The sequence below is a fragment of the Lithobates pipiens genome, unplaced genomic scaffold (genome assembly GCF_037356315.1).
Source record: "Lithobates pipiens isolate NorthernLeopardFrog02 unplaced genomic scaffold, aLitPip1_a1.2 Scaffold_25, whole genome shotgun sequence".
NCBI classification, from domain to species: Eukaryota; Metazoa; Chordata; class Amphibia; order Anura; family Ranidae; genus Lithobates; species Lithobates pipiens.
This window is the reverse complement of record NW_027507787.1, coordinates 167,399,208-167,463,490: the sequence shown is the minus strand read 5'-3', so window position 1 is coordinate 167,463,490 and position 64,283 is coordinate 167,399,208. Positions and strand designations below refer to the sequence as shown.

Below are 64,283 nucleotides of genomic sequence, written 5' to 3'. Positions count from 1 at the left end.
CAGTATTTGTAGCTGCTGACTTTCAATTTTTTTTTTTCAGTTGGCACTCCTTGTTATTACCTGTAATGATATTATTCACTATATGATCGTCAGGAACCATAAACAGGATGCAGTTAAAATCACACCTTTAATAAAATAGCAAAAAATAACACGGCTCAGGAATGTCGTCAAAAACTGAAGCCAGGGTTTTAATGCCAGAGAGGAAAATCAGAGAAGCCAGGGTCAGGAAAACAGAAGTCAGTGTAGTAAGGAGCAAAAACAGGAACAGGTATCAGAAGAGAAGTCAGCCAGGCAAGTCATCCACAGGAACACACAGGAGATCATAGACCACACGAGTGCACGGAGGGAATGAGCAAAGCTGTTTAAATAGCCAAAAGGGGTAGCTGTAGGCTGGTCTCAAGAGGCAAGTAATGGTAATCAAGTCAGGGCCGCCCACTGTACATATATATATATATATATATATATATATATATATATATATATATATACGTCATTAGTTTGACGTTAAATACCATGGTTATGGCAGCAGATAGTTGCCAAAACCCCAGTATTTTTTTATACAGTGGGTGATTCTCTTTCACATAATCGTAATCCCAATGGCGGGTTCGCTACGGGATCACTTTTAGAGGTGATGGGAGAGGTGCCCCACCCTTCCTCTGTTTTCCGTCATGCTTATTTCTATTACAAGGGATGTTTACATTCCATGTGATAGGAATAGAAGTGAACAAAAATAAATAAAAGGGACCGTGTAAAAATAAAAAGTAAAATAAATCAATAAATTAAAGTGCCTCGTCCCTCTGAGCTTGCGTACAGAAGCAAACGCATATGTAATTCGCACCCACATATGTAAACAGTGTTCAAACCACATATGTGAGGTATTGCTGTGAGTGAGAGCAATAATTAGTGTGCTAGACCTTCTCTGTAACTCTAAACAGGTAGCCTGTAAACATTTTTAAAGTGTCGCTTATGGAGATTTTTAAGTACCGTAGTTAGTCGCCATTCCACGAGTAAGTCCAATTTTATATCGTTACATGTCTATTTACTTGGCGTAACATCATCTTTCATATCATACAAAAAAAAACTTTTTTTTTTTAAAGTGTATTTTTGCCAAAAAAATTGTGTTTGTAAGACCGCTGCGCAAATACAGTGTGCCATAAATATTGCAACGATCGCCATTTTATGCTCTAAGGTCTCGACTAAAAAAAAATGTATAATGCTTGGGGGTTCTAAGTAATTTTTTGTCTAAACTTCTTTTTCATGTCACAGCCATGTAGCTAACAAAGATATCTGTTTACACTCTTTTATTTATATGGGTTTAAAAGATCATACTTATTTAACTGTTTAAAATATATTAGATGCAGTTGAACTTTAATTTATTTGTGAATAGGAACCTTGACACACCCAATTCACCTCCAGGTTTACAAGAGAAGTATGGGATTAGAAAAAAAAAATAAACATTCATACTACCTAGATGGCTGCAGCGCCAATCCCAGCTGCAGGTGTCCCCTGCCTCCTCTAAGACTGAGAACTGGGCAATCAAACACCGCTGATCACTCAGTTCTCAGTCTTCACTGAGCAGAGAGCCGCTGACTGTCAGTCAGCGGCTCTCTTCTCTGCCCCCTGCCCCTCCAGAGCTCACTCGAGTGCTGGGCTGTGGAGGGGGCAGGGCTGGCTCAGGTTCTCAGTGGCTCGCTGATAGGCTGAGCCAGGTACTGGTACAGGCTTCTGGTTGGATCCCGACCATATGGTCAGGATCTTTTCAGAGCATAGACTAGCTCAGTGACGCTAGCCGACAGTAGACTTTAGCCCGCTGTCAGCAGAAAAGAGGTCACAGGAGTGTAGTTAGCCCTGCTCCCTAGGAGAAGTATAGCCAAAAAAGCTTTGGTTGTGCTTATTCTTTTATTTTGCCCCCCCCCCCCCCCAAAAAAAACAATTTTGCCAGGTTTTGCTCAAACAAGCTCCAAAGCTCAGATATGATACATCTCCAGGTCCCCTGTCCTAAAGCTGCTATGTGTAAGCTGATTCCTACTGGAATATTGACATGGATATCCCAGGAGGCTTCCAGAGAGGCGGACAAGCCACAGCTAATTTTAGGATTTCTGAGGGTTGGGTTTGGGAGCGAAGGTCCATTTTAAAGTAGACTTCCTCATTCTCTCCTCATCTCTGCCCCCCCCCCCCCCACACACACACACACACACAAACACACACACTTTGTTCTTAAAAATTCACCCTATCAATATTTTTGTTTTCTTAAAGAGGAGCTGCACAAAAAAAATAAATATTAAAAGCCAGCAGCTACTAATATTGCAGCTGCTGACTTTTAATAATATCACACTTACCTGTCCCAGGTTCCAGCGATGTCGGCGGCAGATGACGAGCGATCGCTCGTCTCGCTGCAGCCACCGCCGCCATCCTCTGTCAGGGAATCGGGAAGTGAAGCAAGAGGGCTTCACTGCCCGGTTCCCTACTGCGCATGCGCGAGTCGCGCAGCGCTGGTTCCCCGCTGTGTCTCTGGGAACTGTGTGTTTCCCAGAACACAACGGGGGGGCGGAGCCATGCGGCGGTGGGCGGAGCCATGCGGCGGTCTGGCCGGAAGTGGGTGCAGTTACCTGGATTATCCAGGTAACTGCACCCCCCTCCCCCCCGAAAGGTGCCTATTGTGGCACCGGAGGGGGGGAGGGATAATACTAGCGGAACTTCCCCTTTAGGGTGAATAACCGCTTTAAGTAGCCCTCTGGCTGATCACATGACATCCTGGGCTTCATTTCCTCTTCTGGAGTCAGCGATGGTCGATCTTCAATGCTGCATACTGCAGCCATGCCATTCGACATCAGTGTCCCCCAAAACGACTTTGCCAGGGTTTCCTCAAACAAACGTCAAAGCTCAGAGATGATATGTGTAAGCTGATTCCTACTAGAATATTGACATGGATATCCCAGGAGGCTGCCAGAGAGGAAGACAACCACAGAAATTTGAATTTTAGGATTTCTGAGGGTTGGGTTTGGTAGCAAAGGCTATTTTAAAGCAGACTTTCTCATTCTCCCCTCATCCCCTCCCCCCGCAGGCCGCTGTGCCTAAGGCCGCGTACACACGCGCGGACTGTTCGCCCAACTTTGTCCGCTGAACAGTGTTTGGGCGGACAGTCCGCTCGTGTGTGGGCTTTCAGCGGACAGTTTCAGCGGACAGTTTGACGAACAAGGTTTTTCGGAAATTCCGTAAAACTGTCCGCTGAAACCTTGTTTGAGCGAACAGTCCGCCCGTGTGTAGGCTTGTTCGTCAAACTAAGTTCCGCGCATGCTCAGAAAGGATTTACACGCCGAAAGTTATAATGCAGTGTATAGGACGTCGTATTCTTCGTCCCGTCGTACGTGCCGTTCACGTCATCGCGCACGGTTTCAGCAAACTGTTCGTTCGTCGTGTGTGGCCATGTCCGTCCATGCTAATTTTGAGCGGACTGTTTGCCGAAACTGTTTGACGGACAAAGTTGGGCGAACAGTCCCCGCGTGTGTACGCGGCCTTAGAGAGGAATCTGCAGAGGGCCCATTGAACAAAGTGAGGGAAAAACGAAGTATTACAACTTACCACTTTTCCATAAAAATAACACGCATTTAACCCTGGGAGTGTGTGTGTGTGTGTGTGTGTGGGGGGGGGGGACTACAAGTGTATTTTTTCTTATGCTCAGAGTTGAGCTTTAACCTCTCGCCGACCACCCTATAGCATATTTACTGCTGCAGGGCAGCTGTTTTGTGCAGAATCATATATATATATATATATATATATATATATATATATATATATATATAATTCTTCACTTCCAGGTAGGGGTAATTTGTCAAATTTGTCACAGCAGAAGCCAATCAGCCGGTGCCGGCCAATGGATGACTGCCGGAACCTACTGATCGCTGAGGAGACAGGCTGGTTGGAGCTCTGCATATGTAAGACCCCTTTCACACCACACCGTCTATAGCATGGGCGGTAAAACGCCACTATTTTTAGAGGCGTTTTACCACCGGATTTGCGGCGCATTTCGGCCACTAGTGGGGCACTTTTACCCCCCCACTAGTGGCCGAGAAAGGGTTAAAACCACCGGCAATACGCCGCAATAGCAGCGTTTTGCCGGCGGTATTACAGCGCTGCCCCATTGATTTCAATGGGGAGCAGCGGTGGAGGAGCGGTAAACACACCGCTCCTTCACCGCCCCAAAGAAGCTGCTGGCAGGACTTTTCCCTGACGTCCTGCCAGCGCACCGCTGTAGTGTGAAAGCCCTCACGCTTTCACACTACAAATAATGGTGCAGCTTCTTTAGGGCGGATTGCAGGCGCTATTTCTAACGCTATAGTGCCTGCAAAATGCCCTGGTGTGGAAGGGGTCTAAACAATGCAGAGCTCCGACCTGCTGTTGCAAAGCAGGGAATAAAATCCAGCACTTTCCTTAGTAAAAGCAGCACACTGTGCACAAAAACACTGCTTTGGCACACATTTAACCCCTTCCCAGCCAGTGTCATTAGTACAGTGACAGTGCATATTTTTAGCATTGATCACTGTATTAGTGTCATTGGTTCCCACAAAGTGTCAAAAGGGTCAGTTAGTGTCAGATTGACCGCCGCAATATTGTAAACCTGCTATAAGTTGCCAATCACCGCCATAGTATAAAATAAATAAATAAAAATTCCAGTATGTAGCCCATAGTTTGTAGACGCTGTAAATTTTACGCAAACCAATCAATATAAACTTATTGGGATTTTTTTTTATAAAAAAAAAAATGTAGCAGAATACACATTGGCCTACATTTTTAGAGAAATGGAATTTTGTCTTTTTTATTGGATATGTTTTATAGCAGAAAGTAAAAAAAAATGTTTTGTTTTTTTCAAAATTGTCAGTTTTTTTGTTTTTATTGCAAAAAATAAAAGATATAGTGGTGATCAAATACCTCCCAAATAAAGCTCTATTTGTAGGGGAAAAAATGCGTACATTTTATTTGTGTATAGTGTCGCATGACCATGTAATTGGAAGCTAAATTAACGCAGTGCCATATCGTAATAGCCTAGTCACGAAGGGGGGGGGGGGGGGGGGTAAATCTTATGAAGGTCAAGTGGGTAAAGCAAAAATAATTGCATCATTACAAAAACTGATATAACATATATGCCCACCATGCAAATGCTTCCCCCCGTAACTGGTTTCGTGCCTCTCCTGTAAGCATGGAAAGCATTTATCTGCTGAATGAAATAAAGCATCCCCAGCAATTTTATATTAAAGGAAGGCCTTCCAGCTCATAGCTTTCTTTGTAGACATTGCAGCAAACACCCTGACACGGCCCATCTCAAGAATGTACAAAACAGATGCGTATAGGAATGCTCAATACAATTCGCTGTTATCTCTGCAATGTATATATTGGACCTGGAGGTGATATTTGTATAATTATTTTCCTAGGTAAAACTGTATTTCCATATACAAGCCAGATCAAAGAGGAAAAACGTTCTGTGCTAATACAACAAACTGTACAAGGTACTGACAAAAAGGGTCCATATGGGGGCAGCACTGACTGCAGTATAGACAAAAAGGTAAAAACACAACTGCAGCAAGTGTGATCGGAAATCTTTTTTTTTTTTTTTTGGCAAGAATGTGTTCGTATAGATATGATACTTCGCTCCATGAACTAAGAAGCAACATTGCAACCATGCTCCTTACATGGAGACTTCTCATCTGCTGCATATTTACAACTTGTAAGTATTAAAACCAGGTCTGTACATTATAATTGCATATGTAATATAATATAAAAATACAATTAATTTAAAATAAATTTAAAAAAAGAAGAAGAAAACAACTATTTTGCATCGGGCTGTAACAGATTTTATCACCACTATCAATAACCGGTTACAGAGATGAGTTGGCTAATGCTAAAAAACGAACTGCTTATCACTTACAGTCTTGAGATCATTTCCCAGTCTGCTTGGAGTATGTATGTACTGGGTTGCCCCATTTGTATCCCCAATTCAATGTCTGGTTCAGCAATTTCTTTTATGACCAGGTCGGCTCTAACATGTTTGCAAGACTACAGCGGGGATGTTTAGGAGAGTAAGCTCCTTTGGCAAGGACTAATGTGAATGGCTCCTTTAATATACTCTGGGAAATGCTATGAAATGAATCTGTTCTGTATAAACTCAAAAAATTATCCACATTGTGCATTTTTTTGGGTTCAATTTAGAGCTGCACAATTCTGGATAAAATGAGAATCAATTTTTTTTGCTTAGAATAAAGATCTCACGATTCTCTGCGTAACATCGTCTTTCACATTATACAAAAACATTGGGCTCACTTTACTGTTTCGTTTTTATTTATTTTTTAATTAATTGAAGTGTATTTTTTCCCCCAAAAATTGCATTTGAAAGGAGGCTGAGCAAATACAGTGTGACATAAAATATTGCAACGATGTCTATTTTATTCTCTAAAAAAAAAATATGATGTTTGCTAGGATTTCCTGGAACAATAACCAGTGGTGGATTGATCTCCCACCTACACAGATCACAAATACAACTTCAACGATTACCACTAATGTTAGAGGACCAACATCTTACCGTCTGCCTTTGTTTTCTGCAATTGTTATTCATTTTAAGAATAATACAAAAAATATTTTTGTAGGGGCTTGCGAACCAAACTATACGCCTTAGGTACCCCACATTACTTGTTATTTTCTTTCATAGCTTAAGGCAGCTTTTCCCAACGTTTTCAACACAGAGGCAGGGGCGGACTGACCATTGGGCCACTCGGGCACTCAGTAAAACCACTGAAAGTATGTAGAAATCTGTGTTTTTTTTACATCTGTCTCTCCAGTACCTTCTCAGTCAATAGAAACATGTCTGTTTATACTGTGTGATTGTATACTGTGTGTGTGTGTGTGTGTGTGTGTGTGTGTGTGTGTGTGTGTGTGTGTGTGTGTGTGTGTGTGTGTGTGTGTGTGTGTGTGTGTGTGTGTGTGTGTGTGTGTGTGTGTGTGTTTGTTTGTTTGTGTATACTGTATAGCCCCATAATGTCTGATTGCCTGGGGGCCCCATAATCTCCTATTGCCCGGGGGCCCCATGAGTTGTCAGTCCGCCCCTGCACAGAGGAACCCTTGAAATGTACTTTCCAGTTTCAAGGAACCCTGATATGAATTACTATATCTATAACTCATGATACATTATTGTGATTGTTAGTGGGAGGAATGCTCCTTACACGTGTGGTCATTGGGAAGAATTACTCCCCTTACAGATGGTTAAAAAAATCAAGAGTGGGAACTTATCTGAAAGGCAGAATTTGCACATTGCTCAGGGAACCCCTGGCAACCTCTGCAGGAAACCTCTATGGAACCTTGGTTGAGAAACCTTGGCTTAAGGGCATTGGCTGTTGGGAGCAGTACTCGGATTCACAGACTTTTTGCAGTTCTTTAAAACATTTGGCTGGTCTTAGGCTTAGGTTGGATGGGTATACCAGTTGGGCCATGGTCTTTGTCTGGTGCTCCATTGTTGAAAATATATCTCTTTCTCTCGATAAGCTGCTTAAATATTTTATTGTGAATGCATCCTGGAACACCAGTGTAAGTACTACTATACAAGACCTTGTGCTACTGTATGGTCCAACCTGGACTTGTCTCCCCTAAGTAAAATTGGCCGCCCTATGGCTGGGGGTCTCATAGTGCCTATGGAATGTAGACATATGTCCATGACCACCTCTCTGTTAAGAATCTCAAGTTAAATTTAATAACAGCTAATATTAACTGTAATGGTCTTCTTATCATTCCAGGTTTTGCTCAGAAACGGACCATCTCCCAGACTCCTGATCTCATTGTAAATAAAATTGGCCAGGAGGTTCTGATGAACTGTGAACAGTTGACCACTAACCATGACTGGATGTACTGGTACCATCAGGAGAAAGGACAGGGTCTGAAGCTGTTAGCTAAAAAGCTAAAAGATCAACCACCTGATTATGAGGGGAGCTACAAAAACATCTACGAGATGGGAAGTGAAGGAGACAAGCGCAGCTCCTTGAAGATTACGTCTCTGACAAATGAGACTCAGGGAGTCTACTTCTGTGCCTCCAGTGATGCACAGTGACTGAAAACAGCCTGAGGGCTTTGATCTAACCCAATCTGGCAGTCACAATGAGACATTAATCATACAGTCCCTACAAATCACTTACAGTTGAAGTTCACACATTTTTCCAAAGTTACATTGGTCCAGCTTGAAATAATGTAAGCATACTATATTACCAAATGTATTGGGACACCTGCTTTTACACAAACATGAACTTTAATGGCATTCCAGTCTTAGTTGTAACTTTACAAAGTTGGGAGCATGAATTTATCCAAAATGTCTTGGTATGCTGACACCTTAAGTGTTCCCTTCACTGAAACTGAAACTAAGTCCAACCCCTGAAAAACAACCCAACACCATAATCCCCCCTCCACCAAATAATTTGGACCAGTGCTCAAAGCAAGGTCCATGAAGACATGCATGAGCGAGTTTGGGGTAAAGGAACTTGACCAGTCCTAACCTCAACCCGATATAACACTTTTGGGATGAATTAGAGAGGAAAATGAGAGCCAGGCCTTCTCATCCAACATCAGTACCTGACCTCACAAATGCGCTTCTGGAAGAATGGTCAAACATTCCCATAGACACACTCCTAAACCTTGCGGACAGCCTTTGCAGAAGAGTTGAAGCTGTTATAGCTGCAAAGGGTGGGCCAACTCAATATTAAACCCTACGGACTAAGACTGGGATGCCATTAAAGTTCATGTGCATGTAAAAGTCCCATTACTTTTGGAAATATAGTGTATGTGGAAGCTTGAAATGACTGTAGTATGCAGTATGGGACAGTATGTACAGGGCTATTAAACTCTTTAATTCTCAGCAGTGCACCACAACCATTGGCATTACTTTACCTCATACCACAACCATAACCCATCCACTTTGGGGGGAAGGAGGGCGCAGTTTGGCATCTTCCACTTGGGCACCAGGTGATCTTGTCCTGGTACTGGCCACTGGCTCCCATTGCTGTCAATTACAGTCAGTGAGCCAATGAGGAGAGAGAAAAAGGCAAGGCCTTGGCACAGCTCTGTGTCTTATGGACACACCAGGTCAAGGGGGAGGAGCCAGGAGCATTGGCAGCCGACCCGAGAAGAAAACCATTGCACAGAGCAGGTAAGTATGACATGTTTGTTTTGTTTTTGTTTTTTGTTTTTTTAAATTTGAATCTTTAATACCACTTTAAGACATTATTTGAAGTCTACATTAGCAATATGGCTCCCCTGCCCTCAAGGAGCTTAGAGTCTAAGGTCCCCATCTCAAATGCATATACAATGCATCTGGAAAGAATTCACAGTGCTTCACTTTATCTACATTTTATGTTACAGCCTTATTTCAAAATGGATTAAATTCATTATTTATTTCCTCAAAATTCTACAAACAATACCCCATAATGACGACATAAGTGTGTTTGAAATCTTTGCAAATTTATAAAAAAAAAACTAAAAAAGATCCCATGTCATAAGTATTCACAGCCTTTGCCATGACACTCAAAATTACACTCAGGTGCCTCCTGTTTCATCTGATCATCCTAGAGATGTTTCTACAATTTGATTGGAGTCCACCTATGGTAAATTCAGTTTATTAGACATGATTTGGAAAGGCACATACCTGTCTATATAAGGTCCCCCAGTTAACAGTGCATGTCAGAGCACAAACCAAGCCATGAATTCCAAGGAATTGTCTGTAATTGTATCAAGGCACAGATCTGGGGAAGCGTACAGAAAATTGTCTTCAGCATTGAAGGTCCCAATGAGCATAGTGGCCTCCATCATCCATAAATGGAAGAAATTTGGACTTGGATTTGGACTCTTCCTAGAGCGGGCCACCGAGCCAAACTGAGCGATCAGTGGAGAAGGGCCTTAGTCAGGGAAGGTGACCAAGAACCCGCTGGTCACTCTGACAGAACTCCAGTGTTTCTCTGTGGAGAGAGGAGAACCTTCCAGAAGAACAGCCATCTCTGCAGCATTCCACCAATCAAGCCTGAATGTGGCCAGACGGAAACCACTCCTCGGTAAAAGGCACATGACAGCCCACCTGGAGTTTGCCAAAAGGCACCTTAATGACTCCCAGACCATGAAAAACAAAATTCTCTGGTCTGATGAAACAAAGATTAAACTCTTTGGCCTGAATGGCAAGGGTCATGTCTGGAGGAAACCAGGCACTGCTCATTACCTGGCCAATACCACGTCTACAGTGAAGCATGGTGGTGGCAGCACCATGATGTGAGGATATTTTTCAGTGGCAGGAAGTGGGAGACTAGTGAGGATTGAAGGAAAGATGAGTGCAAAAATGTATAGTGACATCATTGCTGAAAACCTGCTCCAGAGAGATCTGGACCTCAGACTGGGGCGAAGGTTTATCTTCCAACAGGACAATAACTCTAAGCAAACAGCCAAGATAACAAAGGAGTGGCTAAAGGACAACTCTGTGAATGTCCTTGAGTGGCCCAGCCAGAGCCAAGACTTGAACCCAATTGAACATCTCTGGAGAGATCTGAAAATGGCTGTGAACTGACACTCTCCATCCATCCTGATGGACCTTCAGAGATCCTGAAAAGAAGAATGGGAGAAACTGCCCAAAAATAGGTGTGCCAAGCTTGAAGCATCATACTCAAAAATACTTGAGGCTGTAATTGGTGCCAAAGGTGCTTCAACAAAGTATTGAATAAAGGCTGTGAATACTCATGTACATGGGATTTTTTTATTTTGAATAAATTTGCAAATATTTCAAGCCTACTTCGTTTACGTTGTCATTATGGGGTATTGTTTGTACAAGTTTGCGGAAAATAATGAATTTAATCCATTTTGAAATAAGTCTGTAACATAACAAAATGTGGAAAAAGTGAAGCACTGTGCATACTTTCCAGATGCACTGTATACACATATTAGGGCCAGTTAACCTAGCATGTCTTTATAGTGCAGAAGGAACCTGGAGGAAACCCACAGACGGACAGGGAGAGCATGCAAACCCCATGCTGGGAGTGTCCTGACTGGGACCCCAATGCTGCAAGACATAAATGCTAACCAATTAGCCACTGTGCTGCCCTTGGCAAGCATTTAACAGGTCTTGTCTGTTGGCCAGTAGGACAAGTGCTGAGGAAATATCTATATACAAAGTATCATTATTACACATCTGTTCTTTCTGCAGGTGAACCTTCTGTCCTTACCACAGTCATATAAGGTTGTAGAAGGAAACCGGAGCACCAAGATGGAAATCTGCACAACACACAGGAGGATAAAATATACTGACGTTCATTCACTAAAGATTGATTCACACCTTTGAGTTTTTACTTGATGCCGTTTCATGTAAAATCAATAAAAACACATCAAAATGCGTCAACACATTTGTTAAGACGTAGGTTAATGTGCGCCATGATGCACATTGAGTGTTGACATTTTGTGCAAAATTCATGCCGCACCAAAACACATGATACTTTCTTATTATGCATTTTAGCGCAGGCAAATCAGTGCAAAAGCAAGGTGTGGGAGGGTGCCAAGAAGAATTAATAGTATCATCGCATACCTGCAAAAGTGCTGTGTGTTTATGTGTGTTACAGCAATGCATGTAATTTAGTGCACATTCCTGCAACACACAAATATCAACCTAGGGCAAGAGAGAGAGAGGAGGCTAAGGGGGTCTATGGATGAGAGAGGAGGTCAGAGGTGGAGAGGGGGGGGGGGGGTCTAAAGTGGACAGGAGGTCTATGGTTGTCTGTCCCCACCTTCCCCCTTCTACTCACAGGTAACACACCTGTCCTGTGCAGCCAGCTTCTTCTGTCTCCCCTCAGTCATGTGACAGGTTCCATAGCAAGAGACAGGAAGAAGAGCAGTCTGCCTTCCCTCCACAGGTCTCAATCTCAACAGGGGCTCGCTATCTCCCCCTGCAGACTGGAGGAATGACAAACCAAATCTTCTCTCTAGCAGAAGTGGAGGAGGCACCAACCTCTACATACAACATACAGTATATATAACATAACTCCAATGTACAGCATATATAGTTACAGAGATACCAGCCTATTACTAGAAAACCCACCTTTACACTTCCATGGATACCAACCACCCATTGTCCAAAGAAAGCGGTTCACAGTGTAATATATATACGGTATATTTATGGAATAAAGCCGTATTCACTATAAAACAATGGGGGTTATTTACAAAAAGGCAAATCCACTTTGCACTACAAGTGCACTTGGAAATGCAGTCGCTGTAGATCTGAGGGGGACATGCAAGGAAAATAAAGAACAGCGATTTTGCTTGTACATGATTGGATGATAAAATCAGCAGAGCTTCCCCCAATTTAAGAGCTTCCCTTCAGATCTACAGAGATGTACAGCGACTGCACTTACAAGTGCACTTGTAGTGCAGAGTGGATTTGCCTTCAGTAAATCAACCCCAATGTGTGTTTTGCTTTTCAACTGAGTTTCAGTTTGAGATATTAGTTGTTTTAACTTGGTTGTAATAAAATATTACATTTTATAAAATATTTGTGTTCCCCTTCATTGCCAGTCCATCAATTGTTTCCTTTTGCTATATATATATATATATATATATATATATATATATATATATATATATATATATATATATATATATATATACACATATGAACAACATTGCCCCAGTGTTGAAGAGATAGATAGAGATCAGTGGCGGCTGGTGAAGTTTTAGGATGGGGGGGCGCAAGACCACGCCCCTCCACAGTTGGCCCATCCCACTTCTCATAAGCCACACCCCTTATATAATCCACATCATATACCAGGCTGCACATTATACACCGGGCTCTGCACATTATACACAGAGTTCTGCACATCATATACCAGGCTGCACATTATACACAGAGCTCTGGACATCATATACCAGGCTGCACATTATACACCGGGCTCTGCACATCACATACCAGGCTGCACATTATACACCAGGCTCTGCACATCATATACACAGGGCTCTGCACATCATATACCAGGCTGCACATTCTGTGTAGTAGTATGAGATCATACTATGATCATGGGCCACAGGTATAACATTATAAGTCTTATAAACACATGCAGACAGTGATAGGAGCCGATATATACTAATCTCACACACACACATATTAGATGTGTATTTAAACACTGCGGTATTTAATAAAAAATATACTATATTTTGTATAGTGATGATGTACTTGCACGCATTACCTTATACTGTAGCAAATAGCTATACATGTACAATGTTGGACAAGAGCGGAGATTATTATATTTTGTACATAAATGTGCAATTATCATTGTCTTCAATGTATATCAGCCTCAGCCCAGATTATACGGAACATTCAGAACATTTTATAGAAAATAAATTGCTGGGGACATATACATTTCTCGCTATAAGAGCGGAATCTATAAATAAAGGATAATAAGATTATGGCAGCATTACATGACCATCACGATAAATTATTATTATTGCAATGCCACCATCATACATCCGATATAAGATATATTTAATAATTTAATTAATAACAGTAACATACCCACCACAAACTGTATAATTATTCATGTAATCGTTCTAAAAGGGAAAAAATAAAATAAAAAGGGGGGGGGGGGGGGGGGGAGAGAGGAATTTCTGCTAATCCATGAATAAAAAATGTTGTTACCCCATAAGGACCATTCTGTAATCAGATTATTGAGAAATCAGTTGGCAAACTGGTGGCGCCATATAAATCCTGAATAATAATCCTACTATTCACTAAGTGGCTGCTACCCCTAAATATAAAACCCATCAGACAGTGGTTACCCCTATAAGCCATTGTGCGTCAATTAATATCTCAAGACCACCATTGTGATCAGTTTTTACCCCTAAGAACAAACAAACATTCAGTATCCACTGTTTCTAGGGATCACGCAACATCAGTTGTAACCCATAAAAATAAAAAAATAAAAGCATAGTCCCTACCCCTGGTAACCATACAGCATCAGGCATTGCCCCTGCTCATCATTCAGCATCCGTTACTGACCCTAGTCATCGTTCAGCATCAGTTATTGTCCCTAGTATTCATTCAGCATCAGGTATTGCCCCTGGTAACCATACAGCATCAGGTATTGCCCCTGGTAACCATACAGCATCAGGTATTGCGCCTGGTAACCATACAGCATCAGTTATTGTCCCTGGTAACCACACAGCATCAGTTATTGTCCCTGGTAACCACACAGCATCAGTTATTGCCCCTAGTATTCATTCAGCATCAGGTATTGCCCCTGGTAACCATACAGCATCAGTTATTGTCCCTGGTAACCATACAGCATCAGTTATTGTCCCTGGTAACCACACAGCACACAGCATCAGTTATTGCCCCTGGTAACCATACAGCATCAGTTATTGTCCCTGGTAACCATACAGCATCAGTTATTGTCCCTGGTAACCACACAGCATCAGTTATTGTCCCTGGTAACCACACAGCATCAGTTATTGTCCCTGGTAACCACACAGCACACAGCATCAGTTATTGCCCCTCGTAACCATACAGCATCAGTTATTGTCCCTGGTAACCACACAGCATCAGTTATTGCCCCTGGTAACCACACAGCATCAGTTATTGCCCCTGGTAACCATACAGCATCAGTTATTGCCCCTGGTAACCATACAGCATCAGTTATTGTCCCTGGTAACCACACAGCATCAGTTATTGTCCCTGGTAACCACACAGCATCAGTTATTGCCCCTAGTATTCATTCAGCATCAGGTATTGCCCCTGGTAACCATACAGCATCAGTTATTGTCCCTGGTAACCACACAGCACACAGCATCAGTTATTGCCCCTGGTAACCATACAGCATCAGTTATTGTCCCTGGTAACCATACAGCATCAGTTATTGTCCCTGGTAACCACACAGCATCAGTTATTGCCCCTGGTAACCATACAGCATCAGTTATTGTCCCTGGTAACCATACAGCATCAGTTATTGTCCCTGGTAACCACACAGCATCAGTTATTGTCCCTGGTAACCACACAGCATCAGTTATTGTCCCTGATAACCACACAGCATCAGTTATTGTCCCTGGTAACCACACAGCACACAGCATCAGTTATTGCCCCTGGTAACCATACAGCATCAGTTATTGTCCCTGGTAACCATACAGCATCAGTTATTGCCCCTGGTAACCATACAGCATCAGTTATTGTCCCTGGTAACCACACAGCATCAGTTATTGTCCCTGGTAACCACACAGCATCAGTTATTGTCCCTGGTAACCACACAGCATCAGTTATTGTCCCTGGTAACCACACAGCATCAGCTATTGTCCCTGGTAACCACACAGCATCAGTTATTGTCCCTGGTAACCACACAGCACACAGCATCAGTTATTGCCCCTGGTAACCATACAGCATCAGTTATTGTCCCTGGTAACCACACAGCATCAGTTATTGTCCCTGGTAACCATACAGCATCAGTTATTGTCCCTGGTAACCATACCTTACTTCATGGCAGCCTGAGCGCTTAATGTTAATTAGCAACCTACAGTTTGATTTCCAGCTAGTCTCCCCCTCACACATGGATGGAGGACTCACATGTTGCTTTTTGTCCTAATGAGAAAATCTTTTTTTTTTAAGTCAGGATCTGTGCAGTTGGTATGGAGCTATTACTTTAACCTTAAAAATGAAGAAGAAAAAAAAAAAAGGCTTTCTTGCACAAACACTTCCCTTCCTTCTATATAACATAAATTAATGAAAATAATGTATGTTAATGGAAATATTGCTCCTATTTAATGCATGGCCTTCCCCTCCACCCCCCTTCTCTATGGGAGCACAGGATCAGCACTTACCTGTGGACTGTGTGCTCCTCTCCGGTGTTCTCCGCTCCTCTCCTGCGGTGTGCTTTATTGCTCTTACTTCCTGTTTCCTCTCTCATGTGCAATGGGAGAGAGAAGACAGGAAGTGACATCTGAGTCAACTCAGATGTCAATCAAACAGCCCAGCCGTAGTGATGCAAACTACAGCGCCGGGCGGAAGCTACTCAGCGCTTCAGAAAGCACCCCAAGGCGGGCTAAACGCCCGCAAATGAAGCGCCACGTCTGCAATCTCATGATTGCATTGACGTGGCGGTTCCCATAGTGCACTGTGTCCGGCGCTCGAACAGAGTGCACTTCCTTAAAGAACTTTTTTTTTTTAAAGGAGCAGTTTTAAACTTTTTTTTTTTTTTTTTGTGACTACACAGAAGGGCGGGCGGCGCCCGGGCGCCCCCTATGGACGGGCCGCCACTGATAGAGATAGATCTATGATCTAGATTGGACAGTGGCAGCGCTGGGGATCGGGGAAGGAGCAGAAGAACTAGTGCTAATCGGACAGCAGGGGGGCAGAGAAAGGAACATAACTAACTAATCCTTAACTGGCAGCAGTGCAGTAAAACTCCCGACAATTAAACCAAAGTCCCGGTCCCCTTATCTATATCAATCCGCCGGGGGATGTAATTGCAGTGATTGCAGTGAACCGCAGCACAATGATTATTCCGCCGGGACTATTTCATCATTTTTGGGCTTGCTGTGGCTTCCAGGAATTTCTTGCTCCGGGGGATTGATAGAGAAGTGAAGGAGGTCTGGAGCCAGTATAAGGATTAACTCCTTCTGTTCCTCCCCTGATCAAAATGCTTGTGGCTGATAAAAGGTACTCTATTCACATGCTGCTCTTTTTAATCATTTTGGTAAGACAGAAAACTCTGAGTTGAGATGATCAGTTGATGGACTAGGGTAGGTAGTTCAGGTAGGGTAGGCAGACATTCATTGTTTTAGGACATGCAAAATATTTAGAAGCGTTCTTGCAATAATCAGGAGGTTTATGCACTGAAAACCAATGAGCACAGGCAATTGAATTCAGCAAATACTGTTGTTTTGTTTCCAGAAATATTCAGGCATGCTGGCCAGTATATGAACAGTCCATTCAGAAACAGAACCATATGGCTCAGGACTGGAACTTACTGCTTTGTAATTGTGACTTCAGGGCTATCAAGGGCCAAGAGCAATAATAACTGTGTATTTGTATCCCAGCAGACATTTGTGTCAAGAGTCCATATTATACGGATACTGTATGTTCTTTATATTGTACATTCACAACAGTCCCTGTTCTTAAGGAACTTCTAAAGTTACAATCTAAAGCTGGCTGTACATGGATCGATATTTAATCCATTTATGGGCAGGCTGATTGTACCAAAGTAGATTCATTGATAGACTTGGGTACAACCATCCTGTCAGATTTTTTACATTAACCGCTAGAAGTAATCATTCTGCTGGCCAGTAAGGCCCCCCTGCCACCCACTGACAGAACACAATAGTGCTGCGGGAGGCATTACCCCATCAACGCTGACTGTGATGATGGGGGATTCAAGTGATTTTCTTTCCTTCCGCCCAAGAAAATCGAAACCATTTGCTTAAACACCCTACCTCACATGTACTCACACACATACTACAGCCAATTTAAAGTGGAGCTCCACCCAAATTCTACTTTAAGGTCTCCTCCCCGACTCCTTTTTGTGAAATGGAGCTTTTGGGTAGGAGGGGGGAGAGGGTACTCGATTTTGACAGGTACCCATCCCCACTTCTGTTCCAACCACCTAGGCGATGGGAAGTGGAAGTTCTCCCCCCCCCCCCTCCCTCCTGAAAGTGGAGTTACACCCAAAAGTGGAACTTCCACTTTAAGCACTCCTTGCCCCCTTACATGCCACATTTTGGCATGTAATTCTTTGGATGGGAAGTGGGTACCTCATTTTGTCAGGTACTTCCTGTCCCACTGCCTTCCTCCGTCGCCTAGGCGACTCCTCCTCTCCCCTCCCTCTCTGCAATCTTCTGGGACACATCACAGGTCCCAGAAGATTGCCTGGCCATTAAGAGCACAGCACAACTCACGCATGCGCAGCATGTTGAAGCCACAAGCTGTCACAGCCGGGTGCCCACACTTACAATGCTGGCACCGCAGAGAGGAGGGGGAGAGAAGTGAGGGTTTGGGTGGCCGCATCGCTGGACTGTGGGACAGGTGAGTGTCTGTTTATTAAAAGTCAGCAACTGCTGACTTTTAATAAACTTACCAATGAGTGAAACTCCACTTGAAGTCTTCTGGGACACATGACAGGTCCCAGAAGACTGTGAGACCAGTCAGAATGTGCAGCACCGCTTACACATGCACAGTGGGCACCCAGCTGTGAAGCGGCAAGCTGTCAAGGCCGGTGCCCATAGCAAAGGTGCTGACGAGAGGGGACGCAGGGAGAAAAGAGCTGGGGTGAGCACACCGCTAGATCGTGGGACAGGCGAGTGGCTCTTTATTAACAATCAGCAGCTATAGTTTTTGCAGCTGCTGACTTTTACTTTTCACTTACGAGACTGGAGCTCCGGTGCAAAGTGCACAGTCTATTTGCCTTTAGTAATTCAACCCCTTAGGGTCATATTTACATGGTTGCATTTTAGTGTGCTGTGGTTCCCAATGTCCAACCTGGTGTTTGGAAAATGCAGCATGTCTGTTTTTTTTCCTGCTCTTAGTGTGATAACAGTAGGGTTCCCACCTGTCCGGTATTCACCTGGACAGTCTGTGTTTTGAATAATATGTCCAGGTTTCAGACTGTCTGAAGCCCGGGAACATTATTCATATGGGACTGCAACCCCCCCCCCCCCCCTCATCCAATTTAGGTGTGTCTGGGCACATCCTATTCACCCAGTGTGGTGCAGAGTCCCCTTGTTGCCTGGGTTGCACACGCCTATACTCCCCATTAACCAAGTACCACAACCACCCAGTGTATAGGCCCCCTCCCTCCCTTCTCTGTTGTTCCCCTGAGCAAGTGAGTACAGGTATACCCCACTTCCCACTTTTAAGTACACAATGGGGTTTATTTACTAAAGCTTGAAAGTGCAAAATCAGACTCACTTCTGCATAGAAACCAATGAGCTTCCAGGTTTTATTACCAAAGTGTAATTGAAGAAGCTGGGGTTGGAAGCTCATTGGTTTCTATGCAGAAGTGAGTCTGATTTTGCACTTTCAAGCTTTAGTAAATAGACCCCATTGTGTACTTAAAAGTGGGGTATGCCTGTATACTAAGGTAAGGGGGACTCAGATGTAAGGGGGAGCTTAGGGAAACCTGATTTAATGGGGAATGGGGAAATCTGGGAATTCTGATGTAAATGGGGGCTTTGGTAAGCAGAAACCCTTACATCAGAGTTTCATTTTATACCACAGTCCATAATGTTCCCCCGTAAAAAATAAATAAAAAAAATTGCTGTGTGGCGGTAAAGTGTTCGGGTTTGGCTTGAAGAAAAGGTGGCAACCCTAACGAACAACCCATAGTAACAATAGACCCCCATAGCAACCATTCAAAGTCCTTAGCAACAGTATAAATTCAATAGTGTAATATATATTTACACACACAGATATGAACATATATATATATATATATATATATATATATATATATATATAGCAACGGTGCTAAATGCATAGCACATAACAGTGTAGGGTTGTCAGTGTACAATGTATCAATGGGGGGTTATTTACTAAAGGAAATTCCACTTTGCACTGAAAGTGCACTTGGAAGTAAAGTCGCTGTAGATCCGAGGGGGACATGCAAGGAAAATTAAAAAAACAGCATTTTAGCTTGCACGTGATTGGATGATAAAATCAGCAGAGCTTCCCCTCATTTCAGATCTTCCCCTTAGAATTAGAGCGACTGCACTTCTAAGTGCACTTGCAGTGCAAAGTGGATTTGCCTTTCGTAAATAACCCCCAATGTGTACAGTTACACAGACATCAACACATTACTATATAACAATCTCTAGATATCCATCGACAACCCCCATAGCAACCATTCAAAGTCCTTAGCAACAGTGTCAATTCAAGTGTATTCTATATATACACACACAAATATCAACAACATTGGCCCAGTGTTGAATAAATACACACACACACACACACACACACACACACACACATTATATATATATATATATATATATATATATATATATATATATATAAAATCAACAGTGCTAAATGCATAGCAACAGTTTAGGGTTGTCAATGTACAATATATACAGTTACATGGATATCAACACATTACTATAAAACCATTTCTAAATGTCCATGGACAACCCATAGTAACAATGGAGACCCATAGCAACCATTTAAAGTCCTTAGCAACAGTTTGAATTCAATAGTGTAATATATATGTTTACACAAACATACACACACATATACACACACATATGAAGAACATTGCCCCAATGTTGAATATATATAACGTTACAGAGATAGCGACCCATTGCTAGAAACCTCCCTCTAGACTTTGATGGATAGCCCATAATAACAATGGATCCCATAGCAATTAGAGGCGCACCAAATATACCGAAAATGAACCAAAAATGCAAGATGTACTTGGCCGAAAACTGAAACCAAAACTGAAAATTACAGTTTTATGTTTTTGATGTATTAAATCACATCGTTATTTTATATAATTCTGAAATTATTTCCAAATCAAAAGGCTGATGGCAGTTAAAAGACTCTCTTGTGAACAACCCATCAAATGCATTAGGCAGACCTGAGCAATCAAGCAAGAGCAACAGATCATCCATTCACAGCATTCCTAGACCATGCAATCCTGCACAGGAAAATAGGTAATCGGCAGTGATGCCTGGCCAGTAAATGACATCACTGATGACATCATCGTGTAAGGCTTCTTTATAGCCAGTGACAGGCTTCAGTACCGCCAGATCGTCAGTTTGCAAGCAAGGTGAAGGTTGTGTATTTGTTGAGCTCCCAGAGAGTGATCAAATCTTTGGAAAATGATGCGAATATTTAAGAAAAAGTATTCTGTTCCTCAATTTATCAAAATAGAGGAACTTGCAGAGAAGAGACAGGACATGGAAATTAATCCCAAACCCATCAGAGATTTTTCCCAACCTGTCCATCAGAATCCCACCCCTAAGGACAAGCGTCGGCCATTCTTTGGCCGGGTTGGGGTGGTTTTCCGGCGTCTGTTCAGCCGTGGAAAAAAGAAGAAAAATGTAGTTAACGACCTAGAAGGTAACATTTATAAATCATCCAAGCTGGCTGATCCATTTTATGTATAGGAGTTCTATTGTATCTTGTTATTGGTGAAGAGATTATATACCCCGCCCCTAATTATAGCCCCCTATAAATGCATCTATAGACAACATGTATTTTATTTATGTTTTTGGTTAAGAAAAAATGATGAGGGATTATAAACTGTCAAATCTTTATTGTTAGCTGTGTCCCCACTGAAGGGGGGGGGTCATCGGGGGGGGGGGGGGGTCACCCCTATGTTTGTATATTTGTCCATTATCCCAGAAACAGAAAGTCGCCAGTAACCAACAATAGGAGAAATCTATAAATAGCTCTGCTGTCTGCAGGCGCCAGAGCTGAGCTGCACATTCCAGCACCAGCCAATCACAGCCCTCCTATACTTGTAAAAGGCAACATTACAGTTGGAAAAATACCTTTCAAACATAAAAAAAATAAAATAATCCTTATCTGTATGCACACTGCTGCAGCACACCTGTACATTAAATTCACTGCATTCTCTGCACACCAGCTGAAATTTCAAATGCAATTTCTGGTTAGAATGTCCACAGTGAGGGCCAATTCACATTCCGGATGCTTTTCTACATGTGCGTTTTTGACGTATTTTGATGCATTCTGGTGCGTTTTTGATGCATTTGGGTGCATTTTTCCCCTTCTTTTTTTCCTCACCTTAACCACTTCCCGACCGGCGCACGACGATGTACGTCAGCAGAATGGCATGGGCAGGCAAATTGGCGTACAGGTACGTCCATTTATATTTGCCACCCTGCCATCGTGTGCGCGCCGCTGGTGGCGAGCGCGCATGCCGCTCGGGACCCCCGTGAGTCCAGTCGCGGGTCCCGCGGACTCGATCGTCACGGGGATACCCGCGATCGTCTCATGGGAGGCTGAATGGGGAGATGCCGATGTAAACAGCATCTCCCTGTTCTGCCTAGCTACAAGTGACACTGATCTCTGCTCCATGTGATTGGAGCAGAGATCAGTGTTCACTAACACACAGCCCAGCCCCCCACAGTTAGTAACACGCCCCTAGGACACACTTAACCCCTACACTGACACCCCCTGGTTAACCCCTTCACTGCCAGTGTCATTTACACAGGAATCAGTGCATTTGATTGCACTGATTGCTGTATAAATGACAATGGTCCCAAAAATGTGTCAAAAATGTCCGATGTGTCTGCCATAATGTCGCAGTCACAATAAAAATCGCTGATTGCCGCCATTACTAGTAAAAAAAAAAATATATTAACCACTTAAGGACCGCCGCATGCCAATGTACGTCATCACAATGGCATGTACAGGCACAAGCACGTACATGTACGTGCATGCCTTCCAGCGGGTGGGGGGTCCGATCGGACCCCCTCCCGCTGGATGCGGCGGTCCGTTTCGCTGCAGGAGCGATCCGGGATGAGGGGATGGCCGTTGGTTTCTGGCCATCCCCTCTCGATCGCTCCTGGCGAATGAGATTGCAGTGATCATTTATTTACTGATCACTGCATTCAGTGTCAGTTGTAAAAGTAAAAACTGTCAGGGCAGTTAGTGTCAGATCCAGGGTAGCCCCCTACCACCCCCCAATAAAGATTTAACCCCCTGATTGCCCCTAGAGTTAACCCTTTCACCCCCTTTTGCCAGTGTCACTAAGCGATCATTTTTCTGATCGCTGCATTAGTGTCGCTAGTGTTGCTAGGTAGCTAGTTATTTTTTTAGGTTCACCGCCAGGTTTTTATAGCGCTAGGTACCCCGATATACTACCCAATAATGGTTTTAACCCCCTGATTGCCCCTAGTTAACCCTTTCACCCCCTTTTGCCAGTATCACTAAGCAATCGTTTTTCTGATCGCTGCATTAGTGTCACTGATGCCACTAGGTAGCTAGTTATTTTTTTAGGTTCACCGCCAGGTTTTTATAGTGCTAGGTACCCCGATATACTACCCAATAATGGTTTTAACCCCCTGATTGCCCCTAGTTAACTCTTTCACCAGCGATCACAGTATAGGTGTCACTGGTGACGCTGATTAGCCAGTTAGTTATTTAGGTTCCCCGTCAGGTTTTATATAGCGCCAGGGACCCCCATATACTACCTAATAAAAATTTGAACCCCCTGATTGCCCCTAGTTAACCCTTTCACCAGTGATCACCGTATAAGTGTTACGGGTGACTCTGGTTAGTTTGCTTTTTATAGCATCAGGGCACCCACCATTTATTACCCAATAAAGGTTTAACCCCCTGATCACCCGGCGGGTGATATCAATTAGGTTTTAGGGTCAGGTCTGCGTTGCCCCAGGCAGCGCTAGGTTAGTGCCAGTACCGCTAACACCCACGCGCAAAGCATAAACCTCCCGTAGTGCTATAGAATCTGAACAGATCAATATCTGATCTGATCAGATCTATACTAGCATCCCCAGCAGTTTAGGGTTTCCAAAAAAATGCATTGTTAGCAGGATCAGCCCAGATACCTGCTAGCACCTGCGTTTTGCTTTTCCGCCCAGCCCACCCAAGTGCAGTATCGATCGATCACTGTCACTTACAAAACACTAAACACATAACTGCAGCGATCGCAGAGTCAGGCCTGATCCCTGCGATCGCTAACAGTTTTTTTGGTAGGGTTTTATATTTAAATCCGGAAGGCAGTGCTTGGTTTTCGGGGTCCCGTACGTGGCTAGGCTCCCAAAAAGTCCCCCACATGTGGTATCCCCGTACTCGGGAGAAGCAGCAGAATTTATTTTGGGGTTTAATTTGACTTATGCCCATAGCATGTGTGAGCAATATATGTGACAACTTTGTGCAAAAAAATTTTTTTTTAATATTCCTGCAACTTGTGGCAAAATATAAAATATTTCATGGACTCAACATGCCTCTCAGTAAATAGCTTGGGGTGTCTACTTTCCAAAATGGGGTTATTTGGGGGGGTTTTGTGCTATTTTGGCATTTTATGGCCTTCGAAACTGTGATAGGTAGTGAGGAGTGAAATCAAAAATTTGCGCCCTTAGAAACCCTGAAGGCAGTGATTGGTTTTCGGGGGGGCCGTACGCAGCTAGACTCCCAAAAAGTCCCACATATGTGGTATCCTCGTACTCAGGAGAAGAAGCAGAATATATTTTGGGGTGCAATTCCACATATAACTATGGCATGTGTGAGCAATATATCATATAGTGACAACTTTTTGTAAACTTTTTTTTTCTTTTTTGTGTCATTATTCAATCACTTGGGAAAAAAAAAATATTCAATGGGCTCAACATGCCTCTCCGCAATTTCCTTGGGGTGTCTACTTTCCAAAATGGGGTCATTTGGGGGGGTTTTGTGTTATTTTGGCATTTTATGGCCTTCGAAACTGTGATAGGTAGTGAGGAGTGAAATCAAAAATTTGCACCCTTAGAAATCCTGAAGGCGGTGATTGGTTTTCGGGGTGCCGTACGCGGCTAGACTCCCAAAAAGTCCCACATATGTGGTATCCCCATACTCATGAGAAGCAGCAGAATATATTTTGGGGTGCAATTCCACATATAACTATGGCATGTGTGAGCAATATATCATGTAGTGACAACTTTTTGTAAACTTTTTTTTTGTGTCATTATTCAATCACTTGGGGAAAAAAAAATAATATTCAATGGGCTCAACATGCCCCTCAGCAATTTCCTTGGGGTGTCCTTGGGGTGTCTACTTTCCAAAATGGGGTCATTTGGGGGGGTTTTGTGTTATTTATCAAATACCACCAAAAGAAATCTCTATTTATGGGAAAAAAAAGGACGTCAATTTTGTTTGGGAGCCACGTCGCATGGCCGTGCAATTGTCAGTTAAAGCGACGCTGTGCCAAAGAGCAAAAAGTGGTTCGGTCTTAAAGCGGGGTTCCACCCTAAAGTGGAACTTCCGCTGATCGGAACCCTCCCCCCCTCCGGTGTCACAATTGGCACCTTACAGGGGGGAGGGCGGTGGAGATACCTGTCAAAGACAGGTATTTACACCCACTTCCGGGCATAGCCTCCCGTGGGAGTCTATGTCATTTCCTGTCCTGCCGCGCTGTCTGCTGGGACACACACGGGTCCCAGTGACAGCGCGGAGAATTCCTATTGCGCTGCGCGACTCGCTCATGCGCAGTAGGGAACCGGGAAGTGAAGCCGATTAGCTTCACTTCCTGATTCCCTCACCTAGAATGGTGACGGCAGCAGCCGAGAGCCGAGTGATCGATCGGCCTCGGCTGCCGGCATCGCTGGAACCCGGGACAGGTGAGTGTCCATTTATTAAAAGTCAGCAGCTGTAGTATTTATAGCTGCTGGCTTTTAGGTGGAATCCCTCTTTAAGCCAGCAAAATGGCCCAGTCTGAAAGTGGTTAAATAATGTGTGTTTCTGTGCGTTTTTGATGCGTTTTACCACATTCCAGTACAGTTCAGGGCAGAAAAAATGCAGCATGCTCTCCTTTTTTTTCTGGAACTGGAACACACTGGTGTGAACTATGCCACTGAAAACCATACATCCTACTATCCATACCTTTTTGATGCAGAAAAAAATGCACTGGATTGCATGTGGTGTGAATTGGCCCCTGACTGTCAGAATGAGGTGTTACATTGTATCTTTTTATTGGTGAGCAGCAGTTTACAGACCACACCCCTATTTATAGCCCCCTATTCCCATTGGTGGCCATGGCTTATATTACACCCAATCACTGATGGCTTACTGTACTTTGCATGCTGTTCTCTTTATCAGAGACAAAGGCAGCAGTTTATGGGGAGGGAAGTTCTACCTAACTCCCCAACGCTCCCATCTTCTCCAGGGCACCAAAGATATCAGACAACCGATATCCCATCAGTCCTGGGCTTGTGGTCTGTGTTATCTGAGCTCTTCTATAGAAGCCCCCACCTGGTGCCATTTAATGGGTTGTGTTTGGCAATGGCATGATATGCCAAAAGCCACTCATTGTATACATATTTCCTGCCGTGTGGCCATGTTGACTTGCAGCTAGGTGTGTTGGGGAGGTGGTAAATCCACATCTTAACTGCTTATTTTTACCAATCCCCTGCCACCTGTGTAAACAAAGCATATCTGTCACAAAACATGACAAAAAATAAATTTGTGTACAGAGCTGCATGACAGAGTAATTGTCAGTCAAATGGGAATGAAGTATTGCCGGTTCACACTCAAGTGGTTAAAGCGCATCTAAAGTCTACATTTATTTTTTTGTTCAGGAAAGACTGTTAAGGGATTAGAAACCCTGCCAAATCTTTATTGTCCTCACTATATGTGTCCTGGTGGCCATTAACCCAGAAATAGAACATGAGTTGTGCTCTAAAATAGCAGAAGTGTTAGAATTGCTCTGATCCATAAGGGGTGTGCAGGTGCCGGAGCTGAGACTCCGGGTACAACAGCAACCAATCACAGCCTTCCTATACATTGAATACCTGCGCAGGGAAGGTGACAATTACAAGCACATTTTCAAATAGATTTGCAGGCACACATTTTAAGAAAAAAATCCATATCTCTATAGTGTAGGCTGCTGCAGCCCTTTGCATCCTCTGCACGCCAGCTGAAATTTTAAGGTGAGGGTGTCCAAACTGACTGTCTGAATGAGGGAAAGGCGGAACAGAAGGGGTGATTGACAGCATCCCATCTGCTGCCTTTCTTTTTTGAAGCTCTGATAGTGTCATATTACATGTAGCATTGTTGGATTGGACAGGTTTCATCCTATTTGGAGCCCAAACTTATACGTTTTGCTGATGATTTCACCTGTATATTTTTTCTGATGACCATTGTCACTAAAACAAAAAGTCAGGTATGATCCGAAATTTTGGATGTGTCACCAAAACTTAGGATCAGGGTAGGTCCTCCAGTGGGGATGCTAGTTGCAGTGACTGCAAAAGAGGGGAATTTATCCTCACTCTGTAGGGATTTCCTCTCACTGGCCAGGACAGGAAGAGAAGTGAAATTTCCTCAGCAGGACACAGATAGCAGAAGATAACCGGATAGGGGTTTTAACCCTTTCCTACTCTAGTTTTAGGCTATACATACACTTTACTAAAACAAAAAAGTTTTGCAGAAGGAAGACTGTTCAGCCAGTCTTAGTCTGGTTAGTTCTGTATCAGTTGATAGACTAAAAAAGCAAATGCATGAATGGAAGGTAATCAAATTCTTTTTTTTTTTCTACAGAAATAAATGTGTTCCAATCCACCGACGCCAAAGACATTGTGGAGACTGTGCCCATCCACACAGATGGGACTGAGTCCACCTCCACAACAGAGAGATATCCCAGCTCAGACAGTATCTATGTTTCTGCAGGTGAACTGGAGTTTACCAGGACTGTAGAGACTGTGACTGAGCTAAAAGACAGGATAGAGAGCAACATCCCTACAGAGTCTGTGCCTATCCCAGATACTGTGATTTTGACCCCTTCTTTTAAAAACGAGTCTGACTCAGAAGATACAACCCAATTCACTGACTCCTTAGACATTGTGGAGACTGAGTCCTCCTCCACAGATGGGACCGAGTCCACAACCACAGTAGAGAGATATCCCAGCTCAGACAGTATCTATGTTTCTGCAGGTGAATTGGAGTTTACCAGGACTGTAGAGACTGTGACTGAGCTAAAAGACAGGATAGAGAACAACATCCCTACAGAGACTGTGCTTATCCCAGATACTGTGATTGAGATCCCTTCTTCTACAAACAAATCTGACACAGAAGACACAACCCAATCTACTGACTCCTCAGACATTGTGGATTCCCTCCCGACAGATGAGATTGAAACTATAATTAATATAAAGTATGTGGTTAAGCTAATGGATGGGATGGGCATCTGCATCTGTACAGAGACTGTGTCTGTAGGATGGCAGCTAAAACATTTTAACTGGAAAATAAGTAGAGTACCAGAGACTGAGACCATCCGCAGCTCAAGTGGTTCTCAGATAATCATTCCAGACAGAACCTGTGCCTCTGAAGAGGTCACCAACTATACCACCAGCGGAGAATCTGACCAACCTGCCCAGCAGACTTCCACACCTGCGGGCACAGGTCAGTCATTCTTTAGTAAGATCCGGGCTTATTTCTCTAAAAAAAGAAGAGAGAGAAGAAAATGAAGTAAGAGGAGGAGAAAACAAAGTAAGAGAAGGAGAAAACGAAGAGAGAGGAGGAGAGAGAGAAGATACTTATTCGAAAGGTAAGAATCGTGAACAATATGATGTAAGTTGGCTGAACAAGATCCGTTATTTAGAGATGTTTCATATTGGTGGAAGCCCCACCACCTATTTATGTTTTTGATACTTCTAATTGATGAACAGCAGTTAATATAGTACACCCCTAATTATAGCCTTTATTGTCAGTGATGACATATAGTATACCACCTGTCTCAATGGTCGCCCTCAAGTATAACTCTGCATGGTGGGTGTTTGGTGTCCCCCTAATAGGAGTTCCTTCTAACTGGTTTTCAAAGGTGCTTCTTTGAAAAGCCTCCTTTAGAGGACCTTAGCAAACAATTTCCTATTACATGGGCAGTTAGTAAAGAAAATGCCCTTGGATGCACAATAGATCTGCTCCATTAAGTTGAAGAATTCATTTTCTGCACACCCTAATTTTGCTTTAGCTTGATATATGATGTAATATCCCTGCGTGGGCTTGTTAGTTTTGCCCTTTTGTAACTGCTCAGTTAATCTTTGCATTTGTAATGTATGCAATTTTTTGTTGCAATAAAGTTTATTTTGTATCAGAAATGCCCTTAAAGGATAAGTTATTTTTTAAAGAACTTGTCCGCTAATAAATCCCCCCAGCTACTTATATGTAGCTCCCATATTGAATACCGTCCTGCAAAATACGGCTCACCCATAGGAATAATTGGGTAGAATGTAGTTACTTTGCAACATGCTCTTGTTCAGTTAACTTTATACTTTACACTTGGAAAAGCTCAAAATAAATAATAATAATAATAAAAGCTTCAATAATAATCATTGAAAGTAACATAGGTGGAGGTTAACTAATGCATTTTCTTTTCTCTTTAGAAGTCAACCAGATCCAGTCTGATGTTTCTGCTCCTCTGACTCCAGAGAGCTTCAATTATCATAAGATTCTTGGAGAGGGAGCATTTGGGCAGGTAAGTGATCAGATTTACAGATTTTTTGATTCATATCCATATAACAGATAGGGATCTTGTATAGAAGGGAGACATGATAACTAACTTTAAGGCCTCATGCACGCTGGACGTTAAAATAATGTTTAAAAATGTCAGTAGCTTTGCAGTGAGTTTTTAAACTTTTTTAAACTTTTTTCAGCTTTTTTCAATGTTTTTGCAATAGTGTTTTTTATCATTTATTATCGTTTTTCTACGTTAACGGTTTTTAGCTTTTTTGTTTTAATTGTTATTTATTTTTAATTTTTAATTTTTTTTACAATGGATCAAAAACGTTAAAAAACAGTGGCGAGTGACGTTTTTGAGCGTTTATCGATGTTTATCAGTGTTAAAGCGTTTTTACAGCTGAAAAACGTCTCTCAGAACCCACTAGCTTTTTTTTTTTTTTTTTTGTTACGGCTCGAAAACGTTACTGCCCAAAACTGATGATAACAGTCTATGTTATTTACTAAAGGAAAATCCACTTTGCACTGCAAGAGCACTTGAAAGTGCACTGAAGCTTAGTACTTTTTCATTGTAACTTTTAAACAATTATAAAAGAAAGTGCACTGAAAGTGCACTTGGAAGTAAAGTCTCTGTAGATCCGAGGGGGACATGCAAGGAAAATAAAAAACAGCATTTTATCTTGCACATGATTGGATGATAAAATCAGCAGAGCTTCCCCTCATTTCAGATCGACCCCTTAGATTTAGAGCGACTGCACTTCCAAGTGCACTTTCAGTGCAAAGTGGATTTGCCTTTCGTAAATAACCCCCAATGTGTGCATGGACATATAGGATAACATGATGGAGAGTTTAATGACTGTAGAAAAAAATGTCTACTGCCAAAAACAGCTGCTGTAAAAACGCCCAAAAACGTCCAGTCTGCATGAGGCCGCATAGCGCCATAAAGTGTATCATGTTAAGGCAGCCCATTCATTTAAATGGGCTGCCTAACTCTCCAAGAATCAACATAACAGGTGCATTAGTAGGGAGTTTGGGTGCCATTAAAGTAGAATTACAGCTTAAACCTCACTAGGTTTAAAAATGTCCCCTCCCCCTGCCTATCACCCCCCACCTAACACCCATGCTGACAAAGCCATATAAGAAAGACATATATACTTACCTGTTTGCAGCCCACTCAGGTCCCATGCTGTGTCAGATCTGAAATGAGTGGAAGCTCTGCTGATTTTATCATACAATCCTCAGATCTACAGTGACTGCACTTGAAAGTGCATTTGTAGTGCTAAGTGGATTTACCTGTCTTTTTGCACTTTGCAGTTGCGTCAAAACAGTGTGAGAACAAGTTCAAGGAAATAGCTGAAAAGCAGCTTCTTTCTGAAGATAAAGTATCTTCATTAAGGCTGGATTATACTGTATTTGCATTTGGGCACTGCGGTGCCATTCATTTTAAATGGCACCTCAATGCATGTGCACTCCAGCACACCCCAACTTACGGTACGACGCTACCACTGCGTTACAAGAAATAATGCATGCAATGTTTTTGGTGCATTATGCAGCCCTTTAAAAAGAATGAGCTGACTTAATGGAATGGAATGCTCTAAAACAGTGTGAATCCAGCCAAAATCTCCGATGCCATGTTTTAATGTAACACAAGATAGGGATGGGTGGGAAGGGTTTCACTCTCCCTGGTGTATTTTCCATTGGATTTACAAGGAGAGGGGAGATGGGAACTCCAGTAGGTATATTTCACTATCGGAGACCATGTGAGATACAAAGAGCCATCGGGTAATTGGCATATTTACATCTAACCCAAAAAGAAAATATCACGGGTGGGTGAGATGACCTTTAATTGACAATATTATTATTATTATTCAGGATTTATATAGCGCCAACAGTTTGCGCAGCGCTTTCAATACTAATATCCTATTATTCTTTCTCCTTCAGGTACTTCTGGCATCACATCCTGCCGTCGATCAGCTGGTGGCAATAAAAATATCCATAAAACCTGGACTTTCTCTCGACGAACTTTTGGTAGAGCGCCAAGCAATGGAAGCGACGGAAGGGAGCAGGTTCTTCCCACAATTATTTGCCACTTTTCAGACAAAGGTAAGCAACTTTATCTTTTATTTATTTGAGGAGACTTTTAGGAGAGTCCGAATCAATTAGAATATCACATTCTCCTACCCCTTATAGCTCTTCAATCACTCGTGTTGGTAAATGTTAGTTAACCGAACTGGTTCTGTAACCTTGAAGAGCTCTGATGGTCATCCAAGCAGGTCCTTCAGTTCTTGCTACTTGTAAAAGGAGTATAACATCTTCAACATCACAGAACAATGCCGGTTAAATGTGACTATTTCTAGCTATAAAATAACCTGAATAAATGAGACCCTTTATAGATATATTGCTAAGTTTTAACTGAAAGTCTTCAAATGTGAGAAGACAAAGGTGAAGGGTTGAATATGTACTCCCATAGTGAATAATGAATGCATTGTAATTTGGATCTGTTTTATCTTCTTCTAGGATTTCTTTTGCTATGTCATGGAATATGTGAACGGCGAGACCCTGAATCACTTCATATCAACGAGGCACATTCTGGATAATGACACCATAAGGTAAGTCCTATAATGGGGCTCAACAGGAGTGGGGGAGGAGGTAGAATGTACAATTGTAGACAGATCACTTTTAACCTCTTTTCGCTGACATGGCGCATATATGCGGCCTTTTGGCGGGTGGGCTTTGACGCAGAAAAGCTGCATGTATGCGACCCTATATAAGCGCTTTTCTGTGCTGAGAGCGTGCGCCCGGAGCACTCAGCACAGACACTGGCATGGACCGGAAAGCTCCCGATGCATACTAATGATCTGAAACTTTCCAAACATGTGACTGCTGTGACAGCCAATCACAGTCATCAATTGACTCAAATGCCTACCTCCGCCTTCCAGCACTTAGAAGCTCTTAAAGAGCTGGGAGGCAGAAGCGGAACGTGGTTAAGCTATGGGACTTCTGTATTAAAGGGGGTGAAGGAACGTGCTTGCCTTTGCTAACCACCCCCAGGTACACTTATCAGGGTACTTTTCTCTTAAACACAATGTTTGATTGATTCAACATTTTCAATTAGAAAATGCAAAAGGAATAAGTAAGGTAGATAGCTGAGATGCCAGACATCTCCTATATTGCTTACAGGGGAAAGCAACATTATCTATTGGGCCAGAATTCATACCCTGACAATAGTGCCAGAAGTCATCGGAGGGACTCGCAGACCTCAGATTATAGCTTGACCTTTCCTAAAATATACTCTAATATCCATGGGTAGCTTTAGACTGACATTACTTATAGGATAAGATTCGGGAAGATCTAACTAATAAGAGATTGGTATAATGGAGACATTCATGGCTGTGCTCTAAGCTGGACAAGTCATTTCATTAGTACATTAGTAATAACTCCACAATGATAATACAGCAGGGTTTGCTGCTTACAGACAAATAAAAAAACATTATGCATATCAAAAATGTTAATCCCCCTATAGCAATATTTTGCTAAACTGATTTAATAATATATAGTATGTGGTAGGGTATGGATTGAGTGACCTCAATAGATTTGGCAATTTATCCCTTAATTTATTAGAATATACAGGCATACCCCACGTTTAAGTACACAATGGGGTTTATTTACTAAAGCTGGAAAGTGCAAAATCAGGCTCACTTCTGCATAGAAACCAATGAGCTTCCAGGTTTAATTACCAAAGCTTAATTGAACAAGCTGGGGTTAGAAGCTCGTTGGTTTCTATGCAGAAGTGAGCCTGATTTTGCACTTTCCAGCTTTAGTAAATAAACCCCATTGTGTACTTAAAAGTGGGGTATGTCTGTGGATATAGGGTTCGGATTTGGGATTATAGCAGCGCCCAACATATTATAGAAAACAATATTGTTTATAATATAAAAATACATTTTATAACATAAAAACATCAGACAAAACATTCATGGGTGCATAAAATACAGAGTATCCAAGTAGTAAATACTGGCCAGAGTATCCATGTGTCAATGGCAATTACTGGTAGCTATCCCTACAAGTTTCGCCAAGCATTGGCTTATTCAGGGGATTTATGTAATTGACGGTATATGACAGGGGCTCTAATGATAATAAATACAAAAAACAGCAAATTACCATTTAGCACAGCATGTTAATAAATCACACAATATACATAGCCACAAAAAACACACATGAACACAGTGATCATCCGGCATGGCTCATAATACATCCTCCCAGTGGTCCACGACCCCCACCTACCTAATATATAGTATGTCTTCAATAATATACCTATTTCTTCTAGCATTAGGATAAGGTAATATTAAATATTGAGGTGCTAGGTTACCACAAGCCAAGTTTATAACTAATTAATATTTTCTTCTTTCTTCTTCTATATCCATCAGATTTATTACTGCTGAGCTGCTGTGTGCAATACGATTTCTTCATGCCAGAGGAATCACACATCGGTAAGGAATCAATTCATCATATTTTATTGTTCCAGCCCATTGGTCTCCAAACTGCAACCTGTGAGTCATATGTGGCCCTTTGTTGGCTTTTATTCAGGCCCCGGGGCGCTATTCCTTCCACTGACACCAACAATAAGGCATCATACCTTCCACTGACACCAATGATGGAGCACCAATAACAGGCCACTATCCTTCCATTGACACCAACGATCCAACGATGGAGCATTGCTCCTTTCACTGCCACCAATGATGGGGCACTATTCCTCCCACTGACACCAACGATGGGGCACCATTGCTTTCACTATCACCAACGATGGGGCACTATTCCTTCCATTAACACCAATGATGGGCACTATTCCAGAAACTGACACCAACAAAAGGCACTATTCCTCCCACTGACACCAATGATGGAGCACTATTCCTCCAACTGACACCAATAACAGGCCACTTTCCTTCCACTGACACAAATGATTCAACGATGGAACACTATTGCTTTCACTACCACTAATGATGGGGCACTATTTCTCCCACTGACACCAACAATGGGGCACTATTATTTTCACTAATACCAAGGATGGGGCACTATTCCTTCAATTGACACCAATGAGGGGGCATTATTCCACCCACTGGCACCAAAAAAGGGGACTATCCTTTCACTGACACCAACGATGGAACACTGTTCCTTCTACTAATACCAAAGATGGGGCACTATTCCTCCCACTGACACCAACAATGGGGTACCATTCTTTTCACTAACACACACAATGGAGCACTATCCCTTCCACTGACACCAATGATGGGACACTATTCCCTCCATGGATACGAGCAATAGAGTACTATTCCTCCGACTAATACCAAGGATGGGACCCTGTTCCTTCTCCTACTGACCACAGGCTCTATGTAATATTCTTGTTTCCAATGACCACGAAGCCTGAGGCATTGTTTACTCTGACTAACACTGGGGCATTTTCTACTCCCACTGGCCACAGTCTGCATTCACCTAACATCTGAAGGAAAGTAATCTGGCCCTTTGTTTAGAAAGTTTGGAGACCCCCCCTGTTCTAGCTGATAAAGGTCTAGAATGGACAGCTAAACCTTTTTGTTTTCTTCTTCTTTACAGTGACTTGCATACAGAGAACATCCTCATTGATAGTACTGGACATGTAAAGATTATAGATTTTGGACAGGCAAAGATATCCAAAACTGCACCCTGCCCGGACACTCAATCCTCCTCAATTGTAAGTACACGCGTTCCATTTATTGACTTTGCTATATTGTTTTTCAGGCCACAAAGAGGTTCTTAACCACATCTGCTCTAGAGTCACTTGTGAGTCACGTAAAAGTGATCAGGCTGGTCTACAGCTGTCCAGATCACTTTTATAGTAAACGCCGCAATCCGGCTGGTAAAAACAGAGCCAGCTGTGAGCTTGTTCAAAGTGGAGTTCTACACATTTTTGTATTTATTAAAAGTCAGCAGCTACAAAAAGTGTAGCTGTTGACTTTTAATAAACACACACTCACCTGTCCCATGGTCCAGCAATGCGGCCTTCAAAGCCTTCGCTTCTCTCCCTCACCTCTCCCCGGCACCGGCATTGGAAGTGTGGGCACCCAGCTGTGACAGCTTGGGGCTTCACAGCCACGCAGCACCTGTCCATTGGTCAGGCAATCTTCTGGTGCCTGTGACGTGTCCCAGAAGATTGCAAGGAGGGAGGAGGAGAGGATGAACCTAGGTGATTTGAGTGGAAGTGGGAGCAGGTACCTGTCAGAACTAGGTACCTGCTCCCCCCCCCCCCCAGAATAACATGCCAAACGTGGCATATTTGGGGGAGGAGTGCTGAAAGTGGAACTTTCCCTTTTGGGTGGAGCTTTACTTAAACTTCTTTCAATTTTGGATGTACCGGATACGCCCAAAAGGGCTGAATAGATTAACAATGCAATAAAAGGTGGTGAAAATGAAACTTTTCCTAGACCCACAGAATGGGGTTGGACCTCTAGTTGCAGTTTTAGAATCATGACGCAGTAAACTGCTGTTTGATGTATACATATTAAAGGGGAACTAAACCCTCTTATTCTTTACAGCCAAGGAAGCTGCCATCTTAGGCTCTGTTTGATCTGTTGTGGCCATGGTGCTGCCCATGTGATCAATTACAACACAAGCCATTTGAATGCTTGACAGTTCACGTGGAAGCAAAAGCAACTATGACAGTTATCACTTATAGCATACTTTTAACCACTTAAGGGCCGAGCCTCTTTCTGAGATTTGTTGTTTACAAGTTAAAAACAGTTTTTTTTGCTAGAAAATTACTTAGAACCCCCAAACATTATACATTTTTTTGTAATACCCTAGAGAATAAAATGGCACTCATTGCAATACTTTTTTTCACACCGTATTTGCGCAGAGGTCTTACAAGCGCACTTTTTGGGGAAAAAATTCACTTTTTTGAATAAAAAAATAAGACGTCAGTAAAATTAGCCCAATTTTTTTTTCATACTGTGAAAGATAATGTTACGCCGAGTAAATTGATACCCAACATGTCATGCTTCAAAATTGCGCCCGCTCGTGGCATGGCGTCAAACTTTTACCCTCAAAAATTTCCATAGGCAACATTTAAAAAATTCTGACTACCGTTTTCATATGCGGGCACTACTCACGTATGCGTTCGCTTCTGCGCGCGAGCTCGTCAGGACGGCGTTTTTAAAAAAAAATAAAAATTCTTATTTATTTTACTTGATTTTATTTATTTTTACACTGTTTTAAATTTGTATCACTTTTATTCCTATTACAAGGAATGTAAACATCCCTTGTAATAGAAAAAGGATGACAGGTCCTCTTAAATATGAGATCTGGGGTCAAAAAGTCTTCAGATCTCATATTTGGACTTAAATGCAATAAAAAAAAAAATGTAATTTTAAAAAATGATATTGAAAAAATGTTCCTTTGATGCCGTGTACACACGATCGGAATTTCTGGCCAGAAAAAGACAGATGAGAGCTTTTCATCGGAAAATGCGACCGTGTGTATGCTCCATCGGAATTTAGCTGTCTGAATTTCCGCCAGCCAAAAATTGATAGCATGTTCTCAATTTTCTCAACGGAAAAACTTTCTATCGGAAATTCCGATCGTGTGTATGCAATTCTGACATGCCAAAATTCACACATGCTCAGATTCAACTACGAGACAGAAGCTATTGGCTACTGGCTATTGAATTTCCCTTTTCTAGTCCCGTCGTACGTGTTGTACGTAACCGCATTCTAAACGATCGGAATTTGGTGTGACCGTGTGGAGGCAAGACAGCTTGAGCGGAATTCAATCGGAATACCATCAGAGCTTTTTCCGATGAGAATTCCGATCATATGTACGCGGCATAAGAGGTATGGGCATAAGAGGTATGGGAGGTATGGTATAGAGACGAGTGGGGGCCATCTTAGCCTCACTCATCTCCATACCCAGCAACACGAAGGACCCAATTGCCTACGCCACTACCGATGGCTCCGGTAAGTGGCGGAGGGCACGGTAGAGCGGCCGGGGGGGGGGCACCTATCCCGCCACCGATAACGGCGATCCCGCCGCGGAGACCACCATTATCGTAAACAGGACCGCCTCCTGTAAAGAGGGAAATCTTGGTTGTGGCAGCAGCTGCTGCCGCTACCGAGATATCTCTCTTCAAAGTACCAACGTATTTATACAGGAGGCGGTAGTTACATTTTTTTTCTTTAAAATGGCACTTTAAAAGCTATGGGGGAAGTGACGTTTTGATGTTGCTTCCACCCTGCAATGATATGGAGATGGGTGGGTGACATCTTCCCCTCACTTGACTCCATGTCAGGCCACAAGAAGGACCCGGTCGCCTCTGCCACTGCTAATGGCTCCGGTAATCAGCGGAGGGCACCGGAGCATGGCAGGAGGGGGGCCCCTGTCCCGCCGCCGATAAAAGTGATCTTGCGGAGAAACCGCCGCCGAGACCACTTTTGTCTTGAAGCAAACCGCTGGCCAAACAAGAGGATATTGGGGTTATGGCAGCTAGCTGCGGCCATAACAACGATATTCCTCTTCAAACAGCCGACATAACGACGGTGGGTGGTCCGGAAGTGGTTAATGTAACTGTTTTGGGAAACTGTTAAATTGGTGGGTTTAATTCAGCTTTAATTAGTATAGAAAAGGAAATGTACTGTATTTTTGTATTTATTTTATTATGTTCTGGTTTATAACAATATTTTTTATTTCCTCTAGGTCAGTCAGGAAACACTGAGAACATTTTGCAAAGACTACAGTAAATTAAGGGTTGCAATCTATCAAATGGTTGTAAAATATGTTGGCGACAAAACCCACATCAAAGACTTTGCAGAGTTCATACAGAAGGTAAGAAAATGTTCTACTCTAGCCAGAGATAGAACAAGTTTATTTGGCTACATTCATTTTTTTAGTTATCACTTTTGTGATGTTAATAATCTATCTTTTTATTATATGCAGGTTATAGCCGATTCTACGCCTGCGTTCATAGATTTGCGACACCACCCATTCTTCACAGGGATCAACTGGGATGAGTTGGAAGCTGGGAAAATAAGTCCACCATTTGTCATGCAAAAGGTAAGTGTTATGCCCCGTACACACGAGAGGGATTAAGTCTGACAGACCTCCAAAGGAGTTCCGCCGGAGTTTCGACGGAGTTCTGGCGGACTTTTCGACCGAACGGACTTGACCACACACCATCACACCAAACTCCGACGGAGTCGAACGTGATGACGTACGACTGGATTCGACGTAGGAAGTTCATAGACAGTAGCCAATAGCTGCCCTAGCGTCGGTTTTAGTCCGTCGGAGTAGCACACACACGAGCGAATTTTTCGAAGGGGACCGGGTCCGGCGGAGTTCCGTCGGGAAAATTTGAAGCATGCTTCATTTCTAAAGTCCGTCAGACTTTTGCGAAGCTAAAGTCCGTTGCAGCCCACACACGATCGGATAGTCTGACGGACTCAGTCTGTCGGAGTTTGGATGTCGAAAAGTCCGCTCGTGTGTACGGGGCATTAGTGTTATGACTAGGAAATTGAATCATGTCTGTAATCCTGCTATGTCTGCTGTTTTTCATTCTCTTTTTGCCCCCTACTGGCATGTATGAGGAGCTGCATTCCTTTTGGTGCTATCCAATAGAATGGAAAAACAATTCACAGTGGACCATTTACAAGTCATGCATCTATAAAGCATGAAAGCTTTCCACATTTCATAGGCAGCTTCATACTTCTAACTGCCAAGTTCTTGCAGAGACTTTAGAATGAGTGCAGCATATAAAGATCATTTATAAACATGCCTGTGCAGTGATAACAATATAATGATTATTTATATTGATGTATATGTTCAATCGTGACTGGTCCATTCACAAGGATTTTCTTTCATGTATTCACTCAGCACATAGCAAATAATAGAACTTGCCCAAATGTAATATTCAATATAGTGATGATTAGACATTATCTAAAATCTAAAATGATTTCCTATAAATAACTTGTCTTTTCTCTCCACAGAGGCCAGATATAAACCGATCGTCAGTTATAGACGCAATAACAGTAGCTAAATGTTTCAGAGGTTACCTTTCTAAGATCGGTAAACCTCATTTCATAGAAAATGTCCAGGGATTCGACTTTGTCAGTGACCGATGGAGAGATATGCAGCAACACCACTAGGCATACAAGGCTACGTAAGAGGGGGGCACAGCAGAATATATTACATTACCGCTGGGGCAGCAGAAAAGCACATTACATTACGGGGGGGGGGGCTGCAGTATATATTACATTACTGCTGGGGGGGCAGCAGAACCCATTACATTACTGTGGGGGGGGGGCACGGCAGAGCACCCTACTTTACTAGGAGGCACAGCAGAGAACATGACATTACTGGGGGGCCACAGCAGAATATATTACATTACTGCTGGGGGGGGGGGGAGGCAGCAGGGCACATTACATTACTGGGGGGGGGGGGTCACAGCAGAATATATTACATTACTGCTGGGGGGGGGCAGGAGAGCACATTACATTACTGGGGGGCACAGCAGAATATATTGCATTACTGCTGGGGGGGGGGGGCAGCAGAGCCCATTACAGTACCGGGCAGGGGACACAAGAGCTCCCTACTTTACTAAGGGGGCACAGTAGAGAACATGGCATTACTGGGGGGCACAGCAGAATATATTAAATTATTGCTGGAGGGGCAGCAGAGAACATTACATTACTGGGAGGGGGCACAGCAGGATATATTACATTACTTCTGGAGGGGGCAGCAGAGCACAATGCATTACTGGGGGGGGGGGGTGACACAGCAGAGCACCCCACTTTACTAGCGGGGCAGAGCAGAGAACATGACATTACTGGGGGGTGGGGGGGGGGGGGTGGGGCGGGGGGGGGTGGGGGGTGTTTGCTCTCACGATACATAAAGCCATGACTCCAGCGCTGTCAGAGGTGATTTCACCACCACAGATTAAAAAAAAAAGCATATATGCCGAAGCATGGGGGCAGGGGTGGAGGAGCGATTTGCTCCTAACATTAGGGGCGGATGCTCCCATGCTTTGGCATATATTTTTTAGGCACGAAGTTGTTTTTACTATGTTTTATTGTATTTGCTTTGCAGGTATTACTGTTATACTGTAATGTTACTTTATTTTATTGTTAACCATCATTTGCCTAGCAGGTATGCCATTTAGCTGCAGCACTGATTTATTTATCTTGACAGCAACAGCGCTCGTTTCTACGATACGTAAATCAGTGACAGCGCTGTAGGAGGTGTTTTCACCACCACAGTTTAAAAAAATGGTGTATTTATGCCCATCATTAGAAGTGGGTAGATATATCTATCTTGACAGCAACTGCGTTTGCTCCAACGATACGTAAATCAGCAACTCCAGCAATGTAGAAGGTGATTTCACCATCACATAAAAAAAAAAAAAAGAACATATATGCCGAAGCATGGGGGCAGGGGTGGAGGAGCGATTTGCTCCTAACATTAGGGGTGGATGCTCCCATGCTTTGGCATATATTTTTTAGGCACAGATTGCATTAAAAAAAAGTTGTTTTTACTATGTTTTATTGTATTTGCTTTGCAGGTATGGTAAGTCTTAGCCCTTGTACACACGGTCGGACTTTCCGACAACCAAATCCGTCTGAGTTATTCCGACGGATTAATTCCGGACGAGGTCCGGAAGTGATGTTGCATACACACGGTCGGACTAAGTTGTCAGAAAATCCGATTGTACATAACGTGATGACGTTATTTCGTTACAAAGGGATTACGTTCAGGCTAGTAGGCAATAGCTTTGGTCTAGGAATTTGATCTGAGCATGCGTGGCACTTTGTCCGTCGGAGTAGGCTAAACATGATCGGAGTATGTCCGATCGGAGCATTTTGGCGGAAAATATTTCCGGCAAGTTGGAAAAGTTGGTCCGAGGGATGTTCTAACGGAAACAGTCCGATGCAAACCACACACAGTCGGAATATCTGACAAAACGCTCCGATAGGAAACATTCCGACGGAATCTCCGACCGTGTTTACAAGGGCTTACTGTTATACTGTAATATTACTTTGTTTTATTATTAACCATCATTTGCTTAGCAGATACGCCATTCAGCTGCAGCACTGATTTATTTATCTTGGCAGTAACAGTGCTTGCTCCCACGATACATAAAGCCATGACTCCAGCGCTGTCAGAGGTGATTTCACCTCCACAGATAAAAAAAAGAGCATATATGCCGAAGCATGGGGGCAGGGGTGGAGGAGCGATTTGCTCCTAACATTAGGGGCGGATGCTCCCATGCTTTGGCATATATTTTTTAGGCACAGATTGCGTTAAAAAAAGTTGTTTTTACTATGTTTTATTGTATTTGCTTTGCAGGTATGGTATGTCTTACTGTTATTCTGTAATGTTACTTTATTTTATTGTTAACCATCATTTGCCTAGCAGGTATGCCATTTAGCTGCAGCACTGATTTATTTATCTTGAGAGCAACAGCACTTGCTGCTACGATCCGTAAATCAGTGACAGCGCTGTAGGAGGTGTTTTCACCACCACAGTTTAAAAAAATGGTGTATGTATGCCCATCATTAGAAGTGGGTTGATATATCTACGATACGTAAATCAGCGACTCCAGCGCTGTAGAAGGTGATTTCACCATCACATTTAAAAAGAAAAAGAGCATATATGCCAAAGCATAGGGGCAGGGGTGGAGGGGCGATTTGCCCCTAACATTTGGGACGGATTGCCCCCAACAATAGGGCACGGATTGCCCCCATGCTTCGGGATTTTTAAATTAGGCACAGATTGAGTTAAAAAAATGTTTTATCATTAGAAGTGGGTGGATGAAGGGCGGTATTGTAATGTTGGGCATACCCACTGATCAATCTATTTTTTTCGTTCAGCCCACTGGCTGAATAAAAAAAAGAACATTACAATATATGCCCAACAAGAACCAGCAACATACTGGTATGTTGCTGGACTTTGAGTGGTTATACCAGAATTATGCCTGCAGGTCTAGGTATCTTGGTATCATTTTTTTTAGCCAGCGGTCAGCTTTCATGTAAAAGCAATCCTAGAAGCTAATTAGCCTCTAGACTGCTTTTACAAGCAGTGGGAGGGAACGTCCCCTTCTTCCATGGTTTTCTCAGGCTCTCCTGTCCCAACAGGGAACCTAAGAATGCAGCCGGTGGTTCCGCCAGCTGACCATAGAGCTGATCAGAGGCCAGAAGGGCTTCAATCATCTCTATGGCCTAAGAAACCAAAAGCCACGTGCATTTCATGACTTCTTTTTTCGCCAGATATAAACAGCGCCAGTGTGGTCAGATGCTTTGAGGGCAGAGAAGAGATCTAAGGTTTAATAGACCTCAATTTAAAAAAAAAGAGTACCTGTCATCACTACCTATTGCTATCATAGGGGATATTTACATTCCCTGAGATAACAATAAAATTATAAAAAAAGGAGCAGTTTAAAAATATAATAAAAAAGCAAAATCTGGACATTTCATGGCCTCCGAAACTGATGGCGCGTACACACGACAAACTTTCCGGCAGAGGTCAGACGGAATCATTTCATCGGATATTACGATCGTGTGTCGGCTTCATCTGACTTTTTTCTTCAAAAATTCTGACAGACCTAGAAATAGAACATGTTTCAAATCTGTCCGATGGAATCTATTTCTATTGGGAAAACCATTCGTCTGTATACGGGTCTGACGGACCAAATACGACGCTAGGGCAGATATTGGTTTTCAGGGTCCTGTACGTGGTTAGACTGCCAAAAAGTCTCACACATATGGTATCCCCATACTCAGGAGAAGCAGCAGAATGTATTTTGGGGTGTAATTCCACATATAACCATGCCATGTTTGAACAACATATCATTTAGTGACAACTTTGTTTTAAAAAAAAAAAAAATAATTGAATTTTCCCCAAACTTGTGGAAAAATACAAAATATTCCATGGACTTAACGTGCCTCTCAGCAAATAGCTTGAAGAGTCTTCAGTCTTCTTTCCAAAATTGGGTCATTTGGGGGAGGATTGTGCTATCTTGTCACTTCATGGCCTCCAAAAACTGTGATAGGTAGTGAGGTGATTTTACGCCCCTTAGGCCGCGTACACACGGGCGGACTGTTCGCCCAACTTTGTTCGTCAAACAATCCGACAAACAGTCCGCTCAAAATTTGCATGAACGGACTTGACCACACACGATGAACGAACAGTCCGCTGAAAGCGTGCGCGATGACGTGAACGGCACGTACAACGGGACGAGAAATACGACGTCCAATACACTGCAATGCAACCTTCGCCGTGTAAATCCTTTCTGAGCATGCGCGAAACTTAGTTTGTCGAACAAGCCTACACACGAGCGGACTGTCCGCTGAAACCAAGTTTCAGCGGACTGTCTTACGGAAATTCCGAAAAACTTTGTTCGTCAGACTGTCCGCTGAAACTGTCCGCTGAAGCCCACACATGAGCGGACTGTCCGCTGAAACACTGTTCAGCGGACAAAGTTGGGCGAACAGTCCGCCCGTGTGTACGCGGCCTAAGAAAGCCTGAAGGCGGTGATTGGATTTCGGGGGCCTGTACACGGCTAGGCTCTGAAAAAGTCTCACACATGAAGTATCCCCATACTCCGGAGAAGCAGTAGAGTGCATTTTGGAGTGTAATTCCACATATAAGCATGCCATGTGTGTGCAATATATCATTTAGTGACAATTTAGTAATTTTTTTTTGTCATTTTTCATCACTTGTGACAAAAAAATAAGATATTCAATGGGCTCAACATGCCTCTCAGCAATTTCCTTGGGGTGTCTGCTTTCCAAAGTGGGGTCATTTGGAGGAGGGGGGGGGGGGGGGGTTGTACTGCCCTGCCGTTTTAGCACCTGAAGAAATTAGATAGGTAGTCATAAACTGAAAGCTTATTTTTTTTACCCTAGTTTGTAGACACCATAACTTTTGCGCAAACCAATAAATATACGCTTGACTTTTTTTTTTTTTTTTACCAAAGACATGTGGCTGAATACATTTTGGCCTAAATGTATGACTAAAATTGAGTTTATTAAATTTTTTTGTACAAAAAAAGTAGAAAATACAAATTTTTTTCAAAAATGTTGGTCTTTTTCCGTTTATATCCCAAAAAATAAAAATCGCAGAGGCAATAAAAAACCTTGGCACCCCAGATATTTTGGAACTACATTTGCCATGATGATCATGCACTCTGCAGTGTAGTGGAGCATCATGGGAAATGTAGTCCTAAAACATCTGGGATGCCAAGGTTCACCATCACTGGTCTAGGGTGTCAGTAGTTGGTAGTGGAGGGTTGTCAGACTGGGGGGGAGGGTTTGGTGGTGATCTATCAGTCTGTGTCGCCAGCGTCTAGGGAAATTCTTTGTTTTTAGGGGTTTGGAGTAGGTAGGTTTCCTCACTCCTCAGTGAGCTTATTTTATTTTAAATAAACATTTTTAAAAAAACTCTTTAGCGTTATTGTGTTATTTGTTTATCGCTGTGTTAGTGATCATTTCCCTTTCAGTGTTATGTGTATGTACTACATGGACCTTTCTTCAGCGTACAGCAATGTACCGCAGTGTATTATTATGCTCCCCTGTAATTTAACATTTGGGGTGCCATTTATATTATTGAGAGATAAACCAGGGAAGTAGAAAATAAACAATTAGAAACCCATACTATTCAGGAGATATTATATCCTAAAATCCATTTTGAAGGTGCTATATGGAAATGTAAACCCCTGGCTCACCCCTTTTTTAGCTAACCAAAGTTAAAGAACTATGTTACGACATATTTATATATTTGGCAGTTCCTAACTCTTCTCTTTTTTATCTTCCCCCTTTGTTTTGGCTGCCACCATGCAGATCTGCTGCGTACTTTGGAGTGGAAACTTGCCAACCAATTGTTTATCCAGCTCACCTTTAAAATTTTCCACTCTTGTATCATCTGTCAGAAGATGAATTATCAATCAAGCTGACCTGGCCCACCCTTCCTTTCCTAGTCATAGCTATTCTTTGTTAGGGATATTGGTGCCCACCTTTTGCTCGTTTGGCTGTAACTCTCCTATGGATCTCAGGAGTCCAGTTCGTTTTGCACTCTTGTGGCCCATTTTCGGCTGCAGTCCGCTCTCTGCTGATGTCACAGAAGTCGGTCCAGGCTCCGCATCATCTAGACCACAGAGTCGGGATCCGCCAGATCCCTGGCCCGACACTAAGCTCAGCCTGAGAGCCTAAGCCGACCACCCCCACCCCCTTCACAGCCCAGCGCTTCAGTGAGCGAGGAGAGGGCAGTGCAGAGAGCTGTGACAGTCACCAGCTCTCTGCTTGGAGAGCTGTGAGAACCGAGCGATTGGCGGTTTTTGATTGCTCAGTTCTTAGTGTAGTGTGGTGTCGGGGGACAGATGCATAGCTCCCAACTGTCCCTGATTTCAAGGGACTGTCTCTGATTTGAAGTAATGCCCCTCTGTCCCTCTTCCTCCTAAAAATAAAAATCGCAGAGGCAATAAAATACTATCAAAAGAAAGCTCTATTTGTGGGAAAGAAAGAATGCAAATTTCGTTTGGGTGCAGCTTTGCATGACCACGCAATTACCAGTTAAATCAGTGCAGTGCCAAATTGTAAAAAGTGCTCTGGTCATTAAGCAGCCAAATCCTCTGGGCCTGAAATGGTTAAAATAAAGAGGCATTCAGATATCCCCCCCACCACACACTACAAGAAAGAGTACAGGGTAAAAAGTACCTCCTTCACAAAAAATGTAAATAAAATACAGACACCGCTGAAAGGTATTTATAAAACAAAAAAAAAAGTCCCACGATGTAAGGCCTCATTCAGTGGACACTGATACCCGCATCCCATGAATGGATGCCTTGTTTATGCAGCTCCAATGGCCGGATGCAGCATGCAGGCAGCCTATTCACATTTATTGGCATGCAGGCAGCCTATTCACATTTATTGGGACCAAGCAGCTACACGGATTCAGCTGCTTGTCCCAACCTGACAGCCATGTACATGAGCAGCCCTGAAAGCACACTATCTGCATTCATTCATACATTTATCAAATTGGGACCTCAATTGGAAATCAAATTCCTGATTGAAATTACCACATTGTAGCCACTAGGTGGAGCTGATGATCTTAGGTAATGAACATATTACACACACTACAGCAATTATTCATGACGGTAATGTGAATGCTTGAGGTATTTTGTTATAGACACCCATAGATTGCCAGGGTGCAACCGATCGCCTTAGGGGGCCAGGAAGGAATTTCCCCCCTTTAGAGCAAACTGGCCTACGCTTCATCAGGGTTTTTCGCCTTCTTTTGGATTAATGTGCACGCTCATGACTACCTTGTTATAAAAAAAGGAAAACAAAAACATTATAACCACTTTAATACATTCTATGCAATAAGGTAGAAAACTATCTGTGACTGGGATCTCCCGCAGCCACCCCCTATACTTACCTGAGCCCCATCGTGGTCCCAGCGTGTGTTAGTTGAGGTGGGTGGGGGGGATCTGTTACTGGGGAGTGGTAGGACAGTCGTTTGGGGGATGGGGGTTTGTCAGTGGGGGGGGGGGGGGGTCTGTCAGTAAGGATTGGAGTGGTAGTTGGTGGGGAGGGGGGGGGCAGGGGACAGCAGTTGGGACTGGAGCATGTCAGTGTGTGGCATTGTGGTCTGTCAGTGGGGGGCAGAATTTCTCAGACTGCATTATTATAAGAGTGGATAGATACAGAATCTCACGACCTGTATGGGTCTGTGTTGTAATTAGTTGGGGTGACATATATTAGTGAAAGGGGCTGAGTCTGGGTGTTAGCAGGGGGGATGGGGGGGTTTCAGTCTAGGGCAGTGATGGCAAACCTTCGCACCCCAGATATTTTGGAACTACATTTGGCATGATGATCATGCACTCTGCAGTGTAGTGGAGCATCATGGGAAATGTAGTCCTAAAACATCTGGGATGCCAAGGTTCACCATCACTGGTCTAGGGTGTCAGTAGTTGGTAGTGGAGGGTTGTCAGACTGGGGGGGAGGGTTTGGTGGTGATCTATCAGTCTGTGTCGCCAGCGTCTAGGGAAATTCTTTGTTTTTAGGGGTTTGGAGTAAGTAGGTTTCCTCACTCCTCAGTGAGCTTATTTTATTTTAAATAAACATTTTAAGAAAAACTCTTTAGCGTTATTGTGTTATTTGTTTATCGCTGTGTTAGTGATCATTTCCCTTTCAGTGTTATGTGTATGTACTACATGGACCTTTCTTCAGCGTACAGCAATGTACCGCAGTGTATTATTATGCTCCCCTGTAATTTAACATTTGGGGTGCCATTTATATTATTGAGAGATAAACCAGGGAAGTAGAAAATAAACAATTAGAAACCCATACTATTCAGGAGATATTATATCCTAAAATCCATTTTGAAGGTGCTATATGGAAATGTAAACCCCTGGCTCACCCCTTTTTTTAGCTAACCAAAGTTAAAGAACTATGTTACGACATATTTATATATTTGGCAGTTTCTAACTCTTCTCTTTTTTAGCTTCCCTCTTTGTTTTGGCTGCCACCATGCAGATCTGCTGCGTACTTTTGGAGTGGAAACTTGCCAACCAATTGTTTATCCAGCTCACCTTTAAAATTTTCCACTCTTGTATCATCTGTCAGAAGATGAATTATCAATCAAGCTGACCTGGCCCACCCTTCCTTTCCTAGTCATAGCTATTCTTTGTTAGGGATATTGGTGCCCACCTTTTGCTCGTTTGGCTGTAATTCTCCTATGGATCTCAGGAGTCCAGTTCGTTTTGCACTCTTGTGGCCCATTTTCGGCTGCAGTCCGCTCTCTGCTGACGTCACAGAAGTCGGTCCAGTCTCCGCATCATCTAGACCACAGAGTCGGGATCCGCCAGATCCCTGGCCCGACACTAAGCTCAGCCTGAGAGCCTAAGCCGGCCGCCCCCACCCCCTTCACAGCCCAGCGCTTCAGTGAGCGAGGAGGGGGCAGTGCAGAGAGCTGTGACAGTCACCAGCTCTCTGCTTGGAGAGCTGTGAGAACCGAGCGATTGGCGGTTTTTGATTGCTCAGTACTTAGTGTAGTGGTGTCGGGGGACAGATGCATAGCTCCCAACTGTCTCTGATTTCAAGGGACTGTCTCTGATTTGAAGTAATGTCCCTCTGTCCCTCTTTCCTCCTAATTTGTCCCTCATTTTGGTCTGATCTATATAGATGTATATAAAAAGCACTTTTTATCTATCAAAAAGTGTTTTCTAGCTCTAAACCATTCAACCAATTTCGAAATTGTTGTATTTGTAAATTCAAAAAGCCAGTATAAAGAAGTAGTAGTGGTATAAAAAGCACTTGTAGGTTTAACCAATTTTTTTTTTTTTTTGTACAATTCTCCTGCCTGCATACTTTTGCTGATAGGTGTCCCTCATTCCTATCTCAAAAAGTTGAGAGGTATGCAGATGCAGCATCAGACTGATGCTGCATCCACCTAGGTAAATATGATTCTTAAAAAAAACAAAAAAAAACATACTATTTTAAACATTGTAATTACATTTAATGGACTATTGTCATACAGTAGATTGAGTTTTGCTGTCTGAGTTTTGTTGTCAGGTATTTGTTTCCTTTTATTCTGGCTTTCATGTCACGTTAACCGCTTGCCGACCCCCTCGCACTGATATACGTCGGCAGAAGGGCTCGTACAGGCAAACTAACGTACCTATACGTGGCCCTTTAAGAGACGGCCAGCAGGCATGCGCGCGCCCGCGGCAAGCTCTGTGAGTCGGGTCATGGGTCCCGTGGACTTGATCGCAAGGAAGAACGGGGAGATGTTAATGTAAACAAGCATCTCCCCGTTCTGCCTAGTGACAATGTCACTGATCCCTGCTCCCTGTGATCGGGGGCAAAGATCAGTGACATGTCACATGTAGCCACGCCCCCCCCACAGTTAGAAACACTTCCCAGGGAACACTTAACCCTTACACTGCCCCCTAGTTGTTAACCCCTTCACTGCCAGTGTCATTTACACAGGAATCATTGCATTTGTATAGCACTGATTGCTGTATAAATGACAATGGTCCCAAAAATGTGTCAAAAATGTCCGATGTGTCCGCCATAAGGTTGCAGTCACGATAAAAAACCCTGATTGCCACCATTACTAGTAAAAAAATTATTAATTAATAAAATGAATAAAAATGCCAGAAAATTATCCCCTATTTTGTAAACGCTATTGCGCAAACCGATCAATAAACGCTTGTAGAAGAATATGTATCGGCCTAAACTGAGGGAAAAACATTTTTTTTAAATATATTTTTGGGGTTTATTTATTATAGCAAAATGTAAAAAATAATCCTTTTTTTGTTCAAAATTGTCGCTCTTTTTTTGTTTATAGCGCAAAAAAAAAAAAAAAAAAAAAGCAGCGGTGATCAAATACCACCAAAAGAAATCTCTATTTGTGGGAAAAAAAGGACGTCAATTTTGTTTGGGAGCCACATCGCAATTGTCAGTTAAAGCGACGCAGTGCCTAATACCAAAAAGTGCTCTGATCAGGAAGGGGGTAAATTCTTCCGGGCCTGAAGTGGTTAATTAAAGTGTGGGTTGTAAATTTTTGAATATCTTTTTGATCCCTTCTAGTGAAAGCTCGCCCTGAAAAATTATAGACTAGTGCAAACAAAAAAAGTATCACGGACTCACTCAAGTATCACTCAATTTTCTCTGTCACAACTGCACTAATATGGCTACAATCACCTAAAGCATGACATGTTAGGTATCCATTTACTCAATGTAACATTATCTTTCATATTATACAAAAATTTGGGCTAACTTTACTGTTTTGTTTTTTGTTTTTAAATGAAAGTATTTTTTTTTCAAGAAAATTGCATTTGAAAAATTGCTGCGCAAATACTGTGTGACATAAAATATCGCAACAACCGCCATTTTATTCCCTAGGATCTCATATGTATATATATATATATAGTGTATATATAGTGTGTTTGGGGGTTCTGAGTAATTTCCTAGCAAAAAAAAAAGATTTTTACATGTAGGAGGCTGGAAGTGGTTAAGAGAGAAGTAAATAGAGGGGGCTCTAAAAATATAGCTCAACTGCAAGGTTTAATATAAGAAAAATTATTCTGGACGGCTGCACTTCCAAAAATCCTTTTATTGAAGCTTCATATGACAAGTGGTTGACAGATGGAGCAGGAGACAAAAAGGTAATGGTTTAATGCCCCCCTCTCCACCGCAAGTCTAACCAAGCCCTCACTTGCCAGCAACTGCTAAGGGGGGGGTAGCAAAAGTGTAGATCAACCACCTGTTTTTACCACCTATTTGTCGCACGTTATTTAGGCACTACACTGGCACATAACCGAGCATGCATATCCTTAACGTGACCAAATATATCTGATGACAGGTCTATTTTAAACTCTATATCACCAACAATTGCAATGCATCCGGGTTGCTTCAAAGGAGGCCAGGGACAGGTGACCTCTAGGAGCACATTTTTAAAAATATATCCTATATTAGAATCTTTAATAAAACTGTAAATTATATTTGACAATAACCATAAAGCACATACTGTATGCTCTGCACCCACCATGACCTATATATGCGACGTTTGATGTGCGTTTCAGTTTGTAGACACCTGGTAATAATAATGTATGGGGAAGGTGGAGGTAGGCGCAGCAGCATGCAGCAGGAAGGTGCTCAGGATGTGGTCTGACGATGTGCTCTGTTATCGGCGAGAACGTTGTAACCTCCCGCAGCTGTGTGCCGAATATCAGCCTCCATGTCTGTGTACAGAACTCCAAATAACCTCCGATAACAGATCACACCTGTGGCCCAGAAATCAACACTGGCTTCAACTGCTGCTATTAGTGGAATTTTACACGGTGCACACTCCAGAAAATAACTGCATTACCATCAGGTGAAATTTCTCAATAGCATAACAATGTTCTTAAAGGCTAACTCCACCTTTTGCACCATTACATGTTACGCTTGTATTTAGGCCTTCAGACCTGAAATGTGGCAAAAAATGTAAAAGGAAAATGACTATGACAGCTAAAGGATTAACATAGTAAACCGGGCAAAAAAGAAAAAAAAATGTCCCTGAGGTTTATTCATGTGCACTACATACTAGCACTTTATGACAGACTTACCTTTCAAACAAAGCTCTCCAGCAGTGCACTGTCACCGCTGCCAGGACTTCCATCTCCTCCAGTCTTCCTTCCAGGAAGTTTGAGGGCTCCAGCCGTCTGAATGGTCGGGCCGTGATGATGTCACTCCCACGCATGGTTCTCTGCATTCCACAACATATTGTGTGCCATGAATGCAGAGCGTCACTGCACAGGCGAAGTGGTCTCCATCTGCGGCCCGGGGGCCAGATGCAGCCCTTTTGCTTGCCTTTATCCAGCCCTTGGGGCACTATTCCTCCTACTGATACCAACAATGTGGGCATAATTCTTGCCACTAAAACCAACAATGTAGCACTATTCCTCCCACTGATAACAATGATGAGCACCAACAAAGGGGCACTATTTTTCCTACTGACTCCAATGATGGGGCACTATTCCTCCCACTAACACCACCGATAGGGGTATAATTCTTGACACTGACACTAATGATGGGGCACTATTTCTCACACTTTCACCAAAAATGCAGTATTATTTCTCCAACTGACACCAACCATGGGGCACTATTCCATACATTGATACCAATGATGGGCACCCTTCCACCCATTGACACCAATGATGGGAAACTATTGCTCACACTGTCACCAATGATGGGGTATTATTCCTCCAACTGACACCAATAATGGGTCACTATTCTTCCCACTGATACAAATGATGGACATCCTTCCACCCACTGACACCAATGATGGGGCGCTATTCTTCCCACTAAAGATGTGGCATTGTTTACTCCCATCGGGACATTTTCTACTCCCACTGGCCACTGTCCGGCTCCCCTAATGTCTAAAGAACAGTAAACGGGCCCCTCGTTTAGTTAGGAGAACCCTATCCTAGATGGTGCATATTTAGGATATATTCACTTTATCTACAGGTAATCCTGATTGCAAGGCTTACCTGTAGGTACAAGTTCAAACAGAGAGTTTACTACCGCTTTAAAATGGGTCCAGCCACTTTGTGGAACTTCCGCTTTAAGGAATCCTGACCCCCTGACATGCCACATTTGGCATGTCATTTTTTGGGGGGGGTACCTCGTTTTCACAGGTAGCCAGCTCCCACTACCACTCCGGGCTGCCTAGGCGACTCCTCCTCTCCCCCTCCCTCCCTGCAATCTTCTGGGATACGCCACAGGTCCCATAAGATCACCCGCCCACTCAAGACGTGCAGCGCGACTTGTGCATGTGCAGTGCACACCCGGCTGTGAAACCAAAGATGTCACAGCTGGGTACCCACAGTAGTGATGCCGGCGCTATGGAGAGGGGAGGGAGAGGAGCGAAGGTTCGAAAGACCGCATTGCTGGACCGTGGGACAGGTAAGTGTGTGTATATTAAAAGTCAGTATCTGCACTTTTTGTAGCTGCTGACTTTTAATAAACACAAAAGCGGGTGGAACTCCACTTTAGTGGCTGGTACACACCAGAATCACACCAGGGATGCGGGGGGTGGGGGCTGGGGCACTTCCTTATGCACTTCCTGTGCATTACCCTGCATTGTTATTTTGCAGCCCATTCATTTGAACCAACTCCGGAATGCACAAAAAGTAGTGCATGCACTACTTCTCAAAAACTCACCATGCCTAATCGCATGGTACTGCAGGACTATGAGATCTGGACACATTGAGATCTGGAGGCATTGTCCAGCCCCACTGTTGAGTCTGATAACTGTTGTAGCTGGACAGAGTTGAGTGGTGCAATCAGCAGTATCTCTGTTTAGGACATTGTGCACCCAGGGCTGAATGCCCAGGGATGGGCTGTAAACTGCGGGCATTTGTCCCTGTATGCATACTGCCCTAAATATACATGTTAGCTGCACCGCCCAGCCAAGTCCTGCTGCAGCAGCTGTCATACTCTCATAGAGTCCAGCCACAGCTAAAGGCTGAAGCCTCAGGCACCAAAAGATTTACTATAACTTCTTCCTCTGGTGGCATCCTATGGCTTCATGCACATGGCGGTACAGAGGCTGTACAGTGTGTAGAGCCTGATTGCGACATTAATGACTTAAAGAGGGAGTAAATCCTGATGGGTTTACTTCCTCTTTGATTCCCTGCAAAGGTAAAGCATAATGGACTACTATGCATTGCATAGTAGTCCATTATGTGTCACTTACCTGACACAGGAGCCAGCAAAGTCACCGCTGTCCCCTGTAGTTCCGAGCGTCCATCTTCTTGGTGGGTGTCCGTGGGTCTCGCTGCTCCAGTGCTGTGATTTGCCGCAATCTGCGGTTTACCCAGTGCACCTGCGCGCCGCTGTCTACGGTGCATGCACCGTAGACAGCGGTGCCTGTCTTCAGGTAAATATCTCCTAAACCGTATAGGTTTAGGAGATATTTCTTGGACCTACAGGTAAGCCTTAATCTAGGCTTACCTGTAGGTCAAAGTGGTTTGTAAGGGTTTACAACCACTTTAAACCTACAGTGTGCATATGAACACATTTTTGCATTGAAAAACGCCTCCTTGCATACACTTTATTGTTCGTGGAACTTCTGGCTTCAACATCCCTATCACAAACCATAACTTTTATGTCCACTTATGTTTGTAATAATATACTCCCTCTTCTTAAAGCGGGGCTCCACCCTAAAGTGGAACTTCTGCTCATCGGAACCCTCCCCCCCTCCGGCCCCACAATTGGTACCTTTCAGGGGGGAGGGGGTGCAGATACCTGTACAGTACAGGTATTTGCACCCACTTCCGGCATAAATATCCGCAGAATCTGCGGATATTTACTCCACTTCCTGTGGGTCTCCCGCTGTCCGCTGGGAAACACACAGATCCCAGGGACAGCGGGGACCATCCTTATTGCACAGTGCGATTCACGCATGCCCAGTAGGGAACCGGGAAGTGAAACCGCAAGGCTCCACTTCCTAATTCCCATACCCAAGATAGCGGCGGCAGCACCCGAGAGACGATCGAGAGATCGGCTTCGGGTGCCGACATTGCGGGCGCGCTGGGTGGGTAAGTGTCCTTATTTTAAAAGTCAGCAGCTGCAGCATTTGTAGCCGCTGACTTTAAAAAAAAAAAAACAGCCGAACTCCTGCTTTAATTACCAACTGATACTCTATTATCTTTTTTTATAAACCTTATGCCGCGTACACACGGTCGAACTGTTTGACATACTTAGTCCGTTGAAACACATTTCACCAGACAATCCGCTCGTGTGTGGGCTTCAGCGGACTTTTTCAGCGTGCAGTCCGGAGTACTAAGAATTTCGGTTTTTCCAAAAATCTGTCCGTCGTACTTTGGTTTCAGCGGACAATACGGTCGTCAGTATGCTAGTTCGACGGACTAAGAATGGCGCATGCCCAGAAAGGATTTACACGGCGGAAGGGTGCTTTGCTGTGTCTTGGACTTCCTATTTCTAGTCCCGTCGTACGTGCTGTACACGTCATCGCGCAAGCTTTCGACGGACTGTTTGTGTATCCGTGTGTGGTCAAGGCCGTTCAGTGGAAACTACGACGGATTGTCCGTCGGATTGTATGACGGACTAAGTACGCCATACAATCCGCTCGTGTGTACGCAGCATTTGTTTCCATCTGTTGACATGGCTCTTTAATATTTGTGGCTCTCCTGTGCCGGATCACGTATCGGGGGCACACCGCCTGTGCTGTGATTAGACACAACACAAGCCGATCAGCAGGTACCAGCCAATTGATGTCCATTGGCACCCTCTGATCAGCGAAGAGGGAGACAGGACAGAGCTCTACATATATAAACAATACAGAGCTCTGTCCTGTCAGTGGGGATGTGCTTAGTAAAAACATCTCACAGTACACACATAAACACTGGCTTGGTACACATTTAACCCTTTGATTGCCCTATATGTTAACCCCTTCCCAGCTAGTGTCATTAGTACAGTGACAGCATATTTTTAGGACTAATCACTGTATTAGTGTCACTGGTTCTCAAAAAGTGTCAGTTATAGTCAGACTTTCCGTCACAATATCGCAGTCTCGCTATAATGTCGCTGATTGCTGCCATTACTAGTATACAAAAAAAAAAAATCCATTATAAATGCCAGATGATTGTAGATGATATAACGTTTGCGTAAACCAATCAACCAATCACGCTTACTGGGATTTCCAAAAATATATAGCAGAATACATATTGAAAGACAGAAACAGAACATTCCATAACTCAACTTCAACCAGTCTGCCAAATGACCAAATTAACCTGTCCAACAGTTTGCGTTAAAAACAGGGGTTTAGTTAGCACGCATTTGCAAACGCATGCATAAGCTGCAAAGCCTCTTCACGGCACACTGTGTATGTTTGCAGTCCTAACAATACTGAATTTATAAGTGTCTCCTCCTTTTCTAATGCACCATTCACCCAGTGCTCAAATAGGGAGATACACTTGCCAGAATGCCATGACCTCCTGTGGACAAGTGTGAACTCTAAAGCCTTCTCTTTCCATTAATCACCATCCATTTCACTCTCCACATAAAATGGCCCCAAATAGATATAAAGGAAGGAGCACTCATATAATGTAAATCTACAACAACCGCTTTATTAAAAATAAATAAAACTACTCACATAATCCAATAAAAACAACAGCATTACAGAAAAGTCCTCCACGATGTCCCCTGATCAGTATTTCCAGCACAGTATGATGATGTCACTGTGTCCCGGCCACTGCCCTACATGTTTCATCCTATAGACATAATTGTATTATTATTATTATACAGGATTTATATAACACCAACAGTTTGTGCAGTGCTTTACAATATAAAGATAGACAGTACAGCAACAGTACAATAAAATGCAAGAGGGTTAAGATGGCCCTGCTCATAAGAGCTTATGTATTGTGTGTATACATTTGAAGACCAGTCTTTTTCTGACACTTTTTGTTCTCAAGTAACAATCAGTATTTTTTACTATAAAATTATTTAAAACCCCCAAACATTATATATATATTTTAGCAGAGACCCTACAGCAGTGATGGAAAACCTTGGCACCCCAGATGTTTTGGAACTACCTTTCCCATGTTGCTCATCTACACTGCAGAGTGCAAGAGCATCATGGGAAATGTAGTTTCAAAACATCTGGGGTGCCAAGGTTTTCCATCACTGCTCTAGGGTCTCTGCTAAAATATATATATATAATGGTTGGGGGTTTTAAATAATTTGCCCTAGAGAAAAAAACGGCGTTCCTTGTAATTTTTCATGTCACATTTGTGGAGAGGTCTTTTTGATCAAATATAAAACATGATGTTCCGCTGAGTAAATAGATAACTAACATGTTATGCTTTAAAATTGTGTACACTCGTAGAATGGCAACAAACTATGATACTTAAAAATCTCTGTAGGTGACGTCTTAAATTTTTTTACAGGTTACCAGATTAGAGTTAGAGAGAAGGTCTAAAGCTAGAATTATTTCTCTCACTATAACGTTTGCGGCGAAACCTCACATGTGTGGTACAAATACCGTTTACATATGCAGGTGCGACCTATGTATTCGGTCACCTCTGTGGGCAAGCACGGGGGCGCTTTAATTTTGTTTTTTAATTATTTATTTTATTTTAAAGAAAATATTTTTACACTCACTTTAATTTTTTTCCATCAATTTCATTGCTATCATAAGAAATGTAAACAACCCTTGTGATAACAAGATAACAATAAAGCATGGCAGGTCCTTTTTATGGAGACATCCAGGGTCTATAAGAGCCCATGAGGTTGAATTCGGCCTTCCAGATCATAGAGGTGAACAGAGATTATCTGATCTCTCTTGACCTGGCCAGCTGCGTGAACCCCTGGATTGTTTCCCTGGCTCGCCGGTGAGAATGGTACATTATGGTCTGATGGTACATTCAGCCTGCCCATTAACAGTTCAGTTCCAGTTGAACTGGCCGAGATTTGAACCATGTATGGCTGGCTATACAGTGATAAAGGGAGACCATAATGTAAGGGAGGACTCTGATGGGGACTCTAATGTAAGGTAGGGTGCTGAGAAGGACTCTAATGTAAGGGAGGACTCTGATGGAGACCCTAATGTAACAAGGGCTCTTATGGAGACCCTATTTTAAAGGGGGCTCTGATGAGACCCTAATGTAAGGGAGGACCCTGATGGAGACCGTAATGTAAGAAAAGGTGCAGAGGAAGACCCTAATGTAATGGGGACTCTGATGGAGACCCTAATGCAACTGGGGCTTTGATGGAGACCCTAATGTAATGTGGGCTCTGATGGAGACCCTAATGTCTAATGTATGGGAGGACTCTGATAGAGACCCTAATGTAATAGGGACTCTGATGGAGCCCCTAATGTAACGGGGACTCTGATGGAGACCCTAATGTAAGGGAGGACTCTGATAGAGACCCTAATGTAACGGGGACTCTGATGGAGACCCTAATGTAAGGCAGGACTCTGATAGAGACCCTAATGTTAAGGGGGCTCTGATGGAGACCGTAATGTAACAGGGACTCTGATGGAGACCCTAATGTAAGGTTGTGGCACTGAGGAGGACCCTAATGTAAATGAGGACTCTGGTGGAGACCCTAATGTAACGGAGACTCTGATGGAGACCTTAATGTAATGGGGACTCTGATGGAGAATGTAAGGTAGGGCGCTGAGGAAGACCCTAATGTAACGGGGACTCTGATGGAGACCCTAATGTAAGGGAGGACACTGATGGAGACCCTAATGTAACAGGGACTCTGATGGAGACCTTAATGTAAGGGAGGACTATGATGGAGACCCTAATGTAACGGGGGCTTTGATGGAGACCATAATGTAATGTGGGCTTTGATGGAGACCCTAATGTAAGGGAGGACTCTGATAGAGACCCTAATGTAACGGGGACTCTGATGGAGACCCTAATGTAAGGGAGGACTCTGATGGAGACCCTAATGTAACGGGGGTTCTGATGAAGACCTTAATGTAAAGGGGGCTCTGATGAAGACCCTAATGTAAAGGAGGACTCTGATGGAGACGGTGACCCTAATGTAACAGGGACTCTGATGGAGACACTAATGCAACAGGGATTCTGATGGAGAACGTAATGAAAGGTAGGGTGCTGAGGAAGACCCTAATGTAATGGGGACTCTGATGGAGACCCTAATGTAGGAGAGGACTCTGATGGAGACCCTAATGCAACTGGGGCTTTGATGGAGACCCTAATGTAATGTGGGCTCTGATGGAGATCCTAATGTAAGGGAGGACTCTGATACATACCCTAATGTAACGGTGACTCTGATGGAGACCCTAATGTAAGGGAGGACTCTGATGGAGACCCTAATGTAACGGGGGCTCTGATCAAGACCTTAATGTAAACAGGGCTCTGATAGAGATCCTAATGTAAGGGAGGACTCTGATGGAGACCCTAATGTAACAGGGACTCTGATGGAGACTGTAATGTAAGCGAGGACTCTGATAGAGACCCTAATGTAACGGGGACTCTGATGGAGACCCCAATGTAAGGGAGGACACTGATGGAGACCCTAATGTAACGGGGACTCTGATGGAGACCTTAATGTAAGGGAGGACTATGATGGAGACCCTAATGTAACAGGAGCTTTGATGGAGACCCTAATGTAAGGGAGGACTCTGATGGAGACCCTAATGTAATGGGGCTCTGATGAAGACCTTAATTTAAAGGGGCCTCTGATGAAGACCCTAATGTAAAGGAGGACTCTGATGGAGACCCTAATGTAACAGGGGCTCTGATGAAGACCTTAATGTAAAGGAGGACTCTGATGGAGAATGTAAGGTAGGGTGCTGAGGAAGACCCTAATGTAACGGGGACTCTGATGGAGACCCTAATGTAAGGGAGGACACTGATGGAGACCCTAATGTAACAGGGAGTCTGATGGAGACCTTAATGTAAGGGAGGACTATGATGGAGACCCTAATGTAACGGGGGCTTTGATGGAGACCATAATGTAATGTGGGCTCTGATGGAGACCCTAATGTAAGGGAGGACTCTGATAGAGACCCTAATGTAAAGGAGGACTCTGATGGAGACCCTAATGTAACGGGGGTTCTGATGAAGACCTTAATGTAAAGGGGGCTCTGATGAAGACCCTAATGTAAAGGAGGACTCTGATAGAGACGGTTACCCTAATGTAACAGGGACTCTGATGGAGACCCTAATGTAAAGGAGGACACTGATGGAGACCCTAATGTAACGGAGACTCTGATGGAGACCTTAATGTAATGGGGACTCTGATGGAGAATGTAAGGTAGGGTGCTGAGGAAGACCCTAATGTAACGGGGACTCTGATGGAGACCCTAATGTAAGGGAGGACACTGATGGAGACCCTAATGTAACAGGGAGTCTGATGGAGACCTTAATGTAAGGGAGGACTATGATGGAGACCCTAATGTAACGGGGGCTTTGATGGAGACCATAATGTAATGTGGGCTCTGATGGAGACCCTAATGTAAGGGAGGACTCTGATAGAGACCCTAATGTAAAGGAGGACTCTGATGGAGACCCTAATGTAACGGGGGTTCTGATGAAGACCTTAATGTAAAGGGGGCTCTGATGAAGACCCTAATGTAAAGGAGGACTCTGATGGAGACGGTGACCCTAATGTAACAGGGACTCTGATGGAGACACTAATGCAACAGGGATTCTGATGGAGAACGTAATGAAAGGTAGGGTGCTGAGGAAGACCCTGATGTAATGGGGACTCTGATGGAGACCCTAATGTAAGAGAGGACTCTGATGGAGACCCTAATGCAACTGGGGCTTTGATGGAGACCCTAATGTAATGTGGGCTCTGATGGAGATCCTAATGTAAGGGAGGACTCTGATACATACCCTAATGTAACGGTGACTCTGATGGAGACCCTAATGTAAGGGAGGACTCTGATGGAGACCCTAATGTAACGGGGGCTCTGATCAAGACCTTAATGTAAACAGGGCTCTGATAGAGATCCTAATGTAAGGGAGGACTCTGATGGAGACCCTAATGTAACAGGGACTCTGATGGAGACTGTAATGTAAGCGAGGACTCTGATAGAGACCCTAATGTAACGGGGACTCTGATGGAGACCCCAATGTAAGGGAGGACACTGATGGAGACCCTAATGTAACGGGGACTCTGATGGAGACCTTAATGTAAGGGAGGACTATGATGGAGACCCTAATGTAACAGGGGCTTTGATGGAGACCCTAATGTAAGGGAGGACTCTGATGGAGACCCTAATGTAATGGGGCTCTGATGAAGACCTTAATTTAAAGGGGCCTCTGATGAAGACCCTAATGTAAAGGAGGACTCTGATGGAGACCCTAATGTAACAGGGGCTCTGATGAAGACCTTAATGTAAAGGAGGACTCTGATGGAGACGGTTACCCTAATGTAACAGGGACTCTGATGGAGACCCTAATGTAAAGGAGGACACTGATGGAGACCCTAATGTAACGGAGACTCTGATGGAGACCTTAATGTAATGGGGACTCTGATGGAGAATGTAAGGTAGGGTGCTGAGGAAGACCCTAATGTAACGGGGACTCTGATGGAGACCCTAATGTAAGGGAGGACACTGATGGAGACCCTAATGTAACAGGGAGTCTGATGGAGACCTTAATGTAAGGGAGGACTATGATGGAGACCCTAATGTAACGGGGGCTTTGATGGAGACCATAATGTAATGTGGGCTCTGATGGAGACCCTAATGTAAGGGAGGACTCTGATAGAGACCCTAATGTAAAGGAGGACTCTGATGGAGACCCTAATGTAACGGGGGTTCTGATGAAGACCTTAATGTAAAGGGGGCTCTGATGAAGACCCTAATGTAAAGGAGGACTCTGATGGAGACGGTGACCCTAATGTAACAGGGACTCTGATGGAGACACTAATGCAACGGGGATTCTGATGGAGAACGTAATGAAAGGTAGGGTGCTGAGGAAGACCCTAATGTAATGGGGACTCTGATGGAGACCCTAATGTAAGAGAGGACTCTGATGGAGACCCTAATGCAACTGGGGCTTTGATGGAGACCCTAATGTAATGTGGGCTCTGATGGAGATCCTAATGTAAGGGAGGACTCTGATAGATACCCTAATGTAACGGTGACTCTGATGGAGACCCTAATGTAAGGGAGGACTCTGATGGAGACCCTAATGTAACAGGGGCTCTGATCAAGACCTTAATGTAAACGGGGCTCTGATGGAGATCCTAATGTAAGGGAGGACTCTGATGGAGACCCTAATGTAACAGGGACTCTGATGGAGACTGTAATGTAAGGGAGGACTCTGATGGAGACCCTAATGTAAGTCAGGACTCTGATAGAGACCCTAATATAAAGGGGGCTCTGATGGAGACCCTAATGTAACAGGGACTCTGATGGAGAACCTAATGTAAGGTTGTGGCGCTGAGACGGACCCTAATGTAAAGGAGGACTCTGGTGGAGACCCTAATGTAATGGAGACTCTGATGGAGACCTTACTGTAATGTGGACTCTGATGGAGAATGTAAGATAGGGTGCTGAGGAAGACCCTAATGTAACGGAAACTCTGATGGAGACCCTAATGTAAGGGAGGACACTGATGGAGACCCTAATGTAACGGGGACTCTGATGGAGACCTTAATGTAAGGGAGGACTATGATGGAGATCCTAATGTAACAGGGGCTTTGATGGAGACCCTAATGTAAGGGAGGACTCTGATGGAGACCCTAATGTAATGGGGCACTGATGAAGACCTTAATTTAAAGGGGCCTCTGATGACGACCCTAATGTAAAGGAGGACTCTGATGGAGACCCTAATGTAACAGGGGCTCTGATGAAGACCTTAATGTAAAGGAGAACTCTGATGGAGACGGTTACCCTAATGTAACAGGGACTCTGATGGAGACCCTAATGTAAGGGAGGACTCTGATGGAGACCCTAATGTAACGGGGACTCTGGTGGAGACCTTAATGTAAGGGAGGACTATGATGGAGACCCTAATGTAACAGGGACTCTGATGGAGACCGTAATGTAAGGTAGAGTGCTGAGGAGGACCCTAATGCAAGGGAGGACTCTAAAGGAGACCATAATGTAAGGGAGAACTCTGATGGCGACCCTAATGTAATGTAGAAAAATGTAAAATAATGCATTTGGGTGGCAAAAATATGAATGCAATCTATACACTGGGGGGAGAACCTCTGGGGAAATTAAAGATGGAAAAGGACCTGGGGGTCCTAGTAGATGATAGGCTCAGCAATGGCATGCAAGCTGCTGCTAACAAAGCAAACTGAATATTGGCATGCATTAAAAAGGGGATCAACTCCAGAGATAAAATGATAATTCTCTGGAATTAGACTCTGGTCCGGCCGCACCTGGAGTATGCTGTCCAGTACTGGGCACCAGTCCTCAGGAAGGATGTGCTGGAAATGGAGCGAGTACAGAGAAGGCCAACAAAACTAATAAAGGGACTGGAGGATATTAGTTATGAGGAAAGGTTACGACTTGTGAGCACTGAACTTATTCACTAATAAATACAGGCCTACAATATAAAACGCCAAATTCCTATGCAAAATAATTGTACCACTTTGAGATTAAAAAATCTGACATAATCATACCGCCAGGGAGGCTACGGACCCAGCCTTTTCTGACATTTGTTGTTTACAAGTAAAAATAAGTATTTTTTGCAAGAACATTTTTAGCAGAGACCCTAGAGAATAAAATGATGGTCAATTATTTTGTATAATATAAAAGATGATTTTAATCTGAATAAATAGATACTAACATGTCACGCTTTAAAATTGCGCACATCTGTGGAATGGCGCCAAACTACGGTACGCTTTAAAATTTCTACAGGCTACCAGTTTAGAGTTACAGAGGAGGTCTAGTGCTGGATTTATTGCTCTCACTCGTTTGCAGCGATACCTCACATATGTGGTGCAAACATTGTTTACATGTGTGGGCATGCTTGTTTACACACCTGTGTGCACAGGCACATTACAATTAGTGGGCTGTATTTTAGCTCAGTAGGAAAATAAGCTGTACTGAGCATTTTCAAGCTGCAGTGTGCAAGAGGCCTTTAATACTGCAGAACAAGAACGCAAAAATAATTTTGCGTAAAAAAGCGTACAAAATCGCCCGTATTAGTGCAAACGCATATGCGCGAAAAATAGAAAAAAAAGACATCTGAAAAAGTAGATGCTCAAACAGGAGTATCATAAAAACCAAAAGAAAAAAAAAAACAAAAACAAAAATGAGTATCGTGTGCAAGATGCTTACCGTATATGGCCCAAGAACCCGCCGCTTCTAAAATTGACTTTTATCTGAAATCCAGCCGCCTGAGGGAAAAGAAGATAGCAGGGTTATGGCATCTACTGCAGCCAAAACCCTGGTATTTAACGTCAAAATAATAACCTATATTCCCAGTTAGGCGGTCATCAAGTGATTGCTTCCCGATGCCAGTATTGATGACGTTATTGGTAACTATCACAGTTGCTTGTGCCCTTAACTGAACTCAAGCCATTAAATAGCTGGTATGTGAAGCATCATGGCAACTGCAGAATAACCAGAGGCTAAGATGGCAGCTTTCTTGGCTGAAAAGGGTAGGAGGGTTTAGTTCCGCTTTAAAGGGTTGCAAGGAGATTGCACACAGCGGTCTCCCAGTCATTGCTCTGGGAGTGCACAGTGAGTGCGCTGTTAGCACACACCCATCATGGACGCCTATGTGCGGCGGCATATATGCACAATGTGGTCAGTCAGTGGTTTATATTACAAAATATTTACAAAATGGAGTGCGAACAGAAAATACTCCGATCTTCATGTAGTGGTAATGGCGCAGTGAAGAAGATAACAGGGTTATGGCGCCTCCTGGTTTCCTCAGAAAGACAATAGAAGTTGTGTATATTTTATACTGACCTCCCTCCGTCACCAAGGACATGAACCTCTCAGCACTGACAGGGACACCGAGCGCTCCTGTCCCCTCACCATATACCACCATCCCTCTCCTCTCATACACACATCTACTCAGGCCTGGCTGTTGCTAGGTTACCAGTCCACCTCACCCACTGAGGCCTAGTCCAGGCCCATCACTGCCACT

At 43.4% G+C, this 64,283-nt stretch overlaps 1 gene segment (V, D, J or C); it reads left to right on the top strand.

The window, feature by feature from the left end:
- The first annotated feature begins 5,584 nt into the window (after window positions 1–5,584).
- Window positions 5,585–12,545, top strand: LOC143930639 (T cell receptor beta variable 6-1-like). The segment is given in 2 exon segments: window positions 5,585–5,722; window positions 7,779–12,545. Coding segments are annotated over 2 exon segments (414 nt in total).
- Window positions 12,546–64,283: the final 51,738 nt, after the last annotated feature.